We start from the raw sequence: 56,451 nt of genomic DNA, 5'->3' as shown, positions 1-56,451 counted from the left end.
ATCTGACTTGCCTAGTGACTGTTAAATGATTTTCTGTGATTTGATGATTTAAGCACTGAGCAATGTATCTGAGCGGACCCCATGTCGATCCCCTGCAGTGAATAAGCCTTCAGTGCTACAACGAGGATGCCTGAGCCCCAGTTCTAGCTCTGCCAATACCTACCTGAGGGACTGTAGGCAAATTTACTGTTCTCACATCTTTTGTTGTCAATGCTATGAAAAAACACACCATCCATCAGTTTGAAAAGCTGAGATGATAATCCAGATGCACCAAAAGAAACTGTATGGAGCCATGCCAGTGCCCTAGATCCCATGGTTGTTATTTCATTGCTGGGCTTCTGCGGGGAGAGGGGGTGGGGGCAGCAGGTAAATGTTTATAAAGTTGACTTGAAAAACATGTCTCATATCTTTAAGTGAAGAAATGGAATGAATACATATAAGATATGTCAGGCTTTTTAATTCTGAAATTATGTCATTGAACTTGTAAAGAAGAATGAACCATCTGCTGATTTAATTGGCATTTTAGCACAACTGAATTGCTCTGGAATAAAACACTTTATAACTTCCTGAGTTTTGCAAAACATTCCCTCCTCGTGTTTTATTGTGGCCCTAACAGCAATTCAAAGAAACATAAACGTCAATACAACACACCCTCCTGCCTCCTACAGTGCCTTGTGCTATTTTAAGCTCTAACTGCACCATGGGTAGCAGTTGGTCTAAACACCTTGCCAGAAAAAACCTTTATTTTCATGCCTTAAAGAAGACAGCTAACCTCCCAGTGTTCCATTCAATGGGTAACATGCAAGCTGCAATGCTTATGCACTTGTTCCTACCCATTTAGAAGCCTGGGCTTGGAACAAATATCATTCAGGCCATTTGCAGAATTAAAGGGTGAAAGGTGTCACTGGATCAGGCTCTTGTCCCCAGCTCTTCTCCAGTAATGGAACCATACACCTACAAGGAGGCAGCACTCCCCACCCTTCATGCATCACCTCTGTCCTTGCCCAGCTCCATCCCTGCTCTGCCCAGCTCCTGACTCACTGGCTTATCTCCCATTTCCAGATTAGTGCTCACCTCCTAGACCTTCAGCTACTCCCATTTGGACTTTGTTGCTCTTCCTGAAACTAAGGCTTATACTTGTTCTATAGGTCCATCCAATTTTCAGTGAGGCCACCGATTACAACCTGGCCCTCTCTGCTTGGGTTACATGGTCCTCCCAGACCTACCAGAAGGAGATATGTGGCAGTTTATTTTATACATGACCACGGCATCCATTCTCAGCTACCTTGGAGTATGGACAGACACCCCTCCACTTCCTCACTTCCTTAAGCAAGAAAACACAGAAGGGTAAGAGTCAGAAGAGTTGACAAAGAAAGCTAATTACCCCAGGTCAGGGAAAACCCAACAGATATGACCGCCTATTATTTTTTTAAATACTCTTTTCAATTGAATTATAGCAGATGTATGGAGAAGTTCAAAACTATGCATGCACAGGTTGACTGCTCATCACAAAATATACCATCTATCAACCAACCACCCAGATTCATGCCAGACGCCACCCTCCTGTGTCCCCAATCAGAAACCTCTCTTTCCTCTTCAAAAGCAACCAGTATCATGATTTCTGTCCTCAGGCATGAGTTTGCCTGTGTTTGAATTTTATATAAATGAAATTACACTGAACATATTCTTTTGGACCTGGCTTCTATAGCTCAACATTGTTTGTGAGATTTACCCATATTGTTGTGTGTAGATAATTCATTTTCATGTCTGCATAGTATTCCACTGAATGAATGAATGAATGAATGAATGAATGAATGAATGAATACACCACGATGTATGTATCCATTCTAATGCTGATGGACTTGAGCTGTTTGTTTGCAGCTTGGAGTTACTATGAGCAATACTGTTATAAATATTTTTGTACTGATTTTTAGAATATGTATGTGCACATTTCTGTTGGGTAAATACCTAGAGTAGAAGCTCTGTCACAGACTTTAGCAAATGCTACCAAAGAATTTTCCAAAATATTTATATTAATTTACACACAATTTACTATGAACAGTGTTCAAGAGTAGCAGAAGCCCTATTGCTCACCCATACTTGGTATTGTCAGTTTTTTTAATATGAGCTCTTCTGATGTGTGTATAATAATAGTGGGATTATTACACCAGGCCCTGCTCTGGTCCTTCTATAGTCATAGTCACTAGGAATCTGTTGGACCAAAGGCAAATACAGCAATAGATGACCTTACTGATATATACTGAACTTGTATCCTCAACATAGAAAATAAATCTTTTTTTCCTAAAAGAAAAATTCTAAAAACCTTTTTATAAAAACTTTATTATAAAAATGTTTTTACCAAAAAATATATGAAGAAGAAAAGTTAAGGGTAAATAACTTTTAAATAAAAATTTTAAAGATTAACACTAGACTACATTACTCAAGACTATGAAAATCTGGGTGAAATGTATATTTTCCTAGTAGAGTATAATTTACCAAAACTGATTGCCACTAGCAGATAGCCATGGGACATTAAGCCACTCTTGGGTCAAACATATTTTGAGGTTCACTCCTAAAATAAAATTCTGGAAACTACTGAAATAGGAGACTGCTAAATGGATCCAAGGATGGCATCATGGTTTTTCAACAGAAAAATGAGAGAATACCCAGTGTGGTATGGGAAGGGGACACGTGTAGGCTTTTAAACCTATAACACAATCATATATTTCAAACTGCCATGTCATAAACCTGCAAAGAAATATTATTTAAACTCTAAAATTTAAGCTTTTTGGTTGTTACAAATCAGGGAGTTGGCAAACTATGGCGTGTGAGTCAAATCCAGCCCACAGCCTGTTTTTATACACAGCCAGCAAGCTAGGATTAATTTTTATTTTTTTAAAAGGAAAGAAAAGAATAGTTGACAGAGAGCAGAGACCCTATGAGGTCTGCAAAGCCTAGAATATTTACCATCCAGCCCTTTTCAGAAAAAAATTGCCAAGCCCCTTTATAGCTGATAAAAATTATTATGCTCAGGCCATGCATTCTCACAGGAGTGATTTCACCATAAAAACGATCTTCAGGGGAGTGGGAAAAATTTCCTTATTTCATGTATAAACAAAGATCGTACACAAACAAATCGTACACAAGCAGATACACAGCATATCTGTGGTTTGAGAAATTTCATGGGGGATGAGCAAGAGGGAAAAAATTGTCTAAACAGGCACAGTGAGGAATGAGAGGTTGAGGAACGCTGTGCTAACCAGCAGCTGCGGGGGGGGGGGGGGGGGGAGGGTGTAAGGCGTCCAGTGTCAGGTCCATCCTCGTGGCTAAGCCGATGCTTCCAGAATGGGACACGCTCACTGGCACAGCCCCATGCAGCCATCTCATTATTAAAAATTAAGTCATGGGCTTCTTCATGTTTTGAACTGAGAAGCTTGCATGCTGTCCCAATGTTTAGCACTGGAGACATCTCACAGCCAAAGAGCAGCATCCCCGGGTTCAGTTGTATCAAGTCCAAGGACATCAAGTACCAAGCCAGAGACATAACTGGCAGCCAGAGAGGTAGGCCCCCTGTGTCCTCTGAAGCAAACACTCACAAAAGAGTAGCTTTCCTTTTCTCTCAGCTGGCTCCAACCCGCATCCCTCCCATAAAGCCTCTGTTGCCATGGTCATGGCCATGATCACCGAAGAGCTCTATGCCAAGCAACCCGGTGGGTATCTTTCTCTTCTCAGGTTGCTTGACCTCTTATGATCCTTTAATACAGCCCCTCCTTCGCTATGCTCCCCTCTCCTTGCAGTTCCCACACTTGTCTAACCTTCCTCCCTCCTCCCTGGATAACCCCTTCCTATTTCCTTGGGCAGATTCCTCTTCTTCCACCTGAAAGGAATTTTAGGTGCAGAACACCACCCTTTTCGTGTAGCATTATACATAGTTCTTGAAATTTATCTCATATCCAAAAAGAGCTGTTTGGTGTAGTCAGTGTGATCGTGTAAGATTAACACACGCAGTAATGCGACGTCGAAGAAATTTCACAAAGTCATAAATTCCTCAGCCTCTACCTACCTGTCTCGTGCATCCCATGTTTTCCTGGCCATTAGTTGTCTAACTATATTTCATATTAAGAGTAATACAAGAGCCCAGCCAGAGTGGCTCAGCTGGTTGAGCATGGTCCTGTGCACCGAAAAGTTGCTGGTTCGATTCCCAGTCAGGGCACATAACTGGGTTGTAGGTTTGGTCCCAGGTTGGGGCACATATGGAAGGCAACCAATTGATGTTTCTCTCTCTCCCCCTCTCCCTTCTTCTCTCTCTAAAATCAATAAAAATATGGTGTGTTTTTTAAGTAATACAAGAGAGGGGAACCAGGCCTCCTGTACAAAAACAAACATGTATTGCTCCGGTCATGAAGAATTAGGAATGACCTATCTCCTTGGGAGACCTTGCCATTCTGATGAATTATGAAGCTCTGCGAACTCCTGAAGCCCTTTCCAACCTTGAGTTGATCATCTGTGTGTGACTCATTCACAGTAAATCTAGGACTGAACATTTTGAGTCTCAACCAAATGCTGCTTCGTTATCCCCAAGCTGAAACTACACTGAAAGCTCAGCCAACCTCTCGCTTTCCTTTGACAACACACAGTGCCAGAAATGTTGTCACTTCTGAGTAATCCTTGTATTACTCCTTGGCTGGTGATTAGTCTCAAACCCCTCTGCCTTGAGATTATGCTCTTGCTTTAAGCATTTAATCTCCTTTCCTCTTTGCCCCCTTTCTGTGGCCCTCCTCAGCCCCTGCACACGGCATTCATCTGTGGTCTCAGTCCTAGTGCCATTCTTTTATATTTTTAATGTTTTTATTGATTTTTTTTTTTCCAGAGAGAGAGAGAGGAAGAGAAAGAGAGAGAGGGAAACATCAATTGGTCACCTCCCTCATGCACCCCAACCGGGAACAGAAGCCACAGCCCTGGCCTGCGCCCTGACAGGGAATCGAACTGGCAACCCTTCGGAGAACAGGACGAGGCACGACCAACTGAGCCACACCAGCCAGGGCCCTAGTGCCATTTTTGTATGCCTCTTCCTAAAACCAGACAAGTCCAGGGGCTGCCAAGGGAGTTGGGAGACCATCTTTTGAAACTCGTCATTGAAAAGTAGAAAGCCCTTGATTTTAGGCAAAAGCTGAATGGAATCCCCATCTGCCCCCTTTACAAGGGTCTCTTGACCTTTTTCTGTCCCATCTATGTGTCTGGAGCCAAGAAGAAAGTCCTACTCTGGCCTCAAGTGAGGGACAGGCAGCCCTGCTTTCTCACTTCCTTCCAGACAGCGCAGCGCTTGGACTAGGTCCTGTTCCTCCCCTTTCCCTTTGTGCCTACAGCCAGGTGACTGCCTGGTCCTCACATTTTATCTGTACTGCACCTGCCTCTTTCCCCAGAGTCACACTCTCTTCCTGTGTCTATGCCTGACTACCAGGAGAGTAGCCATGACCTTGCTGAGACAAAGCTGAGGCTGACCCTCAGCAGGACCCCAGCCACTTCCGTGGGCCAAGCTGTCTCCGTGCTTCTCCCGAGAGCACTTCCACCATCCACCCTCTTCATCTGCTCTCAAGGACTCGCCTTTGCTCCCAACATTCTGCAGAGCTGACGTTCCCACCGCACTAAGCGACACCACTGCCCGGGGAACCATCAGAGCAGCTATTCCTAAGCTAGGGTGTCAGAGAATATGTCTCATAAAGAGAAATTGCACCCAACTTCAGGCTTTCCACTGGGGTAACTGACCCTTAGTAGGAGGCCATGGCTCCCCAAAGCTTCTTGGGGCATCAATTTCACTTAATAGAGATAACTTAAAATGTCTTAAATATAAAAATCAAGGATGGATTATTGTGGATAAAATACAGAATGTGTATAATTTTAAAAAATAAAACTCAAGACTTCTAGGACATTATGAAATGCAGGTGGATAATATCAGTTTGATTCCAGACCATGCCGCCTCACACCACCCCAGGTGTGGGCACTGTCCCCAAGTGTAGGCATTCGCTCTCCTCACTTATTGCTGAGAACATTGGAAAGGTGTGGCTCTGTGGCTGTTACCCTTTATTTCAGGTGGCTCCTGTGGACAGGAGTAAATTTCATATTTTGTAGGTATGGCCCTTTTCCCTCTGGCCCTGCCACTGACCACTTACTTGAGGCCATTTCGGATGTTGTGTTTGAGAAAAGTTTGCAGGACTGATGTGGCTTCAGAGAGTTTCCTTCTGGACTGACATTTGAAGTGGAATTATTTGGGGGGGAAGGGGAAGTTTATAAATAAATTGATATCTCAAAAAATATGTAAATAATTTCATTTTTATTTATAGGCTATTATAGACAGAGATGCAATGAGAATTCTTATCATATCTGTGTACATGTCATTAATTATTTCTCTAAAAATAATGGGGGAGGCATCTCTTTCTAAAATTATATAAATTGGCCTAATATTTCTACTTTTTATGAACCCCAGGACTAGTTATGGGTATGAAGCAATTCTCCGATGCCAGAAAGAGGTGCATTTGTGACTACTGAGGTCATACTGAGCTTTGTAAAGTGTTATCTTCAGGTCCCCTGGCCACATCTGACCACAGCCCAAAAACCTCAAACATCCTAAATATAATAAATAACAAAAGTGAGGATTCCAGCACCAAGCCCATTATCCCCGTGAACTCCAGCTGCTCGCGGAAAGCATTGTCAGCACACTTCTCTTACCTTTAATACCAAAATCCCACAGGATTGTATAGATAAATGCTACTTCAGACAGCAATGCACTTGGGGGCCATGAGCAGCTGAAATTTAGCAGACTGAACTATACCTTTCTTCCTCAAAATGTGGATTTTAAAGAATATGGACTAGCCAGAGAAAATGTACATGTAACTCACACAAAATGGCATGCTCCTGACACTTGTCTGCTTCCTTCAAGGCTCATCCCATAAGCTTACACCCTTGGTTTGATTGACTCTGGGCATCACCCCACATCCATGTAGTCCAAGAGTGTATACAGTTAAACCCTAGCACCCTTTCCCTGACCTGGGAGAACCTGTAGGTTATGGATATTCACGGGGGAAGGCACTAACCTGACATTAATTGAGCATCAGTGTGCTGGTGCTTCATACATGCTGACAGTTTCATCCTCATGACCACCACAGAAATTAATATTATCAGCATCACCTTCCAGATAGAGACACTAAAGGTCATGGGAGGCATGGACTTGTTGAATGCATATTAAATTTGACCTGCAGTCCCAAACCCAACACAGCTGTACGATTGTGGAGGCTGATGTATGGGTCCTTTCTAAGATGGCCATAAAGGGACAAATGGCTGCGAACATGGTTAATGACCCATTGAAATAGAGATCAGTGCGGCCAGAGTTCAGAGAGGGGCTGCGTTCCACTATGGAAAATGATGAGAGGCCATAGAAATCTCACAGGTGTTCTGTCTGCAGCCTCGTTTGGGACCAAATTGCAGCTCTCGATTTATCTGATAAAAGGTAACTCAAGTAATTTTTCAAGGTCAGTACAAGAAGCACACTGAAAGTCACAGCTCTGCTGCCCCTGGATGGCAACAGAAAATAACTGTGGCTCATCTGTGGCATCTTTGGAAAACAAAAAATTTATAATCCGCAAAACTGAAAAGAACGTTACCCCCTCTCCTTCCCAAAACCCTCAGAAAATGCTAAGGACCAGGGGAACACAACATTGCTCAGAACAGCAAAACAACTCAACTAAGTGTGATTTTTATATTCATGTTGATTAAAGACGTCACCTGCCTCAGAAGCTTCAAGAACTGCTCTAGATGGATCTTGCTTTCCCCCATGACTCATAAATTACACAGTTCACTGAATCTGTAATTCTCAGAAACATATCATGGTGTCAGCCTTGTAACTGCAAATGCCAGGCCCCCGGCCCCTTTCATTACGTGTTGTGATTATGGATTAAATGATTTCATAAACATATTGCTTGCTTCACATTTGGCACGAGGCTGTCTTAGAGCCCCTGCAATCTGTCATCACTGTTAATGAGATATCGACCTCCTTGTAACCCAAGCAAAAAAAAAAAGTTCCCAGTTGAATGTCAGCCAAGAAGAAAACCCTCCAGAACTTCTGCAGACTCTGCAAACTCCTCTCAATACCACGTCTGGAGTGGCCTCAGCAAATGGGCCAGTGGCACAACCACATGAGGGCTTCAAGAATTATAGATTCATGAGTTGTTTTTCCTGTAGATATTTTACTAAGAAGTTTTCTGTAGAGTTTATCCAGTAGTTACAAAATCAAACATCATCAAGCCCATGTAGGATTTTATTTCACATGGCTGCTGTGCAGCACTAATACCATGTCTTCCGTTACCAGCATGTGCATTAGCCCTGGTGGCTTCATACATTCTTACGCCCTTCGTCCCGTTTATAATCCACATGTGCCAGGTACTCTCCACATGCCACTCCCCAGCTCTTGTCCACACTGCCCTGCCCTGCCCTGGACCCCAGAAGGCTGACCTTGGTGGAATGCATCACCCAGCCTCTTTGGCCCTCTGGCATCTGGTTGGATTTGGCAAGTGGAAGAACCATTAAGCAACTGAAGGGAGGTGGGGGGCAAGAAGGTACATCTTTATTCTCTAGCTCCCTGCTGCACAACTCTTTGGCAGTGTCAGTGTTTTTCTACCCAAGGTCACAGCTCTTTTCAGATGGCCCCTCACTGACAGCTACAGCTCTTGCCAAGTTCCCACTACCATTCCCACCCCTTGGCCATCTAGAGAGGCAATGGCTTCTCACCAATTTGGGTGCTACAGTGGCCTTCACTGCTCCTTTTTGGTGCCTTTTATCCTATTTACAACTTCGCAAACACCTCCTAATTAAGCTCTCCCAAATTATATTTGCACAGGCCATCCATTTTCTGCAAGACCCTGAGCGATCCACCACGGTTAGGATCCACCAAGCACAGAGCCACTCCAACAAAGACTTTGAGTTGTGAGCAACAACTTTTTTCCTATGTTCAAGGAGCAAGCACCATGCTAGACCAGTATCTGTCTCCACACTGCAAACCAAGCTTCCTGGTTAATCTGTTCCATCACTTCCAATCAGCATTATGAAGCCTTGTGCTAAAGACAATGTCTGTTGTGAAATCCTGCCAGAGGACTGAGTCTCCATCAAGGAGAACAGGTGGCTGGGGAGGGAGCCAGCCTTCCGCAGGTGGTGTCAGAGTGGGTCACAACCAATTGTGAGGGGTTAATTTGGGTTGTTCTGAATGGCCGGCCCCAAGAAGATATGGCTCAGGACAGGTGATGCCCACAGCAATGAGGCTGCAGAGGATTCTCACGGTGATTAATGGAAGTCTTGGCCTCTGACTTCCTTAAACTCACAAAGAAAATTAAATTTTCTACCAGACTGGGGCCAGAGAAGCCTGTTGTTTATCCCTTCTGGATGCAGGCAGGGAAAAGAGTTATTTCAAGAAAATACAATTACCTGGGTGTCCAGGACAGCCTCACCCTTTTCTCCAACAGCGAAGCCTCGGCTGAACTGAGCTGGGGGAAGGGGAAGACGAGTCGAGTACCCTTAGGGATCCTCCTGCCACATGCTGGGCACTGGGCACACGCCGTCTCCTTTGGGATAACTTTCCACATAACCCTGCAGAGTGGCTACAGGTAGAGGCAACCATCCTCAGGAAACAAGTCAACAGACAAAGCCACTCTATTTAACAGTCCAAGGTCATAGAATACTGTCCTGCCTTTCCTGATCCATTTATCAAAACAGAGCCAGGGGAGTTGGTAGGGAGCGGGGGGGGGGGGGGGCCATAAATAGGTGAAGCACAGATGTTCAGTGGGGTGAAACTATTCTGTATGAACTGTAACAGTCGCTATGTACCTTTATGCATTTGCCAAAACCCATTGCGCAACACAAAGAGTAATCCTTAAAGTAAATTATTATCATTCATAGTAGTAGATAATATTGATTCGTTGATTGTAACAAATGTACCATACTAAAGCAAGACAATAATAATAGGGATGCTATGTGCTGGGGGTGAGGGGTGGGGGTTGAAGAATGGGTATATGGAACTCTTTGTTCTATCTCCTGAATTATTCTGTAAATCTAGGCTATACTGAAAAAGTACAATCTAGTCATTATTTAAAATCATATTAGTAATAATCCCACTCACTGAGCGTCTGCCCTGCCTACTGCTTTGGAGTGCCCTGGCCTTTTTCACAGTGGGAGCACAGTTGGCCCTTTGTATCCACCGGTTCCTTATTCCACGGAGTCAACCACCCATCAATTGGTCCACAGCTGGTTGAATCCAAGGCAGACACAGAGGGCTGAGTCACAGACTCCAGCATCCTCGGGTTTTGGAATCCACAGGGGTTCCTGGAACCCATCTTGTGGATGCTGAGGGGGGCTGAATAGGCAGTTTTGTGACTGGGACTACGAGGCTGCTCCGTACATGCTGGACATGGGGGATGGCCCAACGCTAAAGTGTCCGGTTGCAACTAGGGGTCACTAGATACTAAGAGCTCAGTGGGGAAAGACAAAGGAAGCCTCCTGGTTAATCATCTGGGAACTAAGGATGAAGGTCACGGTGGCAGGAGGACATTTTCCTGATAATACTCTTAGCAGGTGACAGAAGCTGGGAGGAACCGGAACCGCGAGGTGCTCCTGTGGTAATGCTTTGTCTTGTTCAATGTATATGAGCTTCATTCCTGAGTGAAGATGCCTGAGGTGGGGAGGAGATAGGTGTGTCCAGAACCCCATAATGTAACAGTTATCGTGGTCTTAGGAAAAACCTTAGGACTCGGGGAGCCAGGACTGCCTCTGGGCTCCGTAAGATACTCCAGGAACCCAAGGTCTGGTGACTGAAGAGTGCTGTGTTACTCTGGGCCCTCAGGAGGCAAAGGCTTCGGCGCAGGCAGTTTATCAGAGGGGTGACCCCAGGAAGCAGAAGCGAGGGAGGGAGGAGAGACGGGGGGGGGGGAACGCGATACAGGCAGGATAAAGGGACTAGAAAGCTGGCAGCAAAAGCTTTCCGCAAAATACCAAACGTAATCAGACAAGGCACTTACGGTAGAACAAGACAAAAGCTGGACTACTCCATAATCAGGACTGAGAAAAAAGGACACTGTAAAACCACAAAAATAATCGAACATCCCTTTTTCTAACACAGTGAGTCCATTTCAATAGGAATCATTAAAATACCCAGTCATCACATTGCCCCCAATTTAGCATCCAATTAAAAAAAAAAAAAACTTACTTCCCACAATCCATTTAAAAATCATGCAGCACAAGTCCACGCCCTATTTTTTAAAAAAAGCTTCCCTTAAGTCTTTCTTACAGCTGGCCATGGTTGTGTTCTCCTGTTGCGGCGAACAAATCAGCCTCACTTTGCTTGACTTCAGGTGAGGTGCTGGGGTCCTTGGCTGACGGAAATGACACCAATGAAAGGTGTATTCATAGTTCATTAGCATTGTGGGCAACTGGGATTAGCATTGAGAGCACTGTGGACACCATGGCATCTCAGGATTGTACCACCAGAGGCTGGAGAGACTAAAGAATTAGCAGGGGTCTCCCAGTCTCTCGGGCATGAACTCCTCTGCATTTTTGGGTCGTGCCTGCGTGAGGGTGATCAACCTTCCACAGCTATCAGAGGACTCTGAGGGACAGCAAAGTAGGCATCTGGAGCTGTGCTCTCGATGTGCTCACTGTGGGGCTCTGATGCTGTGGAACTGTCTACCCAAGATGTGTGGGTACCAGGTGGCCCAAGGAGTGTGGTGCATCCATCACACATCATACTATCGAGACAATCCTCATTTTACAAAGGCAGAAACATTGAACTGGGGTCATACAGCCGTTTTCTCAATGTTAAAAACAACCACAGTGTTTAAATCTTTTCTGGATGTATTTCTACGATCATGAGAACAAAAGAGAATGTGTTAAGTCCTATTTCTCACTTTATCAAGTAGCCGAATGGGGCTTGGGGATTATATGCAACTACAGACCATCTTGAGGGATGTGCTGAATCCCGGGAAGCAGTGGTTTGCAAACTCCTAGTGGTGGAACCCTTTTCTTCTTCAGATGAAATCTTATGGGGGGAACATGAGGCAGAGATGTATGCAGAGATGAAAAACACATTTACATCATAGAAAGAGAATTTCTTTTCAAAACAAATTGATCTTCCTCAACATATGAGACTTGCATTTCTGACATCATAACCAATAATGTGTCTTGGGATATTTAACACAATTTCATTCTGATTTTAAAATGTTGGCTGACCCTTAAAAATTTTTAAAGGTTAGAGTGGTATAGGCCTCGCAACTGTCAGCAACTCTGTTATTAGGGGGGAAAATTTGCAGAATTTGAACATTTCAGCCTGAGATCTTATCTCCCCTTCATGACATCTGGTTCCAGGCAACCTTAGACTAAGCAGCCCTAAGCATGTATTGCTTCCCTAAGCCCGGAATTAGGGCTGTTAGCTGTGTAGCGAGAGCCAGTTAGCTGTCCCCAGAACTGACATTCAAACTCTAACAAACTTTCTCACAGACAAAATTTGGGCAGAAATGAACCCAGACTGCTTTGCACCCTCAAGTGTGTCCACAGCCCCCAGCGGACCCCATGCCCAAGCCCACCATCCATCAGAGACTCTGGTCTAGCCAGTGCTGCTCAGCTTGTGTCCGGGTTCATCCTGGAAAACATGCTCCCCACAGCTGGAGTTGCCCATCTGATGAATCAGGACATTTCAAGTAGTTTAGGACATTGTTTTCAGTCTTTTATAGCATCAATAGCAACATTGATCTTATCAAAGTGTAAAAGTACCCCTTTTACCTGTTGTAAAAGTGTGTGCACAAGCCCCTCCCACAGCCTCTCCCCATCCTTCAGCATCACTTGGCATCTGAGCCTTTGCCTATTAACAATCCATCCTCTGACTGCCTAACAGCCTCAGCTCACCCCCGTCCCCCATCCTTTGTCTGAGATCCAGCCCATCGCCGGCGAGGTTTCTCACCCTGACCTCCGGAATGGGGTGAAACTAAGTCAGGCAGATGAGGTGAGGGGCGGCGGCAGGGCTGCACACTTTAGAGCGTATCCGTGAAGCTTTCACTGCCATGAGCAAGAACATCTTGTTTCAGTGGCACAACCCTTATCTTGTCAGACAGCAATACCCCATTTTGAGAGACTGAAACCTAGCAGGGCAGAAAATGAGAAAGATACAGAATCCAGATTGTCGCGGAAAGCATTTATCAGAAGCCAATACAACTCAGATCCCTCGGGTACAGGATCAGGAAGCAGGAGCCAGGCCTTGTGAAACTCAGGTCACTCCCTGATCAGAAAGCTAAGCTCCCCAGGCGGGGACCACAGTGCCCTGGAGACAAGGTCAGATTTCCTGATAACCTGGGCCTTGCCTCTGAGACGCCGAACATTTCGATGCTATCAGTGCCATCTGGTGGTTCCCTGAGGGTGTGCCAGCCTGCGGAGCCTAAAGGCGCCAACGAAATCTCAACCAAAAGGGTTCAGAAAAGCCAAAGTTTCCCTTTGCCTTTCATTCTTTCTTCCACCTGCTCACTTTCGTTTAACTGTCAAGATTTTTCTGGTCCCAGGAATGAGCATGAGAAGGAAAATTTCGCCAAACCCCAGTTCAATTTGGAATAAAGCAATTTACTCCTTTGCTGGGGTGCATTAGACATCGAATCAGCCAGAAGCAGTGTTGGACTGTGCCAGCCACGGTGGAACGCAGCTCTGGGTGTGGGTGTCCCCACATGTGCTCCCCCTCAGTGACTTGGAAAGGGCAGGAAATGAGGACAGGGAGAGCCTCACCCAGCTGCCCCTGGGACAGCGGGGTCACCTTACCTTGCTGTCCTCCACCCAGAAGGAGTATCTATGACTGCCAAGTTATTCAGCAGGCAGTGGCACAACTGAGAGCCTCTTTTTACCTTCTCCAACCCTCTTTCAAATTAATGTTCATCTCAGTGTTTAAATGCATGAGAAGACAATATCCAGCTCGCCCCAAAAATCCTACTGCAAACAAGAGTAGGGGTGGGGTAACTGAACATTAATTCTCCCAAACAGATATGACTAACATTGCGGCCAGGATGTGTCCTTTCAGCTCAACCCAGTACAGGAAGTAACTATTTCCAGGTAAAAATAGTCACTAGAGCTCCTGCTGTGATAATCCTGATCGAGCCAGAGAAATCACAGGAGACAAAGGGGGCTTAGAGCATTCTGGAAAGGTGAGCAAGAGAGAGAATTCCGAAGCATCCGAAGCAAAGCAGGGGATTGTAAACTTTGGGCAGAATGCTTTTTTGAGATGTATGGCTTGTTAGGTGCTATTTTTATCTCCTCAGATTTCATGCAAGTAGCCTGTGTAATTCTTTGCCTCGGGGTATGTTTTGCAGAACAGGATGCAGAAGCGCCCGGAAGTTCGAAGCTTATCTTTCTTCTGTCCCCTGTAATGGCTCCCTGATGAGGAAATATGGGGTGTCTCAGAGGTAGAGTGGAGAGAGGAGAGTGTGCAGGGCTGGGAATATCTGTGAGTTCTGTGTCTATGATGTTGGGAGTGACTTTGAGTCCATGAATCATGAGGATAGCACTCCAGGAGTGGTTACAAGGCCTCAAGGAGATACTAGGGTCAAGAGACTAGACCAAATGACCCAAAACTCCCAGCCTCATGAAAAATTCTGGTGCTCCAAGCTGAACCTGAACAGGTCCAAGTGGCTGAGACAAAAGGTGTGTCTCAGCTTTAACCGGTGTGGACCCATGACTGCTTAATCTCTGGAATGACCCCAGGACCTTGGCACAACCCCAGGGTGGAGAGATGCCCACAGTAATACCTGAGGTGAAGTTTCCTGTCAACACTGCAGGATAAGGCTACAGCATTAGAAAACAAAGAAGGGTGATCCTGCCTGCAGCCCAGGTTAGTCTCAGATTCACAGCACCCCAGCCATATGGGCAGGAACAGACCTTACAGACACCTGCCACTAGAATTAGAGGGACTCAGGAGGAAATAGAAAATAGAGACCGAAGACAAAGACCCAGAAGTAAGAAATTAAAACCCAACCATTTAAAGCCTGGAGCCACACACAGTCCCTGCAGTGGACATAGGCAGGCCTGGTGTTTGACCATGTTGGTGAAACGTGGCTCTCAGATCATTAGTGAGGAGCCCCTGGAAGCACCAAACAGAGCCTGTGATTCACAAGTCCAGCTCCTATGTGTTCCCTTGTCTTTTTTTTTTTTTTTTAAATATATCTTTATTGACTTCAGAGAGAGGGAGGGAGAGGGAGAGAGAGCGATAGAAACATCAATGATGAGTCACTGATCGGCTGCCTCCTGCACGCCCCCTACTGGGGATGGAGCCCACATCCCAGGCATGTGCCCCAACTGGAAATCGAACCACAATCTCCTGGGTCCTAGGTTGACGCTCAACCACTGAGCCATGCCAGCTGGGCTGTTCTCTTATCCTTTAAAATCTCAATAAAATTGGCCTGAGCATCCTCTCCCACAGCTGTGGGAAGTCCAGTAAATACCCCAGGAAGCACAATCAGGGTTTCCCCCTCTGTGGAGAACATAACAGGAAACCAGAGAGGGTAGCAACCCCACCCAGGAGAACTGGCAGGGTCTCTGAGATGCCAGCCTTCCTCCCTCTCCAGACAGGCCTTAACAGAGAGATTTTCTTTCCCTCAGATACAAATTATGTTACTCCATCCCTCATAAGACTTAGATCTATAGTCAGTTTTGTTCTCAAAAAGCAATTACTTGATTGTCAAAACTCATTGAGCTGAACACTTAAGATCAGTGCATTTTATTGTATGTTAAATAGCCTTCAACTTTAAAAAAAAAAAAAAAAAGGCAATACTTGCTATGAGTGTTCGTAAAATCTGGAAACACAGACAAATACATATGTCATCAAAGACATCTTCGATCTGTAAAAGGTGATGCTTCCACACTTTGGGACACCCCAGGTTTGGGTTAGGTTAATGAAGACTGAATATACAGTATGACATTCTCATTCTAGAGTCTGTGCTCAACCATTCTCAAGACTAGGAATCACCCGGGCGAGACAGACCCAGGTTAGCAGCCCCCGACAGTGCTGGAGTGGCAGCATACAGAACTGGCTCTATGGTGGGAAAACATTCATTAGCAGGTTTTTCCCCCCACTGGATTAGGGGCGAAAAGATCTAAGCTCTATTGCCATCCACGGTGCTTCCTTAAGCAAGTTTATGTGCCCTCCCTGGGCACTAGATGTTCAGCTGTAAAAGGAGTAAGATGAACAAGGTTTATCTCTGCATCTGTATCTTAGCTAACCAGAAGCACTCAGGTGACTGTCATTGTAATTCATCCTGTAAATGACCATCCTTAAGAAGATGCTGCTCCTCCAAGTTGCTAGGTAGAAAAACAAGGCTTAGAGTAGTGGAGACCACACAGCAAACTGAACCTTAAGTGCCTTATGGCCTCCACGCCATTGACGAGAAATGCATGCTGATTTCCATGCTGCTAAGGGTAAAATCACCACGAATGCCCTTTTAGAGACTCCTTAGACTGACAAGTCAAGGACCAGAGCACAAAGGTCTCCCCCACGTCTTAGCACTAGAATGAACCCACCAGCCTACAGGTGTGAGTTCTGGAGTAAATCAGCTTGGAGAAGCCAACTAACTGCCTGCATCCAGCGAGGGGGTATGAAAGTCTCCCAGCAAACCACCAGCTCCTGGGCTGGGACCAGCACTGCTTCCACGGCCTAGAACAAAACAGAATGTAGAGCAGGGACCAAACCACAGCCCAGTCACCTGCCTGGGCTGCATTGGGCTAAACTTGGCTGACTCGGCCCAGATAAGGTCATTGTAGAGGGGGTGTTTTTAAAAGATTAAAAAACAGCAAACACATTGCAATACAACACCAGCAAACTATATCCAGAGCTGACCAACACATCTCGCACTTACTGCAGTGGGGGGGGCCCTTGTGATTCCAAGTGTCAACAGCACCACCTGCTGCCCAGACTATGAAAAGTCTGGTTTGTTTATTTCCCTCCAACACCACCAAGACAAAGTGCTTTAATGTGGTGGGTCTCACACTAGATGAGTATGCTGAGGATCCGAAGTGCTCTCCACGATTTGTGAGCTGTTTTTGTACGTGTTTTCATTTTTATGATAACCTAAAAAACTCAATACAAACAGATGCCAGATCATCAGAACAATGAAGGAAAGGAAAGCCATCAAACCAGATTCCAGGACTTCCTTCATTTTGCATTTGTTAGAATATGACAAGGAGGTACTGCTGTTTTAACTGTGGCATGTTCATGAAACAGAGCAGAGGTGAACTAACTTTTCAGGAAGCATTTATAATAAGCAGAAATCAAAGAACTCAGTTGTGAGTTCCATAGTGACTGTGGAAAACTGTAGAGAATTGAGTCACCACGGGGCTCCCAATGGTCTAAGCACACCTAACCCATCAAAATCTGAGACAGGACAGTAGGGAGCATATTTTCAATGCAAAGACCATGTCGTAGAAGCAAAGCATCGTCCATCTCATTGCATTGGTGAAGATTATTTCGTAAAGTTGTGGACAAATCATGCAATCTGTTACAGAACCATATTTTAGAAACACTGCCTTTAGGGAAAGGGATCATTTATATCCCCATTACTCCCCTAAAAAATTATAGAACCTCCAATCCAAGTGGTAATTAAGTCAATGCATTTTATTCCTGTCTTTTACTTCGGAAATCTCCATCAAAAATAACTAAATGACCTTGGGGGCAAAAATTCTCAATCATAACAGGAAACCAGAGAGGGTAGCAACCACATGCCTGAAATTTTAAAAATTGAGATTGCAAACGAAGGGTCAGAAGAAGTGTCAGCCTTTTCACCACTGACTGAGCTTCTAAGAAGGGTGACCCAATTGGAAAATAAGTAATTAAACCCCAGGACCCCATCGGCTCCAAACCAAAGTGGCTAGAGATGGGGGTGAGTGGTGTTGCAGTCAACCAAAAGCTAAATCTCACAGGAATGGCCTTTAACCTGCTGCCAAGGCGCGATGGAATGGGGCCCTCTTGCATGTGGGGAGTGAGCTGCATGGTACCGGGGCCCTGCGTGGTGCGTGGTGCGTGGTGCGTGGTACATGGTACATGTGGGTGGTTGGGCTGGTTGGTGAGGGGACAGCTGGAGTAATTAAAATATGGTGGCTCTGGCACATGGGTTAATACAATCTAGATACAGACAATGCATGAGAAAACTGAGTATATAATAAGTAAGGTATTCTTTAAAATGTAAAAGAAATGGATGTAAAAAATATTTCAGGGGAGAGAAACAAGATGGCGGTGTAGGTAACAGCTGCGCCCGCCGCCTCCCGCAACCACACCAAAATTACAACTAAAATCCAGAACCACCGTCACTCAGAGCCTCCTGAGATCCGGCTGAACAGAAGCCCCACAGCCAGGGAACTGAAGGAGCATCGAGAGCGGTAGGAGGGGCGGAGACGCGGGCGGATCGGAGCCGGAGCACGGAGACGTGGCCCTGGGCCCACAGCCGGTACCGAGGCTTAAACCCCGGAGGGAATCTCAGCGGTGGGGGTTTCCCGAAGGAGCGAGGGGTCCCAGCCCCACAGCAGGCCCCCAGCCCAGGCCTCCAGGGCCGGGAAGAAACATCCCCACAGCTTCGGCCTGTGAAACCAGCGGGGACTGTGGCTGAGGGTGGCGGAGGCTGCGGGAGCCCCGGCAGCTCCTCTAAAGGGCCCGGCACGGACTCACTCGGACGCTCCCTCTGAGCCCAGCGCCGGGCAGTGGCCTGAAAGGACCCGGGACACTCGGGAGGAACTAACCTGCCTGAGACCCGGGCGAGAGGAGGAGGGCGGCTTCCTCCCCGACAGAGGGCTGGCGGAGGCCATGGCTCCTGTGGCGAGTCCTCCCCGCACACAGCCGGCAGGCAGGCGCCATATTTGAGTCGCCAGCACCTGACTCACGCCTTTGGCCCCGCCCCGTGATTCCCGGAGGCCCCGCCCTCCCCACCTGCAGCTCACCCAGGCCATTTCCAGGGGCTTTTCTGTGCAAGTGGCCTCTGGAGCCTCATGCTTAGGACTTTCCTAAAATCTCTCAAACAAGCAGTACTGCGCCCCACACAGCTTGATAAGTGGCCCCAGGCCTGGCTCTAGGGGCAGCTGCATTGGCTCATAGCTTGGCCTCTCCTGGGCACCTCCAAGCCCAGCACAAGTAGCAGCCAACTGCGGTTTGCGTGTAGCTCATGCTGGGGGCCCTGGGCAAGGCACTGGCACAGGCTGACTCTGCACCTCCCGGGAGGCCCCAGAGATAGTGCACCTGGTGGTCAGACTCGACCACGCTGGATTACAACCCTTCCACATCCACGAGTGACACACTCAAGGGACGCACTTGGTGAACACCAAAGCCCCACTGAAGTAAATCCTGCCCCATAGGGGTGTCTCCAGCACAGCAGCTCTCTGGCTGTAGTTGCAGCTGGTCCTCACAGCCAATTGGCCTGGGGGTCAATTCCTCCCAGTGACGCCAACAGCAACCAAGGCTCAACTGCAACAGGTCAGTGCACACAGCCCACACAGGGGAGCGCCTGGAAGGCCCAGCTCAGGTGACCGGGGAGGCTGAGCCACTGGGCCCTACAGGGCACCTACTACACAAAGCCACTCTACAAATTCCAGGAGACATAGAAGCTCTACCTAATACATAGAAACAAACACCTGGAAGCAGCCGAAATGTGGAGGCAAAGAAACATGTCACAAAGGAAAGAACAGGAGAAATCTCTAGAAGAGGAACTAAATGAAATAGATCCAAGCAAGGTAACAGATACAGAGTTCGGGATTTTGTTTATAAGGATGTTTATGCATACTATTAGGGAAATAACTGAGAAAATCGATAACATAATAAAGTACCAAATTGAAATGAAGCCTGCACGAACTGAAATGAAGAATAATTTACAGGGAATCAACAGTAGAGTAGAGGACACTGAGACTCAAATCAGCAATTTGGAATATGAGGAAACAAAAAACACCCAACCAGAAGAGCAAAAAGAAAAAAGAATCCAGAAATATGAAGATAGTATAAGGAGCCTCTGGGACAACTTCAAGAGGCCCACCATGCGTATTATTGGGGTGCCAGAAGGGGAAGAAAGAGACCAAGAAATTGAAAACTTATTTGAAAAAATAATTACAGAAAACTTCCCCTACCTGGGGAAAGAAATAGACTTACAAGTCCAGGAAGCACAGAGAGTCCCAAACAAGAGGAACCCAAAGAGGCCCACACCAAGACACATCATAATTATATGCCAGAGGTTAAAGACAAAGAGAGAATCTTAAAAGCAGCAAGAGAAAAGCAATTAGTTACCTACAAGGGAGCACCCATATGACTGTCAGCTGATTTCTCAACAGAAACCTTGCAGGCCAGAAGGGAGTGGCAAGAAATATTCAAAGTGATGAAAAACATGGAACTTCAACCAAGATTGCTCTACCCAGCAGAGCTATCATTTAGAATTGAAGGTCAAATAAAGAGCTTCACAGATAAGAAAAAGCTAAAGGAGTTCATCACCACCAGACCAGCACTACAGGAAAAGTTGAAGGGTCTTCTTTAAGAAGAAGCTAATGAACAAAAGAATCTGATCAACTAAATAGATCCAGGGACACTGACACAAGCAACAGACAATCATATTTCAGAGGGAAGGGGGGGTGGAGGGTGGGAAGAGATTAACCAAAGAAGTTATATGCACATATGCATAACCCATGGACACAGTCAATAACGGGATGAAGGCCTGGGGAGGGGGTGGGAGCAAAGTAGAGGGGGTCAATTGGGGGGGGGGGAATGAGACACCTGTAATACTCTCAACAATAAAGGTAAATTTAAAAAAATAAGTAAAATTTAAAAATTAAAGTAAAAAAATATATATTTCAGTATAACTAGCTACCCACTTGCGAGGGGGTGCGGGGGGGCATAAAACTGAATTCCCTAACTCCTTGCACAAAATAAATTCTGGATGGATGAAACATTTACTCTAAATGTTTAATAAGGACATACATAGGAAAGTGTTTAATATTTAATCTTGGTGTGGGGAAAGCAATATGTTGCCTTCAGCAATATGTTAACATCAGAACCCAAAGCAGAGAAACTCAGGGAGTCAGATCATCAGAACAGGATCATGTTTCCTTGAAGGGAAGCTACCAGAGTATGTCCCAGAGCAATGGGCAGCAAGCAGAAAGTGGCACGTAGGGGTGGCACTAGAGACACCAATGATCTCCTGCCCAACCCCACCCTTTCCTTGTAGAAAATCTACCCCAACTCACCATCCTCCAAAAGGGACAGCGCAAGTACCATGGGACCTCCGCCAGCATCAGGCAATCAGACATAGCTGGGGGACTGTTCTCTCTCTGAGTGTCTGTTCTCTCTCCGAGTCTATTTCTATTTTGCTAGTTTATTTTGTTCATTAGATTCCAAATATGAGTGAACTCATATGGCATTTGTCTTTCTCTGACTGGCTTATTCGCTCCTGTCATTTTCAAGGGAGTCGGCAGAGCGGAGAAAATAGTGATGTTGGGCCCTTGAATGATTTTTATGAGGCTGAAAAAGCCAGGCAGCTTGAAAGCAGCTGCCTCCAGGTTACAAAGGCGGGGCCCCTCTGATCCCAGGCAGGGGACAAGCTCTGCTGACTTTCACAACCTTCTGTTGCTGTCCCTGGCTTGGGTTTTTTTTTCCCCTGAGGTCAAGTTTGAAGAAAGAAACACAAGGAATCACCCTCCGATTGGAAGGCTCTGCAGCCCTACTTGATAAGAGTGCCATTGGGCAAAAGCTGGGCCTTTTATAAAAATAGAATCAAACTTTGCTGATCGCACTTTGGGGAATGGAGGCTCTTCTTGAAAAGGTGTTTTTGGTTTTGTTTTTTAATGAGTACAAAAGTGCAGAGCAGCCCAGGGCCACAGGCAGAAAGGGAGCAGTTGAGCCTCAAAGAAATGAGGAAAATGAAACTAAGAGACGCCCAGCAGGTCATGGGCCACCATCATTTCTGTTATGACTTGTCTAGCTCCTGAGGCTTTGTAATTGGCCATGTCTCCACAGCCAGAATCTGAGCTGAAAGGCAATTTTAATTGCTGCCGATGACCGAGGCGGATGAAGAAGCAGGAATCTTCCTTTTGTACGTCTGTCCATCAACAGCAGTCTCATCCTCTCCACGTATTAGAATGACAGACACGAGAGCCCAACACCTCACTTCTGTGTGGCTAGATAGGTCTTGAGATATTAATTAATGGTTTGTCCTTCCTGCATTTCCCCTCTCTTCCCCTCAATTCAAGCGGGCTTCAGGGCCCATGGCAAGACAGAAAAGAAATAAGCTGTAGCAACCAAGATTAAATAATATTTCAATGCAACAGTTTTTAAATCAAAAAAGAAAGTCCACGATTTTTAAGGTGGCCGAGGGGGATTCCGCCTCATTCGCCTCTCCCTTCCCCCAGCTTTGCCCAGGGAAGGATCTGAGGACCCATGGGGGGTGTAGGGAGGGAGAGAGGAGTTCACAGAGAGAAAAGGAAGGAGGGTTCTCCCCAAAAACATACAAAGAGGTTCTTCCAGGCTGAGGGAACAGAGAGAGATCGGTAGGCTCTGGGAACCCTTGAGGTCCAAGTAGAGACCCAGTGAGGGATCAGAACCTCGAAGGAGAATCAGTGTGACCATGGGATAAGACCATGGGCAGTCACACAAAGGACTCCGGGCCCTGGGGTGGCAAGGAAGCAGCAGAGTGGGCTGTGGATGTGTCCATAGGAACCCCAGGGAACCGATCACGAAAAGATGCTCCCCGTGACTTGGCATTTCAAAACAAGACAGTAGAGCTGGGAGTCTACAGTCAAAAAATAACTCATTTGACAGAAAATAAAATTATGCAATCATGTTTGCACGCCTGTGGTTTCAGACTAATATAAATATCTGCTATATCCAGGTAGAGAAACTGGAGTCAAAAGATTAATTAGGCAACTTGCATTAAGATTCGATTTAAAAAAAAAAAAAAAAAAAGACCAGATGAATCTCCATGTGTCGGAGAAACATTATCAATTTCAACACGTCAATTTCAGATGCCATCCTTGGTCTCAGGAAGAATGCTCATTAAAATCATTTTTTTCTGTTTCCAGAGCTCCTTCCGTGATGCTCCTGCATAAATCTTCTCTCTCTGTCAAATGCCTGGGAGCCTCCGGTGACGGCTGACGTGAAGTGACAGCCATCGAGGAGCCATAGGTCGTCCCCCACCCCCGCCTCCCACCAAAGTTCTTCGGGGACGTTGGAGCTGAGAATTTATACAGCGTGCTTCCTTCTGGCAGGTCAGAAGAGAGACCAAGGTCCCTCAAGTGAGATTTCCTCTCAGATCATGATGAAGTTATTGGCTTTCTGTTGACATAAATTACACAGGTATCTCAATAGACGAAGCATCATTTTCTCTGTGCTGCACGGTTTTCATAATAGCAGCTGGATTTCTCCATGTAATTTTTCTTAAGGTCAAATTTTCTTCTCCAGGTATCGTCGGTGATATGAAACTTGTCAGAACAAATCTCGATATAGCTTTATATTCTCATATTACTCAATTCCCAGACTCTATCGGGAAAGTAGACAAGGGGAAAAACAATATACCGTTAACAACAAAATACATATTGGAGGCTTCTCTGCGCAGTATCTGTGTAAAACAGAAAGAATGCAACCCAAGGGAAAGAGAAATTTCTACCATTTATTCCAAGTACTGTTGCTTTCTGAGAAATAATTACAGAGTTTCACTGTGATTTATGTCCAGGTTCCACCATTACTGTAAGGCACACCGTAGTTTTAAGAGCTTTCAAGGGGGAAAGGAAACTCTATTAAGTACTTGTCAATTTAAAATGCACTCCAACTGAATAAATGCTAAAATATGAAAAAGCATCCATCTTAGAATGAATGGAAAACAACTGTGGAGATTCTATTCCAGAGCAACTGTTTTTAGTATTTGCCATGGTGGGATGGACATGGTGATCCCACCTGAGACCAAAGGCAAGGCCACAAAACCTGGGCATGTGGAGTAACAGAGGAGCACTGGTCTCGAAGTCTAGGACTAGCCCCAAGGGTACTATTTTTAACAGCTGTCTTGAGGTGTTACGGACACACAATAAGCTGCACGCCTTGGAAGTGTACACTTGGATGAGGTTTGCCATATATCAAGGTCATGAACATACCCATCACCTCCAAAGTTACCTGCTGTGCCTTTGTAACCCCTCCCACCGCCTCGCTCCAGTCAACCGTTGATCTGCTTTCTGTCACTATAGCCTGGTTTTCGCTTTCTAGGACTGCACATAAATAGAATCCTACACAACGTAGACTTTTTCGGTCTGGCTCCTTGTAGTCAGCCTATTGCTTTGAGTTTCACCCATGTTGTTAGTCGCATGTATCAAGAGTTCCTGCCTTCTCATTGCCAAATAATATCCATTGTTTATATGGCTCACCAAGTTACGGACATTCCGGTTGTTTTCACTTTGGGGCTACTACAAATAAAGCACCTGTGAATATTTGGGTACAAGTATTTGTGAGGACTCGCTCTAATTTCTCTTGTAAATATCTAGTAGAATGACTGGATCATAGGGCAGGCACATGTTTAACTTTTAAAGGAACTGCCCAATTGCTCTGCAAAGGGGAAGACCATTTTACATCCCCAGCAGTGATGTACAAGAGTCCCAGTTGCTCCCAATCCTCCTAGGACCAGTACCTGCTATGGTCAGTCTTTCACCACAGCCATTTAGTTTTAGCCATTTTAATACAGGTGTATGGCACTATTTTGTCATGGTTTTGACCTGCCTTTCCCTAGTGACTAATGATAGAACTACAACTTTTAGCAAGTGGGAGAAGACTAAACCTGTACAGGTGACCCAAAGGAGCAGACAAGGGCACAGGAAGAAAACCAAAAATATGTGGCATCACAGAAGTCAACAGGAGAAGCGATTCAAAAAGAGAGCAGTCAACAGAATCAAATGATGCTAACGTGAAGGCTGAAGATTCTCTTGGGTTTCAGCCTTTGGTGACTTTATCCAAAGATGGTCCAGTAGCAGTTCCAGCTTCCAGCCTCTTTCTACAGTTGCGGAATGTGCACCGTTGCACTGCCTGCTGGGCGGCAGCCCTTCAGGTGCAAGTCTCAGCTCCACAGGGCCCCTCTTCAGGGCCCTGAGATTAAAGCACCAGCTGGTACTCCCTTCCAGCAGGTCCAAGTTTCCAGGAGGGATTCCCAGGCTCTGTTCCCTGGGGAGCCAACTCTGAGGTCGGGATTAGCATGCAGAAGGTGTATTAGGGAGTGGTCCCAGGGTCCTCACCTCTGGAAGAGAAGGGAAAGAAGCAGGACTGGTTGAGGGAGAAGTCCCGGTCCAGGGCTCAGCCAACGCCTACGAGGAGAATGATCCATCAGTGTTGTCCCCACTGGTCACACCCTGCATGGACCAGTCATTGGATGCAACCTGCCTGGGGAGGGAGGGCGTGATCCTGGGTGAGCCAACTCTTCCCAGCTAAGGACATTCCGTAGACGGTGCCCCTGAAGGCTGTCAGCCTGCAGCACAGGAAGCTCATTCCCTTCAGTCTTAAAGCAGGATCTGGGCGGCACACTGAGAGTCCACAACAAGAGGTTTCTCCTCCAGGCTTCTAGGTTCTAATCACCCCAACCTCTTCCCTTGGCTCCCCACTAGGAGTGGAAGTCACTGCCTGCAGTTAGTATCTCTCAGTTGCTTCAGAGCCTCCTTCGTGCTTCTGCATTCTCCAGCCCCTGCCTAGCAATGCCCTCTACTAAACTCCCCAGTGCTGCACCTGTGCTCCTGATTGATACAGCCCCCAGGGGACTCCAACACTGGCAGGGAAGGGAGGGGACGGCTGAGATGCCCACACTTTGTAACTGATTCTGTGCCCGACTAGCCAGGTTACAAATAACCCAGGAAGGTCGATTCAGTAAATAACAGCATCATATTTTGCTCTCAGCTCATGCACACTCCATGAGTCCTCTGAAAAGACCAACATTTCATAAGCCAGTCAGAGAAAGACAAGTATCACATGATCTCACTCATATATGGAATATAATGAACAAAATAATCTGATGAACAAAAGAGATCCAGAGACAGAAGCATGGAACAGACTGAGGGACCTCAACAGGAAGGCAGGGGCGGGTGGGGGGGGAGAGAGGTTATGCTTATATGCACAACCCAGGGACACAGACTATAGTATGGGGAAGGCCGGGGGGGGGGGGGGCGGATGCAGGGGGAGGGATCAGGGGGAAGGGGACATCTGTAATATTTTCAACAATAATGATAAATTTAAGAAAAAGAGAGAAAGAGAGAAAGAGAGGAATGAAGGAATGAAGGAATGAAGGAATGAAGGAATGAAGGAATGAAGGAATGAAGGAATGAAGGAATGAAGGAATGAAGGAAGGAAGGAAGGAAGGAAGGAAGGAAGGAAGGAAGGAAGGAAGGAAGGAAAGAAACCAACATTTCGGCCAGAAATCTGGATTGAAATAACCAGGGGACATGCACTTTGCGCCCTCCATGTGTCTGCCCTGCAGGTAGGAACAAGCCCGAACCCTCTGAGCTCCTTGGAGCCTGAGTGTAATCCGTTTACTGCATGTCTGACACATTAACGCACTAAGTGGCTCCCTCACGGTCTGAACATGTTACCACAGTCACAGCCTGAGTGCCTAACTTCACATCGAAGTGACTCCGGCTCGGGGATAATTGGCAGCAAAGCTGTATAAATGGGCATCACAAGGGCAGGAACGAATCAATGATGTCGTCTGTCCATTTTTCAGACCGCACCAAATCTGATTTTCTGCTAAGACGAAAACGCTAGTGACGGAGACCAGCGTATCCGTAAAAACACAGATCTTGTGGTTCATCACGTGTCCATCACAACATGCATGTGTAGTCGGATTGGCTTCAGGAGACGTGTCTGAACTATGATTCCCTGGCTCTCACCACCAGCACTGAGACGTGACCAGCCCTGGCCGGTGTGGCTCAGTTGGTTGGGCGATGTCCTGTGCACCAAAAGGTCACTGGTTCGATTCCCGGTCAGGGCACATGCCCAGGTTGCGCGGGCTCAGTCCCCGGAAGGGTGCGTGCAGGAGGCAGCCGATAGTTGTTTCGCCCTCACAGTGATGTTTCTCTCTCTCCCCCCTCCTCTCTCTCTCAAAAAATCAATTTAAAAATCTTTAAAAAAATAAGTAATCAGAATACGACCCACTCCAGTCATTCAGAGCACATTTTATTAACACAGAAAGACTATGATTCACCTTATTAATCTCACAGGGGGCACTGAGACCCCAGAAAGCACCACTCATGTCGCACACCATGAACTTGATTATACGGAGGAAGCAAAACACATCATTACCAAAAATTCCTCACTGATGACAAGTCCTTCCCTCCCGCCCCCAAAAAAATGTATTAAAGGTTTCGAATATACAAATCTAAAAATATGGTACAACATTTAACATTAAGACTCGACTGTATTTTTTAAAATATACTGAGCATCTCTCCTTCCCGATTCTCCAGTTACGTGAAGAAGCCCTTTCCATCGTCTTTCTCCTGACCGTCTATCCTTTGTCCTTGAGCAGAGCCGGGGGCTGCACAGGGGCCGGGGGTGGTGACCAGGACGCCTGCTCCGCGGACCGCCCATGCTGACTCCGGAGGTGGCCCTTGCTGCCGGGAGATGCCTCCTTTCGTGGGTTCGCTGTGCTGGTCTTCCCTGCAGTTTCGATCCAGGGGTGCTTAAGGACTTGGTGAGCCGTGTAGCGCTTTTTGGGGTCTACCACCAGCAGCCGGCTCACCAGGTCTTTGGCGGCTGTTGGAGGGAGCGAAGGAAGAGAAAGTGAGAGGAATGCAGGTGGCGCTGGATTTTCCTTCCCTGTCCCCGTTAGCGCCCCGTGCTACACTGGAGCAAACTGCCTGCGACGAGGGGAACCTTCCATATCCGCGCCACGTGCTTGGGACTACTGGGCATTTGAAACAGGGCTGGTGCAACCAAGGAACTGAATTTTTATTGCATTTACTTTTAATTCGCTTACATTTCAATTTAAGTAGCCACATGGAGCTGGGGGCTGCCCTGCTGGGCAGAGCGGCTCTCCAGGGTGCTGGTTCACTTCAATGAGTCAGGGGCCAGGCCCACCACTAACAGCCACGGCACCCAGGCCACGAGAACCAATGGAGGCCACATCTGTCTACATACTCTACACTTATAAACCCAACTATCAAGTTGTTAAATAAAATACGTGCATTCTTCCTTCCTACGTTGACAAATATGCCTCATATTGACAAAAATTTTTTTTTAAATGTACAAAGAAACCTACGTAGTCAACAGTGCAAAGGAAAGATTTCTGTTCCCCCAGGCTGGCTCTCTGAGTCTCCTCTTCTAATCACTCGAGAACGCATTGGTGGGGGGCAACCAAAAAAACACCCACTTCTCTTTGCCTTTATTGGGGAAGCCTCTTACCCAAGATCAGCTGCTCACCCACCAATCACCCTTCCTCTACGCCAGTGTCAGCCACCTCTGGAGCATGGAAGCCACAGGACTCCTCCTGCCCCACCCAGTTCACACTGGAGAGGCGCCCCAGGGCCCACCCCAACCAGCATCACTCCTCAGGTCCTCAAAGGACTCAGGGTATTGAAGGCCAGATTTGAACTGGGGACTCTCAGACTCGTGTGTACACATGTGGACAGTTAGTTGGACACCCCACCAACATGTCTGCGCTCTCTCAACCCCCTCCCCCAAAGAAACAGTCACCCTTGGCCTCCCTCCAGCACTGTGGAGAAAGGTAGGGAAAGGAGGTCTTGCCAGTCTTGGAAGTGAGCCTGGGCCATAAGGAGGGGAATCCTGGGGTCCTGGTGAGGGGGTCTATGAGGGAAGGCCTGGACTCTGGGGGCACAGGCCCCACAGTCTCCTCACTCCGGGAGGAGAGGTGCAACAGAGTGAGGGCCACCATGCCCGGATGTAAGGACAGTGCTGCAGAGAATTTCTAAATGACTTTCAGTCCTGAATTTTCCAATGGCCACTGCCTTGACCAGCTCAAGACCTCACTCTACCTGCAGCAAGCCACCCCTCCCTCTACCTTATTTACAGGGGCCAGGTGGGAGGGGTGAAGCTTTTCCTTCCCCTCCTCCCCCAACCCCAAGCGAAGAGGCAGGGGCCTGGGATGAGGGCAGTTCAGTAACTAATCTAAGTGGCATGCTTAGGGAGAACGGGGGTGGTGATCAGTTATCACTCCTATTCTACTTCTTAAGCTAAAGACTCAAATCCCCCAATTATCTAATTCTCGATTTTACAAGGCCAGTGGGTAGAACAGACAAACCAGTAGAAACAAGGGACAGATTCCATTGGAAAGGGCCAAAAAGGAGACCTTCACCCCTTAGCTCCCAGAGCCCGTGCCCCAGATTTGCCCCCACAGGACCCCTGATTTTTCACAAGTAAAATAAGCATTTCTAGTCTATTTGACTCACAGACACATCTATTTACATGAGATGGTTCTGATCTTCACAAATGAGGGTGACATGTTCCTTATTTGCCTTAAGGAAACGTATTTGATGGTTGCAACTAGCGGTTAGACTTTCTCGTTAGATCTCAAAGCACGTCGTGTTTGGGATGCAGATTTACACAGCAGGAAATAAAGGTGCACGTGCCCAGTGCACCTCTGTGCAGGTGCTGTGCTGGGCCCTCTGCGTTCTCATCACGCATCTGAGCTAGAGCCTGCTCCCAGTCAGCACCCCGAGGGGCTCAGCCCCGCATCCCCTCCTCCCAAGCGCGGAAGCCCCGAACCTCACCCTCAGAGATGTTGTCCCAGTAAGGGGCCAGGAACTCGAAGTGGCCCAGCTGGATGATGTCGAAGAGCTCGTCCTGGTCCCTCTCCAGGCTGCGGAAGGGCGGGAAGCCACACAGCAGGATATAGAGGATCACGCCCGCGGCCCACATGTCCACCTCCAGCCCGTAACCTGCGCAAGGGAGGCAGAGACACAAGCGCAGCTGGGACCCGGCTGGATCGAACATGAGGCGAGAAACTGGAGAGTCATCGCTCTGGGTCACAGAGGACCTCAGCCCTCAGCAAGCGAGAGCCACTTCCAAACACAAGACCGCCAACTCCCCCAAACACGGGGGCCACACCGGGGCTGCTCAACCTGTGGCCCCAGACCACGGCCTCTGTGGGATCCTGTATTACTGGTCTGTGATAAAATAAGCACAGGTGTGGAAAGTAAACATGTGGAAGCTCTTATGTGACACGATCCATGGACACACAGTGAACAGGGGACAGATCAGTTCAGAGGTGTGTAGCCCCCGCGGTGAGTCACACGTGGCCTGAGCTGTGATCCCTTCTCTGCAATAAGGGGAGCCCTGACTTGGGACGAGTTCTCATGCACTGGTCAAAGGGAACTGCTTCAGATATTTCCTTTAAAAGCTAAGTGCCAGCTTAGTGCCAACTCTGAGATGTCTGACTGCTCCGCACTGAAAAATATGAAATATTCAATATTAAAAAATGAAGCATTAATCAGTCAGTGAGCACGGGTCCCACAGGGCAACATGTCACACTCACCCTTCTCAGAAAGAATTTCAGGCGCCACATATGTCGGGGTCCCACACACAGTGAATACTGGTCTCACCACGTGCTTCGCGAGGCCGAAGTCAGCCAGTTTCAAGGTCGTCGATTTGTCTTCATTCCGCTGAACCTGTAAGAAACCAAAACCCCCAAACCACTGAAACTGTGATGAGAACCAAGAAGGAAAAGTAATGAGACAACCAGCATAAAGGTCTGGATAACAAACAATAGACCCACATGTGCTTGTAGTTCAGCCCAACACTGATCAACCCGATTTATCTCAGTGGCTGGTGCTCACATTTTCAAGAAAGGAATTAATGAGTTCGATGGGTCCCATAGTGCCACGGGCGGCTGGAATAGTCGGTGTCATGTACCAGTGATGAGCACAGGCTGCAAAGCCCGACCGTCGGGGTCCAAACACCAGCTCGCCGTTGGCTAGTAACTGGCCGAGTAGCTTGCGCTCTGTGTGCCTCCGTTTCCCTGTCTGTAAAATGGGGATGTGAACCCTTATGGGACTACGATGAGAATTAAATGAACTAGTCTGCGTAAGGTGTAATCCCTGGCACCTAAGAAGCACAATGTAAGTGTTTGTTAAGTAAACCATATTACTTTAGCCGACAAAACAGTTCGCCTCCGACGGCCGGGCCTAACTTCAGGCAAAATGCGCAGCGCGGGAAGCTGGCATTGATATCTCCCTGCGTCCCTGTCAGGATCTCCTCGTTCAAACGGAAACCCCCTTTTCAGACAGGGCCCTGCTCCATCGGCTACTGTCTAAGCTCCATCCCTCTCCCCAACCCTTACCTGACGGCATCTCAACACAGAAGCTGGATGCTCAGGCCAGCGGTGCCCGGAGCAGGCGACCGCAGAGGGATGCTAAAGGCACCGGGCTAAAGGGAGAGACTCGTGGGGGGCGCCAGAGCTACAGGAGCCAGTATCAGCTTGTCAGCGGGCACATGCTCTCATATCTCTAACAAAACTGGGCAAATGTCCCAAGGCTCCCACCTGCGCTGGGGCAGGGTGTGGGAGGACAGTGGGGAGCCCCCTGGCTCTCCCTGTGCCCCATCAGAGCCGTGGGGACAGAGACACCCCGAAAGGCAGAGGGGTGGAGCAGCCACTCCCCATTCTCCCCACACAAGAACACGTTCTCTGAACTTGCTCTGCCCCTGCCAGCGAGCTCTCTCTTTGAGCAGAATATACCTTAATTACCGAGTCTCAGTCACCACCGGCCAGTCGATCAACGGCTCTATAACCGGCCCAGCCAAACGGGATGGCACAGAAGTGGCACAAAACTGCGATTCTGCCTTGGTATGTGGACAGACGAGGCAGACACAGCCCCAGAGCAGACAAGGGAGGTGATTATTAGAATAATTTAGGTTAGAAAATCGAATTTGGGGGGGAAGGACAAAAGCGGGCTGCCTAGAGTTTCCAGATGGATCGTCTACATTAATCACATTTGCTGGGTGACTGTTGAGAAAATATGTCCCTCACAAATATTTGCAAGTATTTCCAAACAAATGATCAGCATTCAACTGACTTAATACGCATTGGGCTGACTCAATACACCAAAATAAACACGCATTCCTACATGAAGTAACAAAATTCCCTTCCTCGGAGAAGCCCCCCATTCCAAAACCAGGCTCCACGGACGGAGGTCACAGCAGTTTAAGCACGGTGGAAACTCGGGCTCTTTTTGTTTGTTTGTTTTCAATTCTCATCTGCGGATGTTTATTGGGGTGGAGGGGGACACCCATGCAAGAGAGGAACATCGATCGGTTGCCTCCTGTACATGCCCTGACCAGGGATCGAACCTGCAGCCTCTTGGTGTATGGGATGACACTCCAGCCAACTGAGCCACCTGCCCAGGGCTCAGTCTTTCTAGTTTGGATTTTTATTATGCTGATGGATGTGGGCTGTTAGGGGTGGCCACCCGTGGGAGGTAAATGCATGGGGGAAACAGTGGAAGATGGGGTGTTTTAGTGCCCTGCTTTGGATGCAGGTGGTCTTCATTATTCACATAAGCACCCAGGTAACATCTGGGTGGTCTCGGGGCTTGGCAAGGAGTCGTCCTTCCTAACAGCCGCCCTCTCCTTCACCGGTGGGTGACGCGGGTGTGATCTGGCAGTCACCACCTCTGAACAGAAGGTGGCGGCAGAATGCAAACCAAAGAGCAAGAGGCCGCCGAGAGAAATTACTGGAGGTGGGTGAGATTTCTTTCTCTTTGCCAAAATCTTACTGGATCCTTCACGGTTCCCCTGGCCTTTTCCGCCACGGCTCCATTTGCAACGGGCTGTGAGGACCAAACTGATCTTAGAAACCAGTTCACATCGGAATGCCTAAAACCAATTCACATTTCAACAGCAAAAGATACTGTAATACAAAAACAGGACTGGAAAAATCAGTAGGGACAAAGTCTTCCCTGGGACCTGTCCACAGAACAAGCCTAGGACATGCCTTTGGAGTCTACACATCATGCCAGTCTTTTTAAACATCTCATATGCATTCAACAAACATTAATTAGATGCCTACCATGTGCCAGGCACTGTCCTAGGCACTAGGAATAGAGTAGTAAATGAAACAGATAATCTCGATTTTATAAAGCCCTCTTTCTATCAAAAAATAATAAATAAACATGTAATTTCAGGTCATGATGAGTATTATAAAAAATAAAAAGTGGGATAAAAGCTGTGTTGTCTAGTATGATAGCCACTAAACACATGTGCTATTTATTTTTAAGTAATACGTAAAGTACAGGTCCTCAGACACTCAAGGTACATTTCAAGTGCTCATATAGCTAGTGGCTCCCGTGCTGGGCAGTGCAGATATAGGACAACTCCATCATCACAGAACATCCTATTGGACAGCAGCAGGGGGTGGTATTTTAAATAGGGTAGTTAAGGAAGAATTCACTGAGAAAGTAACGTTTGAAAAAAAAAAATCAGGGATGAGCCATATTAAAATCATAGGAGCAAGCTTTTCAGGTGAAGGAAGTAGCATGTGCAAAGGTCCAGGGGCATGCTTGGCCTGATTAGGAACAGCGAATAGGGGCAAGGGTGGAATGAATGAGGGGTGAGTGGTTGGAGTAGAGTTTTGAGAAGACAGAGGCCACATCACACAGGACTTCCAGGCCATGGAAATGAACTTAGTCCCTATTCTGAGTGTAATGGGAAGCCAACGACAGCTCTGAATGGAAGAGTTTCAGGTTCTGGTTTACATCTGGAAGGCCATTCAGGCTTCTGTGAGGAAGCTGACTTCAGAGGAAGAGGAAGGACCAGGTGCCTGCCATGGTCTCAGCAAGAGGTGACAGGGGCCTGGTTTTGGGCAGCGCAGTGGAGGTGCGGAGAAGCATCCTTCTAATGGCCAAGACAAGACTAGGGAATGGACTGAGGAAAGAGCAGACTCAAGGGCGGCTCTGAGGTCCCTGACCCGAGCAGCTGGGTCAGCAGTGGCCCCGTCTTTCTGACGGACAAGGGCGCCTGGCTGGAGCTCACGAGAGAATAAAACAAGGAAAACTGCAAATGGTGAGTAAAGAAACCTCTTTCAGGGTGTGCGTGTGCAGATCGCATTAAAATGAGGCAGTAGCTGAAGGGGCACGCGGAGAAAACAGGGTTTGGTTTGGTTTGAAGTTGGAGGGTATTACGGTATGTTTACGTGATGATGGAGTGGGGGGAAGGGAAAGCACGTGAGAGGCGCCTCGTCCCGTGGGATGCGGGGCCAAAGGCCCCACTCCCATGCCCACCCGTCTCCTTCCTTCCAGCCCTGTTTCCAGAGCTGGAATATGTCCCTTGTCTTCCCTTTGCTGGCACAGATTTTTCTCAAATGACCTTGCTCCCCGCTGCCCTCCTGACCACCCCAACTTACTCAGCTTTCTTTGCTGTATGTAATATCTTGGTTGTCGGCCATAAATAACCTGGCCTGTCCACGTCCCATTCTGTGTGGGCTGGGCTGGTCATCACCACCTCTCCAGCTCCTGTTTGCTTCCTCCCCTCCTCCCAGGGCCCGGTCACCACCACCCAGCACGTCCCAACCCTGCCCAGGGAGCACACACTGACAGGAGAAGCAATTAACACTTGATGTTTCTGCAAGCTGGAAATTCTCATAATTAAAACTTACTTTGCAAGATCTCAGGAGTCTAAATAACCTGAAGGGGAAAAGAAGACTAGCTGCTTATCATGAAATGGGATCTGTAGAAATAAACTCAGTAATAGAGGCCTAAAATTTTATTCTAGGGCCCAATTATCAGACACAAATATTTCTGCTGATTAAAACAACATAATAAGCTTGCTATACAGTCATTAAGAGCTCTTAGTTTATTCAGAAAGTCTCTAAAAGCAGCAACAATCATAATCAGCCATGTAATCAAAAGCTAGTTCTCACATAATCATTTTCCCAAGCTTAGCTAACACCCGTCTTAATACAGACAGTAACCATCCATGCAGGTAAGAAACAATTATTTTGATAATACAAAGCTCAACACAAGTGCAGAACACTCAATGAGAGAACATTAACTGATGGACGGTAGTCACCATGGTAATAATCACTAATATGAAACCTTAGAAGACCTAGCAAATTTCCAATGTCATTATCATATCAGCAAGTTTAGAGATGACAGTGTTCTAAGCCCAGACAATGAGCCCATAATCAAATCCAACACAATCCAGACCTTTCTGAAAAACCAAGAAGCACTGACGTTTAGACAGCATTTAGAGTCCTGATATAACAATATGTTGAACTTTACTCACCCAGAAAAAAGGAAAAATGGTTAATAAATGTGACAGGACAGGTCTATTCATTTTGATAAATGCAAGCGGATGAAATTATGCACAGGGGAGAAAAGATATTTACCTGTTCCACATAAACAGCTCATGTATTTAAACTGAAAATTTATAGCGACTCTGCAATTCTGCCTCTGTCTCTCTCAGATCACACACACCCACACACAACACACACACACAACACATAAACACACTTCACTGCCCTTACGGGCACTAAAAACACATATTTACTGGCATTTAAATCCACGGGGAGTTGCCGAATGACTTCTTGAGGCAGTTAGCGTGTCCCCACTGAAGTGCACCTTGCAATGTTCTACTTCCTGGAGCCACTTCTCCACACAATCTATACCAGGGCTGACTTTTTCCATTTTAAAAATTGCTGACAAGTAAGTCCCTCTACACAAGTGAGAGTCTCTATTGCCCAAGAGATGGGCCAGCTCGACAGATTGGTTCCAAGACCTTGCAGAGAAAATGCAAGCTCAGATGACTGTCCCCAACAGAAAATGATCCTATCTGGTAAATGATCTCATTCCACATCCTGCAGAACTTGTATGACCGTCATAATGCTTTATGAGGCGCACACCCAAAATGTTCAGCCCACGAGACCAGACCAGGCCTCTGGGCAGAACCTGTCCTGCTGAGACAATTGGGGGAAACGTCAGAGGGTCATTAAAGAACATTAAAGCAGCCATAATGAACAGTTCATCACACATCCCACATGGAGATTACTTGGGCTCAGACCCAGGAGATAGAAACAAAAAAGCAACTGAAGAAAGGAGGAGGGCCCTGAGCTCATGCAAAAATGAAATTTTCCACAGAAGAGCTATTTGATGGTAATTCACACCACTCAGGCAACCAAAGTCCTGCAGTTCTGTGAACTGGGGCAAAAACAATGTTGCTTGACTTTAGTGGTCAGGCAGACCTTATTTCACCAGATAATTAGCCTGACTCACTCACTGTTTCATTCTCCTCGTGGGAGCAGTTTACAGACAGATGAATGCATGGGGATGGTGTATCCAGGCTGGGTCTACAGCCATGGAAAGGAAAGGAAACAGGCTAATCCCCTAACAACCACACAAAAACGTGGCTCATCGAGATCACTGTCTCCATTCACTACTGCTTTATCTGCAGCAATCCGGCTTTCATTCATGATACCCACCTTAGTATCAGAGTGATTCTGATGTAATACACTGACGGTAGCTGCCAACTGACGGAATGCTCACGACTTCTCAGGCAGCGTATGTTTGCACTCATTCATTCATCCTACTAACGTTTAATGAACATCCACCATGTGACAGAGCTGTTCTAGGTTTCGGGGTAAATCTGAATAAAACAAAGTTCCTACTATCATAGAACGTTCTTCCGGGTAAGAGAAAAAAGAAAACAGAAGACTAAATATAGACTGCGTCAGCCTGGCCAGGGTGGCTCAGTGGATTGAGTGTTGTCCCATGCACCAAGAGGTCGCTGGTTCCACTCCCAGTCGGGGCATTTGCCCAGGTTGCAGGCTCAATCTCCATTAGGGGGGTATGCAGCCGGTCGATGTTTCTATCATCAATGTTTCGCTCTCTCTCCCGCTCCCTTCCTCTCTCTAAAAAATCAATAAAATCATATTTATAAATATAGACTGTATCAGCTGGTGATCAGGACCAAGAAGAAAGTGGGATAAGGGAGCCAGAGGGTGACCGTGTAAGTCTGCTATCCTAGCAAGGCCACCAGGAGCACACTTGTGGCTCTGGAACGCGCTGGGCTTACTGACTCATTGCAACACGGAGAACACACACCACTGGGACCCAGGCAGCTAAGGAACTTACTGCAAGACTTTGGCTGTGTTAGATGATTTGGGGAGGGGCTCAGAAAAAGCAGGGTTTTGCTCTGAATCAAATACTGTGAGGAAGAGAGAGTAATTGTACAACTGGGCATCTTAGTGACCCCCATCTAGACGGTGGGAGGAATGAAGTGAGGCCGTCACTCATAGCAGCCAGAGGGGGAGATGTGGCTGTATTTGTGGCTTGGACAATCTTGTTTCTATCTGCATTTGGACGTGGTTATAAAGGGGTCTTGCATTTGTCGGGATCCATCACGGCCACAGAGTGGCCTCATCTGATACGGGTGTTCTGTGAAACCATTTCTGTTCAACAGGAGAGCACCACAGCTGAGCGGGAGCGCCAGGCCGGCTCCCAGCGGTCAGGGGCTGCTTCTCTCTCTCCTGTGCTCAATTCTCATTCAACCTTCCAACAGAGGTACTATTACCATTTCTCTTTTATAAATGAGAAACTAAGGCCCAGAGAGGTGACGGACTTACCCTAGAACAAGCAACTAAGAAAGCCAGGATTCAAAGTAGGTTATCTGATGAAACCTATAATATTTTATTAACCAATGTCACCCCAATGAATTCAATTTTTTTTTAAATAAAGGAGGTTATCTGACTACAGAGCCAGCCACTTATCCACTCCACACAGCACAGTGAGCCTTTTGAGCTCCCATGGCAAGGATCCGGGTGGTTTCAGTGGGAGAGTGGACACAAAGCCTGCAGGGGACACTACAGCGACCAGCAAGACACCCCGATACGAAGGCCAGAGTTTGTGCAAATGCCCAAGAAACAGGTCCACCTGACCAGTGTCAAGATGACAGTGTTCTCCTCCCAGGGTCAAGGAAACATATTCCATTTTATTTAAATTGGAAGATTTCTTTTCCCATAACCTCATCAAAGCCAATGAATGTCAGAACTTATGAACCACCACGAAGGTTTTAAATATCGGAACGAGCGGGTTAGAAAGGCACAAAGGTGCTGCGCTCGCGGGCAAGGGAAACTGCGCGGCCTTACCAGCAGGTTCTCCGGCTTGAGGTCCCGGTGGACGATGTTCTTGTCGTGCATGTGGACCAGGGCCTGGCACAAGTCCATGAGCATGAGTGCGGCGTCGTGCTCCGGGAACTTCACGTGCTCGATGATGGCGTCGAAAAGGTCCCCGCCCTGCACGTACTCCATGATCAGGTAGATTTCCGCGTCCGTTTCGTATACTTCGTGCAACTTCACTATGTTGGGGTGCGAGAGGCTCTGGATGATTAAGATCTCGCTGTCCATCATGTCCTCCTTGCCCTTGAGCTTGGACTTGTCGATGATCTTCATGGCGTAGGCCTGCCCGGTGTCCCGGTGCCGGCACTCCTTCACCACGGCGAAGTTCCCGTCCCCGATGACGCGGCCGGTCTCGTACAGCTTCCCCACGTCGGCCGCGAGGATGCCCGCGGGCCGCCGCTTCCGGCCGCCGGGCCTCTCCGCCCTGCTCTCCTCCGGCCTCAGGTTGGGCTCCTTCTCCACCCTCGCGGGCTGGTCACCCCGGGGGAGCGTCCTTCTGCCCCCCGACGTGCAGGGCTTTCTCTCCTTCTCTGCCTCCTGCTCTTCCCCGCGGGCCCTGGGGGGCTTCTCAGAGTTGGCCTGCTGCTCTCTGGGGCCCCAGCCACCAGGCCTGCTCCTGGCATCTCTCCTCCCGTCCCTCGGCCCCTCCTCGGCGCCGGGCTGAGCCTCCGCGACATCCTGCGCCTTGGCTGCTCCTTGCGGCTGACCTTCCTGGCCTTCGGGCTCTCTGCCCTCTTTCCTGTCCCCGCTCTGGCTGGGCCTCCTCGCCTCCTGCGCCGGGTTCCTGGGGCTGCTCCTGTGGCCGTCACCCTTCGGCCCTTCCTCCCCGCCCGGACAGGGGGCCTCGGCCTCGGGGGACCTCCGGCAGCTTCTGGTCCTCACCAGCTTCTCCACGTCGTACCGCTGGCACCGGCCCAGGTCCAGCTGGCTGGTGCCCAGGGACAGCCTGTCCCGCCGCAGGCTCTGCCGAAGCTCCCTCTCTCTCCGGCACTTGTCGCACCTGATGATCTCGCCCGAGGTCTTCTCGATCTCCACGCCCAGGTGCTTCTCCCCGCTGGCGCGCCTCTCCACAGGGGCCTCCCTGGGGGGCTGGCCGCCCGGGTCGGGCTCCCGCTTCCCCCTCACCCACGTCTTCTGGGCCTTTGCCCTGTTTTCCAGCACCGGCTCCACGGGCGTCTTCCCCTGATGCCTGATGGCCGCCTGGGACCCAGCAGCCTCACTGCAGCTCTGGGCTGCCTCAGTTTCCCCAGCGTGGTGGCCCCCTTTCAGAGTCTTGCTATAGAGCCTGCTTCTCAGCCTCGGCGAAGGGAGCCTGCTGTGCGGGGTCAGCGTCAGGGCCCGGGCTTTGGCGGGGTACAGTTCTTCCATGGCCGCCTGGATGTTCTTCAAGGTCAACGGTTCCTTGCCCGTGGCGATGAAAGCATCGCCTTCCCGGAAGAAATCAGAGACGCTGTGGATCTCCCGGCCCTTGAGGTTAAACAGCTTCCTCACGCGATCGCTCTTCCACCTTGGGAAGCCCAGCGCCTCCGAGACGTCCGCCAGGAGCTGCTCGAAGGTCTGCACCGACCGCCGGTTGAGGAGCAGGGTGATCTTGCGGAGGGGGTGCCCCCCTGGCCTCACCACGGTCACCACCCTGGGCTTCAGCACGCTGCTCTCGGCGTGGAGGCAGTGGCGGCCCTGCGGGGGGCTGAGCATGGGCACCGCGGAGCTGCGGGGGCCCAGCAGCGGCCTCTCCAGGCTCCCTCGGCCAGCAGGCAGCCACGTGCCCTGCAGCTTCCGCTCCATCATTCTCGAGCTCAGGTATTTCAGGGAGTGGTCACAGAGGCCTCGATGTCCTGCGAGGGGAAAAATGACAACACAGTATATTAGCCAACATGAGTTCAAAGAGCCTGTGGCCTTCAGCAAGACTTTACTAAAGGCGACCGATTCTATTATAGTTTAGAAGGGTGATCTTGGAGGATCTGCTTGAAACGATGGATTTAGATCTAATCCCAGTCTCCTCTGTGAGAGACCCGGAGTGCAGAATGGGGTCTGCGTTGGGCCTCAGGTGGCTCCTCTAGGCCTCGCAGGAACCCCCAGCTTGGGCCACTACCTCGGAGCCCATTCTAGGCAACTCCTGCTACCCCTAAAGCGAGGTGACCTTCAAGGATCTACAATTGAGGTCAAAGGTCCAAGGTTTGCTACCCAGGAAATACCAACAAGAGGTCAGAACATTCCAGAACATTAAAGAACCCGAATCTCACCCACTTCAAGTTTTCTCAGCTTGACTTTCAACCCACCTCAAGGTGAGGTGGTCTGTGAGGAGGTTATGGTCCCAGAGTTTGAGACGGATCTGGCTTTGAATCCTGGCAAGCCCACTGACTATTGGTGTGAACCTGGGCCAAGTACTAACATTTCAGTCTTCTCGCCTATGAAGTAGGAATGCTAGCACTCTCCTCCCAGGGGTTTTGTGAAGAATAAACAGCAAAATGATTGTAATTTAGAGTATGTGACACACAGGGCACAGCAACTGCCACTTACTAACACTGTCCACACCATCTTAATATCTCTTTTGTAGGATCACTTCCTTTGGGTAGCGATGTAATCTATCGACAAGGGAGGGTCCCACTGTGCACAGCTTCACCTGGCCTCCCGGGAACTCATGGGCAAGCAGCACATGGTGGGTATTTCTAGAGCTCTGATTGACATTTTCTTGCCCTGGGGTTAAAAAAAAAAAAGCTAAAGATTTTTCTTCTCCAAAAGGTTTTTTCTCTCATGATTAAAAAAGGGGAAAGAAAGAAACCAAGACCATCTTACTGTTCGGAGCTTTAATACTGAGGATGTGTTCCTTCTCATTATATTTCCAGATAAACTGAATGAATGAGTAAAACAAGACTTTGTATTTCCTGATCCACTGCACCCAGCCAGAATAAAGTACACAAGGCTAAAAGCAGCTTCATTTCCATTTCTGACAAGGTCAGGAAAGGAAATAGGAAAACGACAGAATGTGTAGGTCAATTCGACCATGAGGGTGGGCTGTGAGTTATTCAAGTCACCCGCAGGATCCATGTGTCATATCCTACGTAGGACTCTACCATCTCTGCTTCCTTTAAAAAGAAGTTACAAGTAACTTTTTTTTAAAATACGTTCTGTTTAAAAAAGGGAGAGGGAGAGAGAGATAGAAACATCGATAAGAGTGAAATGAAACACTGATCAGCTGCCTCCTGCGCACCGGCTACTGGGGATCGAGCCCACAACCCGGGCATGTGCCCTGACCGGGAATCAAACCAGCGACCTCTTGGTGCATGGTACAATGCCCAACCAAATGAGCCACACCAGCTGGGCACAAGTCACTTTTTAAGTGCATCTGAATTGTGGCAAAAACTCCAGTTGTGCCAGGATGGGCAATTTGGCCGGCCGTATTTACCCAGAGTGGTTTTTTGTTTTTTAATTATAACATGCAATCTGTTCTGCGATGATTTCCCTCTAGACACAGGTGTCAGAGTACATGACAAGTGGTGGCTGGTACTGATCTTCTCATGTGCCATAAATTTATGAGCTTCACAGTCACATTTACAGTGAAACTATTTATGGACATGCTATTTCTTTTCTTCTCGTGCTCTCTCTAGTCTGCCTCCATATTTGTCGGGGAGAGTGGATGCTGAGAGAGAGGGCCACGGGAGTAATACTAGTTTTTTCCTCACTGGAAGAACTGAGAAAGGGTGCCAAGGAGGGTGACCTCTAAATGCATGTGCCAACGGAACCAGCGTTCTCATTTGTTATTCCTATGGTGCTTCTCAGAGTAAAACCCTCAATACATACTTGTCAGGCTAAGGAAATGGGAAAAAAATTACCTATTCCAGGGAAGGGAAAGGAGAGAGAATTTTTCAGGGAGAACCAGGGTGGCAAGGGGGCATTCAGTGAACACATTAGGGATGTGAGAGAGTTTGGTATGGAAGGGGGATCAGGAGGGTGCCAGAGAAAGGTCCAGTATAAGAGGTCAGGGAGGCCAAGAGGAATGACTCAGGGAGTGGGACAGACACTATGGGGCTCACATGTTGAGTGGCGACCTAGGATGACGGAGGGGCAAACCATGATGGGACCAGTGGCCTCAAGGTCCCAAACAGTGAAAACTGTGGAGTTTGGGAATGGTGATAGATGACTTGACCCTGTGGTACCCAGAGTTGGAGCCGAAGGGGGCATGCTCTCTGGGGTGGCTGTGCCCAGCCAGTTTCAGCAGACCCAACCTCAGAACCCACCCTGATTCCTGCTGGTTAGGGGAACAATCTGGGAGCACCCCATGCCTGAACCTAGGAGAGGCTCCACAAGCGTGGCCCCCATCCCAGGGCGCAGACACAAAGGATGTGAAGACAGAGCCGCGTGGCCTCCGCCACGCCACCTTCAGGCCTGCTCAGCCCACTGCCAGGCATCCCCAAACTCACTCAAAACCCCCGCGGGCTGGGGCGAGAGTGGGAACTCAGACCCCCACCTGCTCAGCATAACTGGGTCCTGTCTGCTCCAAGCTACTCTGGACACCAGGAAAATACAACCCCGAGGGGCAAGTATTTTTACCCCCTTCCACAAGCCCTCCTGCCCCCTCATAAATTCTTAGCCCAGAGCATAGTTTTCTTCTTTAAAGGTAAGAGAATAAAATCAGGAGACTGAATGCCTGGTCCTCGGTCAAGGAGAGCAAACATGAGAGAAAGAACATGATACATCCCTTGGGCCCTGGGCTAGTCTCCAGGAACAGCCTCACCTCCCAGGGACGACAGCACAGGGAGTACTTTTGGGCTGACTGTAACGAGCATTATCTGTGTACCTACCCCAGTCAACCCAATCAGAAAGCCAAAGGCCAGCCTGTGTCTACACATCTCCAACCACTCACAAAATCGATTAAATGTAATCATGTGAGATGGCTGGTAGTTCCACCCATCTTGACCTACAAAAAAACAGAAATTTCATATGGTTCAACCTAATATGATCTAGGTTAGTAGCCCCTACACCAACCGTAAATAGCTAACGAAGGTATAGATAATAAAAATTCAACATCCTAATTCCCAGTCCTCAGTCACCAAGCCAGCAGCTTCCCGGGAAGTGACATAGAGAAAGGATGCCCTGTTTTTCTGTTAACTTCCTACAGCAACATAAACTGGCCTTGATTTGACAGTATTGCTATTTTTGCCTCATATACCACAAATACACGTGTTTAAGGTTTCTCCCCAGTGTCAACCTAACCCCATGCATACAGCAGAACAAGCACTGCTCTTGCTGAGCCACGTCTCTGCTCAAGAGCCTACAGTGGCTCCCTATTTCCATCCTGGAAGGTCAAACCCAAACCCCTCAACTTGATATGGAAGGGCCTCCATAATCCAGACGTCCCCATCCATCCCAAGCCCACTCCACCCTCACCCTTCCCCCATCCAAGCCTCACCATCCTGTAAGACCTAAGGCCCACATCCACCACCAAACCTTCCCTGACCTCACAAGTTCACGGTCACAGCTCCTTCCTCTGAAGACCTATTCATTTCATTAAACCAACATTTCGCACGAATGCCTGAGATGCAATCCCAGCCCTTGGCTGCAGAACACCTGGTCTACCTGGCCTCCCCTTCTGCACGTCTCAGCTAACTGCTGCTTCGTCTCCACAGGTGTGAATTCTCCCTCTCAACTAAACTTAAGCTCCACCAAAACAGACACCACGGGTGAGGCAATTCCCTACTCCATCCTGTCCCACACAATGGGCACTCCAGGCTTGGACCAGTTCCCAGCCCTAACGTCAAACACCTACGTCAAGTCTCGGGCTTCTAGCTTGCATTGTAAATACCTGAGTGCAACGACGTTCAGCACTGGGAGACATCACACAACAGACCTCCTCAACAGATCAAATAAGCGAAAACTAAATAAGAAACCACGGTTTCCTCCAAATCCATGTACGTCTCAAGGGCAAAGAGAATACAGTGCTAAATGTGAGTGGGTAGGGTGAGTTTGCCACTTGTGTAGCAATTGAAATAGAAAACCAGTAGGAACAGAATAGTAACAGAAACACTCCAGAAAATCTAAGCATGCAGCTCTTCTGGGGAGATGATAATCTTGGCATGCAGCTCTTCTGGGGGATAACCTAGGCAAACAGCTCTTCTGGGGGATAATCTAAGCTTACAGCTCTTCCTGCTCACTGGTCCTAGGATTCTCTGCCTGGTGCAACCCAATAAACTCAGCAACTGCCCAGGCATTTTGCTGTTATTAATGGGTTCGGCTCCTATCCGCTGCCGCAATTCAGGTGAATTAAAATAACCCGATTCCACAATGGTCAGCTCAACGCGTTGTTATACCGAAAAGGTTACCAAAATGACTGGAAGTCGCATTAACCCAGTTTCCTTTCTAATTGTTTATTACCACTTTGTTTACGCTGCTAAATATCAAGCTGAGGATCAAGAAATAAAACAATAATATACTGCTGAAATTAATCTTTTGTCTTGTTTAATCAGAAAAAGAGAGTGCACCTTTCCCTAAAGTAGCTAAACCAGTGGCTCCCACCTCTGACGTAGTGGGCCGTGTGGGGTACGGCTTCTCTCTCTCTCTCTCTCTCTCTCTCTCTCTCACACACACACACACACACACACACACACACACACGGCCCGGACGACACTTTGAGAAGCAAAGACACAGAGAGAAGTTCCAACTGGTCGACTACAACTAATTTCAAAGCGCCCGTAAACCGATCACAAAGTCCTCGGACTAGTACATATCCATCTGATTAACCCAGAAGTGTGGCAGGCGACCCCACGCCATCCAAGCTGGCATCAGGGTGCGCTTTGGCCCAGTGTGAGTTTATTTCTCTGTGGCCTGTGTGTACCGGTTGCCAAACGGGCAGGCAAGGGGGTGGCGAGGGGGAAGGGGAGGCGTTTTGTGCACTGGCACCCGCAGACACCTGGGAGGCCGTGGCAAGCACAGGAGGCAATGACAAAATCGGGGAGGGCGTGGCATCTGTGCCCAGCCCCCCAACCCTTGGGGGGGGTTAAGGATGGATGAGGGGGAGCTGAGTTTCAAAGCCTGTGGGAGGCGCTGGGACCCGGGTGATAAGGTGCCACCGCGTAAGCAGCACAGGCCACCACAAGGTCCAGGGGGTGGGGAGGGAGGGCAATGTGGGGCCCTGGGGACACACTGACAGCCAGGGGACAGCAAGGGAGGGGGGCGTGAGGAGTGACATGATGACAGAAAGAACAAGAGCCACGGTGTACCTGAGCACAGGTGACACCCTGCCCTGGGGATTCCGAGGACACGGGCTGAGGTCCCGTGGGAGCAGGTGGGGCCGCTGGGACTCCACGCTGAGCATTCATATTAACACGGCCTCGTTTGCTCCCAGGGCTGGCGCGGCCTCGGACACCCCGGTGACCACACAATAGCCGGTTCTCTCCGACCCCTTTTCCTCCAGCATGAGCCCTTCTCCCGCTTCCGATTATCCCGTCACACGAAGCCTTCAGGCTCCTTTTCTGCCCGCGGTGTGTGTGCCGCTGCTGGGGAGCCTCTCTAGATGCCGCCCTGTCCCTGGTGCTGTCCTCTGCGACACCTGACGCTGGTTTGCTCTGACCAAAGCTTCCCTGGGGACAGCTTATCTTTCAGTCTCACCCCTGGGTTTACTGTTTCCTCCCAACACTCCCAGCTCACCCACGATCTCATCCCTGGGGGGTCACCACGCACTCAGTAAAATTCCAGGAGGCCAGGGCTCCCAGGCCGGCTGTTGTTTCCTATGACCTGGATTTTTAATCCCAACTGTCTGCTGCAGCTCAGAGATTCACAATAGCCTTGATTTGGGCTGACTTTTGCTTTTCCGGTGTGTCCAGGTTGGCTCCTTGGAGGTGTTCATTTGGAGGGGGGCAGTGACGCACACCCACCTGGGACCAGTCTGCCGCTGACCTGATGCCTGCACGACTTGGCCATATTTTCCTCTTTCTGTCCAGTTATCTCACCCAAGGGGCTCCACCGGCCCCCAAGTCTCCACTGACCTGTGTCACAACAACATTCAAACACTGGGCCAGCTAGAGCTTCCCCGGGTTTTATCCATCCCTATAGGTGAGGCTGCAGAAACCATTCTAAAAGCAAACCCCTCCATCTTCTTTCTTCTGGAACGAAAACACATCTGTCTCATTTCTTCATCTTCGTGCCCTGGTCTAGAGAGATCTTAGACTGATGTGGAGACCTCTGGAGTAGCTGACCCATCTGTCAGTGCTGGGCCCTGACACCTCTCACCCCTCGTTTATCAGATGTTCCTCTGAGCGGCAGGCAGACACCTCCACCACCTATTATTGTACAGAGGAGGAAAGGGCCTGTGGGTTCTTTAGAAAGCGGTTTTTAAATGATTTTTGACTTCTTGATACGACAACCTTCATATACAACATATGATTAAATAGCAAGCGAGTAAAGCAATGGAAAAGGAAATTTATTCAAAATATATATAGCTTTCATTCATATTCGGGAAAGATGACACATTTGGAAAACACTAAGGATGTTTATGGAAAACAATAATAAGGAAATGTTGTGAATAATTTCATGCTAATACATAAGTTTCATGCTAATACAACTTAAATGAAATGGATGGATTCCATGAAAGATACATATTACCAAAGTTGACTCAAGAAGAAATAAATAAACTAAATAGCTCCACTGCCTATTTATCTAAGGTTTAGGTACATGAGACTGAGGAAGAACTTTCCATAAATAGTCAGACATGGTCATTTACGTGATTGACTGGATGTTGAAATATGCATCCTTCGTAAACAAAATTAAGGCCAATCCAACAATCCAATCTGGGGATGCAGAGGAGGATTCTAAGGAGGGTCCGTGTTCTAGATACAAAGGTGAGGGAAAATCTTTGCATTTTAGAACCAAGAGGGGGAGTAGCCCTCCACCCTCAATCTTCAGATGCAACTGTAGACCAGAGAGGGTAAGAGATTAGGGCAAGGCTACACTGCTAGTTAATAAGAACTGAAACGATCCTTCCACAGATCCTCAATCTTTTGGAACAACAGCTTGGCCAGGTGTAGGGGTGTTATCTGAATCACGGAATAAAGCAAAGCTCACAGGACCGCCCAGAGGAAATGGAGCAGAACCCAGGCTCATCACCGGGCACTGACACCCAAGCAGAGCAGCCTTAGTTTAGCTCTGTCCTAATTGGTAAGCCAGCCAGCATCCCAACTGGACAAAATAAAGTCACACAGTGTTCCCACAGCTGGCAATAAACAAGTGAGCTTTTCCCTGATGTCCCCGTAGACAGAATGATCTAAAAAAACAATTCCCCGAAGTGCTTTGTTTTGTTTTTTTCCATTGCTTTTCAGAGAGAGTGGAAGGGAAAGAGAGAACAACATCGATGTGAGAGAGACACATCAATTGGTTGCCTCCCACAAGCGCCCCCAACTGAGGTACGTGCCCTTGGCCAGAACTGAACCCAGGGCCCTTCAGTTCTCGAGCTGACGCCCTAACCACTGAGCCAGACTGGCCAGGGCCGGAAGTGTTTTAAGATTCCAACTGAAGAAGAGTGGTGTTGGGGTAAAGCAGATTAGGGTGCAAACTATTCTTCCTTCAGGACATTCAAACTGGGCTTGGGCTTCCTCTAATTTACAAGTAGGCTCCAAGACCCTGACTGCAAAAGGCATCCGACAGGCACCCCAAAGCTCTAGCAGTGGCCCCAATGCCCACCCTGAATGCCCAGAGGTCCTCACTGACCTCTGGGCCTACATGGCCACCACCAGCCCAGCCTCCCAGGATGGCTGTGAAGACTAACAAACTGATGGGCGTAAGGTCACCTGCATGCAGGAAGCGCTCAGTACCGGGTGGTTAAACCAGATTGCCCAGTGGCACCAAGGCGAGCCAGCTCCTCTGCTGAGAAGCCAACCTCAGTGGGCAGAACCTTACGTAGTTCCCTCAAACAGCCCAACGGCTGCACCTAGGCTTTCAAGAACATCATATAAATGTTTTCACAAGGACTGCTGTCTTCAGGGCCTTGACAGGGTATAAAACTTGGCAGCTCTGGCGTCTCTAGGAGCTGTAGTTAAGCTTCTGCAGGATCCCTTGCAATGCTGTCTCTTGGCATTTGCCAAAACTCTGTGATTTGCAGGGATGGGGTCTACTAAACACATGGGCCTTGCTTGACAAGATTCCAAGCACACTGACCTGATGCCGGGTGCGGGACAGGCTGGCAACAAACAGGTGTTGGATGAAAGAGCCCAGTAAATCCATAGTTAATGAAAACAGCCTACCAACTGAGTTCATAATCATCAGAATGTGCTGGGTGATCAAAGCAACCATGTACTCAGGATTTTTCATCAGTTTCTGCCCCAATTCTCTCTAAAGCTACTCAGTCATGAACACTCTCTAGGGCCAGCACAGTTGTGGGTGCTGTAGGTGCCCACCCGCATGCCCTCACCAGGCAGTGGCCCCCATCCACCAGCTCTTACGAATGTTGGCTGGTAAGGGGCCACCACTGCTCACTTATCCCAGGAATTACTCAGGAAGTTGCACTCTATTCACCTTTACAGGGCAGCCCAAAATCAATGACTGACTGACTGATGGGCACAGGGAAGGGTTAGGGTTAGAAGAGACCAGCCTCTCATCCTAAGGTGGGGCCAGCTCTGAGGTGCAATTCATGCCCCAGAGCTCCCCTCCTCTTCTCCTGACAGCAATCCCCCCAAATCACATGCGCAAATCGATGTTTCTCCCTCCCTTCCTCTCTCTAAAAAGCAATAAAAGTAAAAATAAAAATAAATTCTTTTAAAAAGCTATGAAACAATATAACTATTACTGCTTGAATTTTTAGCGGGTGGTAGTTAATTGTAGGTTAAAAAAACACAATGCCAGCCTCCAGATAGCCAGGAACTGCTGAGAATTTTTGACACTTATTGAAGGCAGCATAAAATGCATAAAACTCTCCTTTTTTTCTCCCTGAGATGGGCCGATATTTAAAACCCCAGTCCCTCTTCTCAAAAGAATAAAAATCCATCATGTATGGGGTTTTTTCTTTATTCACATCCTCACTTAAGATTACTTAAAAGCCCACACATTGTGTTTATAGCCCAAAGAACACGCTGGGGGCAGGGCACAGAGATACCAGTCTGTCTCCTAACCCACCCTCTCCACCTCAACACTAACACGCTTTCCCTTTCCTAGGAAAACAGCTTCACAAACACACCTACTTTGTACTTGTGATGAAAAAAGTGCAACTAGCCATAAAGAGAGCCAGGCAGCCACCGCCGTCTTGGCTTGTAAAGTAGACAAAGCCACTGGAAAATAACGAATAACTTACAGGTGTTGCAGAAAACATGGGAACCACAGGGGTCACCCCCACTGGTTCTCAGGGTTGTTGGTTTTTAATTTACTCTCTATTGCTCCTTAATGCGAGTGGGGACTCCTGTTTTGCTTCATGCTAGAGGACATCTTTGGAAAGCATCATCTTCAAATCAGTGAAACATCTTCAGTTACGCTGCTCCTATAGAAAACGACCAATGCCTTGGAGTTTTAAATTATTATTAATGGTATTAAAAAGAAAGGACTATGGTTCTAATAGCCAGCGCACAGCACACTTGTAACCTCGCACTCAGGAGCGTCCTCATAATGAGATGACCAGGAGGTCTGCAACCCTGGGGCGTCAGATGACTCCCAGTTCCAAAAAGAAAAGGGAGCTTCATCTCAACCTAGTGCACTTGATTTCTTTCTGTTTCTCTTTTCTTTTTAAATTAGTATGTCCAACAATTTGGGTTTTCGTAACTCGAACACAAGGTGAGACCCTGAACAGGGCTATGGCATCCTTTAATTTTGTTTTACATTAGCCAGTCTGACCTGCCAGGCCTGTCCTGGGCATCACTGCAGAGCTGGCGTCCTGATATTATCTTTTATTATCCAGACTCAAATATAAACATGTTCTTACTAACAAGTGCCAATCGGCTGAGGGAAGGCTATGATGTTGGGGCTAACGATGTCTAGGACCCATCAGAGACACCCACAAGCAAAGCTGAAATTTGTAAGAGATTATGTCTCAAAGAGAAAACAGGACGAACCCAAGCTGTCTGTTGTCACCCCCTCTGGAACCCGGCACCTGCAATGTGGGGTGAGCGCCTCTGATTCCGACCTGCCCAACTCCTTGTACACCTTCTCTCTCTATCCCTTACTCCCTCCCTCCCTGAATTTATTTCAATTCCAGAATGTCTCTATCTGTTTATTCTGAGCCACCTGGAAAGACAATTAGAGCACATGGAACGTCATGAAGTTGCTTTATATGTTTTTACTTCAAAATATAATTAGAAGTAGACAGCTATAAAGCCAAAAAAATTTTATCATATATATTACTCGCTTCCCATATAATAGCAATAACCAGTTGGAAAATGCAACTTAAAAATGAGAACATATATAATGTCAACGCAAAAAGAACTCCTAGGAATGACTTTAGCAAGAAATGTATAAGGTCAACATAAGGAAAACCACAAAACTGAGAGAAGACATAGAAGATCCATTCCAATGACAGTCCATTCCAGCATGTGAAATCCTAATAAGCTAAAGGTAAATTATTTCCCACTGTAATTTGTAGGTGTGATGCAATTTAAGCACTAATGCAAGTGTTGAAGAATGACAGGAGGGAAACGAGCAGTGAGTAATAAAGGTGTATCACAGAGCTATAATTACAATGTCTTGGTACTTATACAAGAATAGCTGAATTTAAGTAAAAGAAAAATTGTAGCCCAAAATAGATACTTCTCCACACGAGAATTTAATTTATAATTTAAAAATCACTACAAACTAATCAGAGAGATAAAAATAATTTTTATTCAATATTGAAACAATTGGTTAGTAATTTGGAAATAAAATGAATCTGGATTTTTATTTCACAAGTATATGCCAAAGTCAACTTCAAATGAATTAAAAGCCACAGGCAAACATAAATAAACTGTACTTTAGTATTAATCAAGCCACGAAAGAGAGAACAAGTTTGGAAATTAGAAGCAATGAAGGAGATCACAAGTAAAAGATCCCACCAGGGCAGTTTGTGACACTTTTGCTTGTCTGCTTGGGTGGCCCCGTGTTCTCTGCCCTCCACCTCCCCGGAGAGCTGAGGACCCACATTCCCGGTCACCCAACTACCTGGGAATCAGGGACCCTGCTCCACGTCTGCTCTCTCCTCGGAGAATGCTGAGCAGCTCTGTCCAAAAACAGAGTGGAGAGCTGACTGCTGGTGCTTCTAAAAACTGAAGGCAGCCCCGGCTGGCGTGGCTCAGCGGTTGAGCATCGACCTAGGATCCAGGAGATCGGGGTTCGATTCCTGGTCAGGGCACAGGCCCAGGTTGCGGGTTCGATTCCCCATTGGGGGGCATGCAGGAGGCAGCCGATCAATGACTCTCTCATCATGGATGTTTCTATCTCTCTCTCTCCCTTCCTCTCTCTGAAATCCATAAAGATATACATTTAAAAAAAACAAAAAACTGAAGGCAGGTAGCTAACCTCCCGCCCCACAGCATGACAGCTCCTAGCTCAGAAGCATCCATACTTTTCTGTTTTTCCCAATTTCTTCAAACATGTGGAAGACGAAGCGCGTGTGCTTAATTAGGCAACTTGTTGCCAGAACCCTCTCCAGCAGGCACAACAGAAAGGCTAAGGAAGCCGCTCGGTCATCCAAATGAACGCTAATTAAGTAGCCCGGAGAAGGAAAAGACAGAGACGGCACAATGTGGCAGAGAAACTGGTTTCTAGCTGGAGTCACTAGAAAGGCCTCCGGGGCTGGGCACAGCTCTGGCCTCGAGCTCTGCCCTTCCCCCGCCGGCGCACGTGGCACCCCCCCCACCTCCCCACCCGGTCAGGGCGCCACCAAGGCCCCAGCTCACCCTCAGCACCCGCAGCCCGAGCCACCTGCACCCGGCTCCCTCCTCCCCGCCCCTCCCCACACCCCTGGACAAAGCCAAGTCTCAGCCACAAAGCCGGCCGCCTCTCCCCTTCATGGAACACTCTGACGGTTTTCCACCCGTTTCTCAAATCCTGGGGGAGCCTCACATATGCTAGGGGGCTCAGACGTTCTCTGAAATTATTTCCTGTTTAACTTTGTGCTTTCATCTTCACGATCACCTTTTTTAAGATCATCCATAGAAAAGCAATGAAACACGTTCTGGATCATCTGAATGACCATGTGATGACCAAGTGCGGCCCCATTATTTCGCCCCATGTATTCTTGCATTGATGATGTAGTTGGCAACAAGAAATACTGTTTTCACTGTCACAGACTAATGAGAAAAACAGCAAATCGGACTTAATACAGACAGAGGAAACTGATGAGAGAACTGAGCTAGCATACAGCTCAGGTGGCATAGCACATAGCATGTCGAATGCGTAAGAACCCAGACAGAATCTCTTCAGCCTAACAGGTAACTTAGAAACAATACTTTGCATGTGTAATAATATCTGCTAAGAGTTTTACAACACTAAATTCTCAGAACGTGATCATGCCCATTTTATCAATGAGGAAACTGAGGCTCAGAGTAGCTGGGTACCTTGCCCAGAATCGCACAGCTTTGAAGCTTCAGAGCCAAGACGTGAAGGCAGTTCTAATGGACTCAAGAGCTCTAACCCCATAATCACACATTACATGACACTCTGCCATATACAAAGGTCTGGGAACACTTAGCCTTCAAGACCAGCCCAACCAGGTCTGGAGACCTCCCTGTCCCTTCCTACAGCCACTAAGCCGGTGCTCTCTCTCTTCCATCCCTCACTCCACACCCCACAATGCCTCCACACACACCCGTCCCCGAGAGATGGCCAGTTCTCCTGGGCACAGATTTTATGGACTTGCTCAATCATTTTGATGAGTCAATGAAAAGATTTCCCCTTTGATCATCAAACAACCCTCTGAGGTTGGCTGGACAATTATTATTAAGTTAATAAAGCTGAAGACACAGGTTCCCGGAGAAGTCAATGACTTGCCCCAGGTAACCAGGAAGCCTCAGATCTCTGGGGATGGAACTCAACTCCCCGACTCCCGGGACAGACGTCTTCTGCCCCACTCTTCCACTCTCCTTGTAGTTCCTGCTTGTGACCCACATTACCAGTTAGTTAAAAAAAATCCTTTCAAAGAACTCCCCCACATACGCATCTTCAAAGGGGGTTCTGCTTTACCCAGCTGGGCCAAATTTAGATACTACCTGGAAGCCACCAAAGGAAAAGGTGAGGAAACTCTGACACCAGACACAACGCCTCATGGATGCAAGGAAAGGAAACACCTCAGCAGGCAAGAGCCTCTGGCTACAGCAGCCCATCCAAACCCTGTCATAGTCAGCCCATGTCAAGGCAGAGGGCCCCTGGAAGGCCAGGCAGGTGGAGACCTGCCCACCCTCCCTGACCAGGTGCCAATCCCCCCTGCAGCCTGTAGTATTGTGGATCCAGTGGCCAAAACAGCCTTTTCCTCCCCATTACTGGCTTTAGAAAGAAGCTAAGACATTTAACCAGCTCAGCATTTCACCAGAGAAAAGCAAAACATGTGCCTTAAATATTCAAATATTTAGGAAAACCTGGGAGGGAAATGCCTTGAACTGGGAAAAATAGGGATAAGAAGCCAAGAAATGAGGTCTTGGGACAACTAAGCTACTCTGAGGCTCGGAGTGGTTGGGTACCAGCTTTGTTTTGCTTTTCTGAGCAGAGCACCCAAGCCCCATGCCACCCCTTCCGCTGGGTACTGTGTGCACCACTGAAGGCACCCAGGTGAGGGGGCTAATGGACACTGAACCCTTCCCTGCTAATCCTGTGCCTGGGCACGGGGCTCCCTCTGCCCGGAAGGAGGCACCTTGTGCAGATTCATACGCAGGCACCCTACAGGCCAGCACAGGCTACCCATGACTGTCGATGTAGTTTTTCACTCCGATCCCACGGGAGAAAAGAATGTTGAGAGTGAGAGGGTCCGTGTTTTTTGTTGGTTATCTAGAATCAGATCCTGGGATAAGAATCCCTGTGGAAGTGTTTTATTAGGAAGTGTTACTAGGAAACACTGGTAGGGGAGTGAAGACGTGAGAGAAGAAAGAAAACGAAGCCCAGCGGAGACCCATGGAGGTCAGCTGACTCAGCTCCACAGTGGGTCTCTGGAGACAGAGTATGTCACGTTGCAGAGTGTCCCAACCAAGAGGAAGGGAGCTGGACTATTTATACTCCAGCACCTCTCAGTCGCTGGTCAGGGGCTGCCCCAGGGGAGATGTCAACCCCCAGGCACTGCCTGCTCTCAGTTCCTGCAGACAAGCTGACTCCAGCAGTCCAAGGTCATCCTCCAAGGAAGAGGAGGGGCTGGCAGGTGGGACCAGAGTTGGGACCGATGCACACGAAGGTGGCAAAGGTCTCTGAGGGAATACAGCACAGCCCTGAAGCACCTGCGACAGTCCACCGTCCAGTATTTCTTTTTCCAAGTTCTGCCAAAGTTTCGCCACGACAACCCTAAGACTCCCTCTCTGTTCCGAATCCGCGCGGGGTGCTCAGGCGGGGAGGACCCCTTCCCTTCCTGCACCTCGTTTAGCTCACCATCAGCGACCGCGGCCCTCAGACCTTTCAAAACTAAATGGGACGCGTTCCAGAGCATCTTTCGGAAACCGCGTCCTGCCCCTCTGCTCTCTCCAGCGAAGCATCCTAGGGCACCGCCCAAAGCAATCCAAATACTAAATCCACATGCGTTCCTGCGGCGGGGCTGCCAGGCCGACTCAACATCCCTTACTTTTTTTACTTTCCTGGGTCCCGTTTCTTGTCACCTTCCCCCCCACCCCCAAGGATAAATAAGCACCATCTCGGCTACTGCTCTAGGTGTCCCATGGATTGTGACCGTGACTGTTCACGCGACACTCGCCCAACAGATCAGCTCTGCAAGCAGGGAGGGGGACCAACTTCACAGCTCCTGACGGTCGTCAAAGCAGGGGACCCCCCAACCCCAAAGTCCTTCATGAAAGACAGTGAGGAGGGCAGGGCCCAGCTGCAGTCTGACAGCTGTCACCCTGGACAAGACCTCGAGGAAAGGCAATGGAGCCGACAGTGAGGGGGAGAGGGGGAGGGATGACTAACTCGGCCATGAATAACTGAGTTCCCTCCACGACTTCTCACCCCCCACTCCCAACAGGTGGATACCCTGGAAAGGTGTCCCCAGCCCCCTCTGCCCCGCCCCGGCGCGCTCCTCCGCGTCTCACCGCACCGCCCCCCGCGCCCGACCGGAGGGCAGTGTAGACGCGCCCCTGCATTTGAAATTAACTAATGGGAACATTTCGCCAACTCTTTTTTGTTTTTTCCTGTTAATTCCCAAATGCTCTGCCTCCATTCTCTTTCCTGATGGTCTTCAGTTCCTCCGCGTGTTTCTTTCTCTAGTTCTGAGGAGAGTTTCCTTTCCTTTAGCTGCGTCAGCGGGCTCCTGGGGACCTGGATTCAAATCCCAGCCCCACCGCGAGCCAGCCGTGCGGCCTCAGGCAAGTCGCGTCTGGGGCACCGCGGCTTTCTCGGCTGAGAGGCGGGGGCTCCCACCTGCCTTTCAGGCTGGTGTAGAGGAGGAAATGGGCCAACTTTAGGGAAAGCACCCGCAGCCTCAGGCGCTCGGTAGCTGTCAGCTCCCCCCCCCCCCCGGGCGCCTTCCCTCGTCTGAGTCCCCCCGCACCTCGCAAGACGCCCCCGCGTTTCTCAGGGGCCCCGCTGGCCGGCGAGCGCGGGGACACCAGCTCCGGACAGCTCTGTCCAGCCAGCGAGTTTCAGGGGTGCAGACGCGCGCGCGCAGAGCGCTTGGGGCACCCCCGCCGGACTGGCCCCGCTGCCCAGCCCCGCACACAGCGGGGTCTCGGGCCGGGCGGAAGCAGCGCCCCCACCCCCACCGAGGCGGCGCCCCCGCGCCGGTCCGCGCCGGAGCGCAGGGCACTTACCCTGGGCGGGCCGCGCGGGGCAGCCGGGGGCGGGCCGGGCCGGGGGCGGCGGCGGGCGCGGGGGCGGCGCGGGGGGCGCGGCGGCGGGCATGGTGCGGCGGTCGGCTCCCGGGCAGCGGGGCTCGGCGGCGTGCGGGGCGGCGGCTCGGCCGTCCAGCGGGCGCGGGGAGGCGGGGCGCGGCGAGCAGCCACGAGCCCGCGCCGCCCTCCCTCTGCCGCCCGCAGCCCGCCCCGCGCTGCGCTGCGCTGCGCCGCGCGGGCGCCGACCCGGCACGTCTCCGGGGGCGCGGGGCTTAGCAACCGCGCGCCCGCCGCCGCTGCCTCCCTGCGCGCGGGGCCCTGGAGACCCGGCAGGGCTCGGTCTTGAAAGCGCGCTCGCACCCACGACTCTGCCAGCGAGCGAGCGCGCACGGGTG

General features: G+C 48.7%; 1 protein-coding gene across 1 annotated transcript; it reads right to left on the bottom strand.

Annotated features, from left to right (window-relative positions):
• Positions 1 to 27,195: 27,195 nt before the first annotated feature.
• On the bottom strand, positions 27,196 to 39,953 carry DCLK3 (doublecortin like kinase 3). The gene is made up of 4 exons (XM_016198881.2): positions 38,124 to 39,953; positions 30,525 to 30,657; positions 29,761 to 29,928; positions 27,196 to 27,787 (listed from the first exon to the last, which is right to left on the bottom strand). The coding sequence occupies exons 1-4, from the start codon at positions 39,939 to 39,941 to the stop codon at positions 27,540 to 27,542; spliced, it is 2,367 nt and encodes a 788-aa protein (XP_016054367.2). The 5' UTR covers positions 39,942 to 39,953; the 3' UTR covers positions 27,196 to 27,539.
• Between the last annotated feature and the right edge of the window lie 16,498 nt (positions 39,954 to 56,451).

Source organism: Miniopterus natalensis, chromosome 15 (genome assembly GCF_054644295.1).
Source record: "Miniopterus natalensis isolate mMinNat1 chromosome 15, mMinNat1.hap1, whole genome shotgun sequence".
Classification (NCBI taxonomy): domain Eukaryota; kingdom Metazoa; phylum Chordata; class Mammalia; order Chiroptera; family Miniopteridae; genus Miniopterus; species Miniopterus natalensis.
Note: the sequence above shows the minus strand (reverse complement) of the source record. Positions and strands in the feature narration are given on the sequence as shown.

Excerpts from the sequence above, each read along its gene's own strand:
- DCLK3 (XM_016198881.2), bottom strand. The coding sequence starts at position 39,941 with ATGATGGAGCGGAAGCTGCAGGGCACGTGGCTGCCTGCTGGCCGAGGG. Across the intron at positions 29,929-30,524 it reads TGAAATTCTTTCTGAGAAGG|GTTACGGGCTGGAGGTGGAC; the intron begins GTGAGTGTGACA and ends TCCCTTGCGCAG. Across the intron at positions 27,788-29,760 it reads CTGGGACAACATCTCTGAGG|CCGCCAAAGACCTGGTGAGC; the intron begins GTGAGGTTCGGG and ends TCCCTCCAACAG.